Raw genomic sequence first — 72,089 nt, 5'->3', positions numbered from 1 at the left:
AAATGAAGTGACCAAGCCCTGATGAACTTTTCCCTATTGTTCTCTTGCTCTGCCATCTTTTTTCCCCCTCACTGGATTGGCAAACTCAAATCATTAGGCTTCATTGGAAGTGATGTACGGTCGGCTTTTGTTTGGGCAGTGCTGTTGTCATATCTTGTAATTCATTAGACACAGCAGAGTGCACAAACACAACTGGGACTGCACTGATTCAACCTTACATGCATGTTGATTATATAATGTTGGGAGTGCATGATGATGATGATGGTGTACTGATTAGTGTTGATAAACAGCATCTGTTTAGCTGAAAACCTGCAGAATAACCTTTCATTTCTTCTAAATAAGGTTTCTCTGCACATCACTGGAGAGGGACTATCTTCTGTGTGCCAGAACGTCATGGTTTATTTTCATCAGATTAAATGATCCTGAATCACATCTTTTGCAGCCTGCATAAATAAAAAATTCCTTAAAATGGGACCCTTCAAGGAATATTTATAGTCAAGGCTGTGACATTTAGAAAGTTACAGGAATGCCATTCGCATCCATTTATTTTGTTTATGCGTCACCCTGTGCCACATTGGAGTTGTTTTAATTTAGTAATGTATGACATAGTTTACAATACCGTGTTTTGAGGAACGCTGTATACATTTTTCTCTGTGAGATGTGTAAAACGCTTTGCCTTGGAGCAAGAGAGAAGCTGGGAGATTGTTGCAGAAATAATGTTATCCTGACAGTATAAATCAGCTCCAAAGTAAGGTAAACATTTGTGTTGCTGTCACATTTAATAAAGTGCCCTGGCATTTCAAGCAGCTTTGAAGAGTTGTTCAGCGTAATGAATAATATATCTAGCCTTGGACTTCAAGACCTCGAATGGAAGCGAACAGTAAATATTAAGAGGAATTTTGTGTTTCGTTGACCGACTAGTCATCAGATTTAAAAACGAAACCTGTAAGGGACGACTGTGTTCCCAGACATACAGCCCATTCTTCTCCATACTATAAAAAAATGAAATTGCCTTGACAAAGTACACAGTCTGTACTTCATACCATGTCAAAAAATGTGATCTAAGTTGGCATGGCAACAAATCTCCAGGGAAGGAAAAGGTCATAGTGGCTATAAATTCATTGCTTCGGTTAGAACGAGGTGGTTTCCTATTATCATCTCCATTCTGCAGTAGCTTTATTCTCTCTCTCTCTCTCTCTCTCTCTCTCTCTCTCTCTCTCTCTCTCTCTCCCCCTCATGCTCTTATAAATGTGGTGATTCACTGCTCTGCAGCTAAACAAGCTGATGATTTTAATTTTCTGTTTTCAGAGTAATAAACATTGACATGAGAATGTGCCTCGGGCTCAGGCTCCTAATGAGAAAATGAAATTAGTTTTTCAGCTGACTGAACAGCAACATTTTACACGTAATAATCAAGCATTTATTTGAGTGTGGGATCTCTCTGCTTATGAATGCTAGTATGTGTTTTGTGTGTCTACATACATTTCTAGGAGGAAGAAGAGGAAGAACAAACCTCCTGACATGTTTGTGCCCGGCAATTGCATTTGTGTAACATTCAGTTATTCATAACTCCACTGAGCGCATAAATCAGTGTTTTTGATTTTACTTCCTTGTGTTGAAGGTTGCAAACTAATGTCGTTTCTATAATTTATCTTTGTTGTAGTTTTGGGGTAAAAGAGGTGGCCCAATTATCTCTCTGACACAACATTTATTCCATTTACAATCTGTCTGACCTCACATCTCAATGAATAATGCACTCCAGGTGTGTATTTGCTTCATGCGGTGGCATAGGTCTTGAGTCATACACCAACGTCTCAATTGCTTACAGATGCACAATGGCTGATGCAAGAAGCGGTCAATAAGAGAGGCCCTCTTTGCCCCATTCTGCCCTGGTGTATACTGGACGGTTATGTTCTCTCAGACGATTTTATTCGAGAAATTGTTCAGGAATCTCATACACTAGAGAATTGGAGGATTTTCAAAAGGGCTGCTTTTTCACTAACAGGAAACATTAATTGGAAAGAGGAAGCTAGGAGAGACTTATATGGTGCATTGATGGTAAATGTACTCGGCCGAAAGTACTGTCCGCAGAAGTTTAAACTTTACTCATTCGTGTACTTCGCTCCAGACTTGAGTGAGCCAAGTCTCTCTATCATTCCGTCCATATTGAGCTGTCTACCTTTGAACTGAACATGCTTTATTAGTTTTATTCCTGCTGTTGGCAGCCAGTGTTGGGGAATCACATTCATTAGTGTCAGTTTCATTGCCCGCTGAGTTCAAAGCATTTATCTGATGAGAGAGAGCTGGCGCGGTTACACTGAGGAACCCACAGCACCTCTCCCCTGCTTCCACTTTACATCTGTCACTCAGCTGATGCAAAACACAAAAACAGCAACTTGTTTATTGGCATTGTTTTGTTCGGTTTTCTCTGTAGCGTTCCTCAGAGAAGCACCTGCTGTGATCATTTTTGTTTGATATAAACTTGTAACAAGTTTGCTTGCCCTTGAGGGTTTTAATTAGCAGTAGAGAATAAACAGGCAGAGCTGCATCATGCCCTTGCGGTCAGTGAGCTAAATGAACCGAAAATATTTAAAAAATAAAATAAATAAAATGTTACGCCGCTTATTCAATTTAAAATGTGTAGTCATTTAGCTCTTGATACACACAAACATAAAAAAAATGGGTAAATATGTGAGGGATGTTAAACTTGTATTTTACTAGCTCAGTCTCCAGATAAGTTTATTAAAAATGAATCGCAGTTGGGTGATAAAATATAAGACAAAATTAAAGTAACCATCGCATACACTTTGGTTTCAGCTACAGAAACTCCTTCATTAAAGGGATTCGGTTGCTCATTTTCATTTTTGAGTATATCGTCCCCTTCTCAAGTGACTCGCTCATAAATACCTTCTGGCTTAACTAGGGATGTAACGGTACACGTATTCTTACCAAAGATTTTAGATAAGGGCCCTTTGGTTCGCTAAGTGTGTGTGTACCGAATTAATAAAAAATTTAACCATTTCAGGCGCAGAACTTCTCTGTGTACGGAACGTAATTTTAAACTCAGAATTTCCCCCTAGATGGAACAATATCATTTGATGTTCATCATGCAAACTTATCTGAAAAAAAACAAAGGACACGGAGTCAGAGGCTGCCTGATAAGTGCACAATCCAAGTTGTCTTAAACTGGAGACATGCTTTATATTAAGTGCTTTAAACAAAATAATAAAACCATGGCCTTCCCCGGTCACAGAGATTTTGCCAAGTAAGACATGTTCCTGAATCAACATATTTTGTTGATCCTGGAACAACATTCCTGTCCGAACATTTTGTCCTAACTCTATCCCTATCACCAAACCTAACCCTACCCATAACTTTCCCCTAAAATCAGAAGGAAATGATAGGTGAATAACACTTATGTAAAAGCACCTAACACTGGTTGTAAGCCAAAACTTGACATGAACTATAAACTTGTCCCTCAAATCAGATTGGTTTATTGAAATGTTGTTCCAGGATCAACAAAGATTTTGATCCAGGAACATGTTGTACATATTGTGAAATCATGTTCACCGTCTTTCCCCATGGTCAGATGCGTGCCGTTTAATGCGTTTCAGAATCATTTTCTTCAATGGTTGTATACATCCCTATAATTGTTACAAATGCATGCATTTTAATTTCGCATAAAGGATTATTCTGACAGCAAGCAGGTCTATGTTGCACTAGACTTCAATGAACAAGTGCCGGTGTTGTAGATGGTGCAGATTGAAATGGGAGCACAACAATTCAAAATGATTTGGCTAACATATTTTGTGTAAGCATTTCACATTCCTTCCCCAATTACAAAAGCAACATAAAATGCAGTATGTTGCCATTTGCAGCAACATTGACAGATTTATTTCTTCATTTAAATAATTTTTTTTCAGTAAACCACTGTTAATAAAAAAAAAAAACACGGTTAGTTTTTTTCCCCCCAGCTGTACCAAAAACGTACCGTGACTTCAAAACAGAGGTTACACCCTTACACCCCTCTATAAGTGTGTAATCTGCGAAAGGTGACTGCGACAAACAAATAATTCACTCGATTTGGTCAATAGTACTGATTCATTCAGGATCGAAACAGCGTTTGCTCGGAGATACACTTTGATTTTGTAGTGGCTTTGTATGGAACTGTTTACGTTGGCAGAGCAAAAATACATAAAGAACACAAATAATGTGTCTAAAAATGTAAGTTATGCAATTCTTGTTTATTGAACTGCTGTATCTTTGTAGTGCAAAACAGTCATGCTGATTTGATATTTCCTATAAAAACCTATCAAGAAAACATGAGTGCCCAGTGAAGTCCAACACCCTGAACTGATCTACAAATTATCTACAATATTGTTTATTAACAGCTTGGAGGCGATCATGATTTATGTCAAATCATGATGAAATATGCCTGTTTGCCGTTCACTCTCACCCTCTGAGGATGAAGTTAGACAGGGCATCCATTATTGTCAAGTGTTTTATACAATTTACTTCTAGTGTTTGGATGTAACGAAGATAAAACAAACTACATCCATATAGATTTGCTTGCAGGCTGCTCTTTATTTTAAAGGCTGAATTCAAATATTTAGCCTGCACCTGAGTTTCGGGCTTTTACACTCACTAAAGCATGACACAAATAGTCAGGAAATGTGCAAGAGTTTGAGAAAACCAACTAAACAAATGAGGCATGAAAGGATTCTAAGACTTTCTCAGACAGTATAGGAGTGTGCATGAAAACACATTTCATATGTGGGTCTTTGAGTGCTCCCTGCAAAGAAATCATTTTCCTAATAAGTATTTCTAGTATGGCTTTCCAGTAAAAATATTTGGTAACACTTTATTTTACAGTGTCCTTGTTACATATGTACAGTACTTACCATAGTAATAACAATAAATGTATAATTACATGCAACTAACCTTCAACCAAACCCTAATCCTACCCTAACCCTATAGTATGTAGTTGCTTATACATTTAAGTACTGAGCAATATTAATTACACTGTAACAATGACACTTTAAAATAAAGTGTAACCAAATATGTAGACATCCTTAAAGAAGATACATTTAATTGAGAAGCAACATTTTGCAAGATCATAGGACTTGGTTTTCTTGTTTTAAACAACTCCTAACTAAATTGTATATATATATTTGTAGTAGCCTATATATATATATATTTTTTTTTTTTTTTTTTAAGTATATTACTTTTCATTTTACACCACGTTTGTATGACTGCTGTCCACTTTTTCTGATTGAATGAGGTTTTATCAACATTATGTGACAGCTTTCTGTAGCTGAAATAACTCACTTCACCATTTCCCAGCAACCTCATTAAGCTCTGGTTAGACAGATGTGACAAATTCAACACCATGTGCAAAAATCACCTCAGGCTGTAATACAGCCAGGTACCACTGACCTAAAGCCCAATTACAGACCTGTGATGTCCTATACCAACTCTCAGCGCTGACCCTGCACCTCACAGTGCTTTGGTCTACATAATCTCCCACCATCTGCTTCTGGGAACTACATCCTAAAAAATTCCAAGAGAGATGCTGCTATACGAGAGTGTGACAGGTGTAGTGTGATGACCAGCGAGGGAGAATGGGTTTCAACGGGTAACAGCAAAAACGATTCATTTGAAACTGAAGTAAATTGCTTTATGTAGCACAACTGGTTCACAGAACAACACTGCTTGAAGACCAAATGGCCAGAATCCATATGCTATAAGGGCATTAAGAACGCTCAGATGAAGTATTAAACCTCAATGTGCAATTTGTCCCACACCATTTATGCTACGGCCATGACAGTTAGCCCAAATTTCATAGATTATTGAGGAGAGATGCACAATTGCTTTTTTATGCTGTTGCTTTCTTTTTTTCTTCTTCCAGATTTGCAATTTTCACCTGGTGTTTAAAAAATAGACTTTTAATTCCTATTAAAGAAAATCATCTAACCTAACTTAAATAAAACCCGAAATAAAACTGATTAACTGATTTTATTTGCAATGCTCTTCTTGGGTGTCAACTTCACATGTCTTCACATACTGAATGGTCTTCGATAATTATAAAATTATTAGGCCTATACAGCTGCCTAAGCTAACAACTCAATACTCAAATTTGAAATATGTACAGTAAAAAAAAAAATGTCTCTTTAATTGCTGGAACTATTTCCTAACATCAATTTCAGCACTTCAAAAATACATAAATATATGTAAAAATCTAGCTTCATGCAACATATTGGATGAAACTGGTAATTTCCAAAGCAGTCAATGAGACAACATTTTGGTATAAAGGCATGTTATAATATACTATCTAATACATATATTTGTCCCCAGAAAGCATAGCCCACATGCATTCCTACTTCAAGTGTCGTCTGAAAACTGGTTCCTCAATTCTCCATAATGAAAAAAAAACAACTCCTTGCAACATGAAATAATATATATATATATATATATATATATATAATATTTTTATTTATTTATTTACTTTCAGGACCTCAAGATCTCTTTACAAGAAATAGATCCTTTTGTATTTAAATCTGTACTTATGTTAGTCCACTTTATGTGCTTTTCTTTCTTTGTGTGTGTGTGTGTGTGTGTGTGTGTGTAGTATGCTAACTGACAATCTGTGCTAAAATGCTAGCCTTTTCTAAACAGCGTAACTCTGTTATGTGCCATACAGTATACATGTGAGTTTCATGTATGATTCTGTTGTACACCAAGTAAATGTAAAATAAGAATTGTATGGGTTTGTGAAATTGAATAGGAAGGTTCAGTGAGGGATTCTGATTGTCTATCCTCTGACTTTTACTCTAACGCACACCAACACTGAGCATGCTGAACATGATGTAGTGCAAAGCACAAAATGAAAATTTTCATATCAACTGCAATTGGTTTTACCTAAATGACTGCTCCCCTCAGTGCCAGGTGCACATGCTTTATGTGCAGTTTTACATTATTGCATTTTGTTATTTATTTATCTGCACCAAATTGAATTTTCCATCTGGCTCAAGCTATAAAGCCGTCTTTGTTTGCCGTTAGATCATTACTCATGATTTTACCTTCTTTTTCCTCTCAGGGGACGTCAGGGCCGCTTTATCCAGAGGAGAGAAATGCACTGTGAAACATTGCCCCGTTTCCACAGCGTTAGGGTTATTTCATCCTGCTGTTGCTATGCAACAATGTGAAATGTTGGCACAACATGATTTAGATCTCGCACAACAATAAAATCCTGTGCATAGCGGCGAATGAAACTGCTCTACCTCCACACCTTTAATGTTGCCAGCTGTAGGCGAACACAATATAAAACACTTTTATTATAGATTTTCTGTCTCAAGTACACCAGGGTCTGTTTCTCATTCAAAAAGGTATTTCTTTCCTAATCTCATATTAATGCTTGATGTCTGTATAGATTTGATGTGGCATACCTGATATATTTTGCATGACAAAAAAAAAAAAAAAAAAAAGAGAACGTTGGCTATGTTTCAACTTCCTAACTGTGTGCACGTGTATTTTACACATGCAACTGCTGCAAAAAAGAGAGCATTCAAACAATGCTTTAATCAGCCCTGCTGTCGATATGTCCTAGATAGCAGCTCAGAACAGGTGTTATTCAGCTGATAAGATCTTTCTTATGTTAAAACTAAACTGATAAGGAGCAGTGTGGCATGAAATAGGCAGAGCTTGAATGTGAGGTTAATGTTTTTAGGCTGTATGTTTGATAAAGATAAAACTCAATTACTGAAGCTTTTATTCACAGATAAGAACTTATGCAGAGCCAATTTAAAGAAGGATGACAAAACTGTTTTTAAAAACTGAAGTATGAGATAATGTAGTTTTGCTATGTTGGCATTAGAAGCAGCCTCCTGTTTCAAATCAGCAAATTTATAAATGAGAAAAAAATTAATACTCGCACATCAGCTGAATGGATTGATCAACTCGGTTTATTAAAAAGACATGAGGCATCGAAAGCAGCCTGCCATTTAAGTTATGACATTACCACACAGTTTTCAATAATAAAGCTTACAGTAATGTGAATATTGCAGACATCATTGCTAGCCGGTAATTCTACTATCTCAATTTAACCTTTACTGTGGCGAGCTACAATCATCTGACATTGTGTCTATATTAAGCAATGAGAATTACAGCATATTAAACACAATCAATGTACCCTATGTGGGCTGTAAAGAAAGAGACTTGAGGATGTGTGTGTGTGATGGGAGGGGGAGTTATAATAGTGCCTGAAAAAGGAGCAGAGAACATTAATCATGGCTCTCTTTCACGGCCTTGACACATGAGTCACAGAAAAACTCTGTTTATCTGTGCTCAGAGAAAGAAAGGGAGAATAAATATAAACGCTTTATAGATAATTCCCCACAGATCTGCAGAAAGCTGTCCTTTCAGACTGCTCTCTCTCTCTCTATCTCTCTCTCTCTCTAAACCTCTCTCTCTCTCTCTCTCTCTCTCTCTCTCTGACAGTGCCTCAGATCATCCAATTATTTCCCCCACTGCCACATACCAATTAGTTAAACCATCCCGTCTTTATCTCTGATGGCTGCACCAGGTGTCTTGGTTAACTTCCTGTGAAAGGGTGTTTAAGTTTGAGGGAACTCTATTAAGACGGAAACATATGGGAGACTTTCTGCCATTGTCTTGACACCTTTTATTATCAAGAGAATGAACTCTTTGTTCATGTGGACATTTTGATGTTAATGTGTGTTTTTTGTGTGGATCTTTATTTAAAATAATTAAACAATGGAAATTAGTGGGTTTACTCTTCAAATAGGAATCAAACAAACATTACATAATACACCAGTAGGTGGCAAGATATGTGACTGCCTTTATGAGAAAAAAAACAAAACAAAAAAAAACCTCCCAATTTGCATGCATGGCTTCCACCCTAAATAGATATTATGCGAATCTGATTCAGTCTGATTGCAGAAACTAAACAAGTCACGGTCATTATAAGAGAAAATCATTAACTCAATAGATGCATTCCAAAACACTGATTTATTCAGAAACTAAAAACCACTGAGTTGCCCAGAGTTTTTGATTATGATTTGGCTTCATTTCTGAACTATTTTGGTTGGTACACTAAAATGAACAATATTTATGAGTTTTGCTTTCTTCAAGCATAGCTTTGTGAAAATAACTACTCTCCAGACAGTTCTTAACTGACCAGATATAGCAGTTCTTGTTTTCTGAACAGTTTTTAACCTGCCGTTGTGCATGTTTCTTCCCCTTTTCTTTCTTTCCTGAGTAGTATTCATGAGGAAAACAAGAAAGTGACAATCACCCTGAGAGGTGGACAGTCTGACAGTTTGTGTGAGTTTACACAAGGAGAAAGCCACAGTTGTTCTCTCGCTCTCTCCCATCTCTTGCTCACACTCCTCTCCTGCACTCCCCCTCAGCGTGAGTTTAATTATCCTGCTCATTCTCTTATCTGATTCACACACACATACAAGACTCCATTTTCTCTGCTTTAGGACCCTCACTTCTTCCTACTTTCATTCAGCCTGAAAGGGAAAGCAGAGACTGAGCTGGCAGCATGGTGGATTTTATCATAAAGAGGTTATTGTTTTTTTATGGCCAGGGCAAGCTGAAGAGATTTCTTAGTGCTGTCTGAGAAAGTTGGTACAGTAGCTTTGTCTGTACTGCTTTGCCTGGAATGGGTTATTGGTTTTGGTTCTTCTTTTTTGTTTTAAACCTTCAGGACAAAACAAATGTTTGCATCTTTTCATGAGAGATTACGATGTACAGTGCGTTATGGTGAATTAACCTATCATGTTGCTCTTAGAGATGATAAGATGTTGTAGCCTGAATAAAATAAAAAAAACATTTAATTGTTAATCACTTCCAAATTCAATAAAAAGCATTCTTTAACTTGGAAAATGCCACGGCAAATGGCCTGAGTCCTTCTATTGTATAACTCTCTAAAATGTCAGAATGTGAAAACTCATTCTCCACCTAAGGATTTTAAGAGCTCATTTTCATTTTATGGGATGGATTTGGTAGTCTTTCACAGAGCTATTTGCATTTACTCAGAACAGCCCTCACCATTACATGCAGCTAAGCCAGTCATGTAAATAGCTGGTTCTTTAGAGAAGCACTAAAGGTCAGGTCTACACAAAGATGGCTTGTTTTCAAACAAGGACGATGGAGGCTGGGACTTCACCAAGCTGCAATTGGCTTAAATCTGAGTGTTTCACATGCAGCTCAGTAAACCAGTATGGAACACAAAAGACTTTCAATAACACCATGTCACGACAGAAAAATGGGATTATAATGGTGCCTTCTCTCCCCTCCCCCAGAAACCAAATGGCTCTCCCTGTCATAATTGATGCACAGGTCAAAATCATCTTGGCAATCAGACTAATTCATATCGTGAGTAATACAACAGAGCTGCAATAATAACATGTTGTTCAAATGCAACACACTGATCATCAAACGCAACACACTGATCATCAAATGATAAACAAAGACATAATTTATTCAGAAGCCAATGGCCAAGCCTTTATGTCGATGAAGCTGTGGATTTGACCAGAACCACTAACAGAAGGTTGTATGAAAATATAGTCTCTATGTGAATTATAGCCTCAGGTTTTAATATCTATTTGGCCATAAAAGACATAGCTTTGTGGACCTCTCTCAGAACCGGTCAGCATCCTCAGTGACTTAGGAGGTAAATATTAACATAACTGGATGGCTATATGATAACATAAACTGCCCACAAGTAAATAAGGCCAATCACAACCAAAAGTCTTTATGCCAACCAAAACTGAGCCGGTTCAGTTAAAAAGAGATAAATGCAAGGTTGTTCCAGGAATGACTGGTATGTGTTCTTAGTTGCTAATGTGATGTACCGGTATTTGTGTTCCATCTATACCTCATTGGATTCGTTTGCACTTACAATGGACTACACGTACAAGGACTTACAATGATCAAAGCGACATTTTGGTTGTTTTACAGTCTTTTTGCGGTTTCTGAGATTTAGTATATTTTAGTAGCTGGATAAATTCTAAAACCTTGACCCTGAACTATATCAAGCTGATCTACAGTACACACATTTTAATCATTCATTTAATCAAAAGCCTGAGACAGTACCAATATTTTAAGATCTTTGGACTAGAGCCACTGGGTTTGTTTATGTGTATGTAAGCAGTCTGAGTAAACAGTCTGAGTTTGTTTATGAGTTGTGATGCTGAGGGTTCCTGACAGGGCAGAGCGAGAGAAAGAGATGCTGATAAAGGTGCACTTTAGCCTCCAGACAAACACAACATGGGCGACTCAAGGCAGACTGTTGCTCTGACTATGTTGCTACTGCAGTTTTAGTTATCCTTACAGATAGAAATAAAAACAGATGCCTGTGGGCAGCTCTGGATATAGGTGGATTATCTGTTGTTTGTCAATTAGTAAATAAAACAAACTTAAAACTTAGTTAATGTATCTCTAGTTTCCTGTCTCGTATTTTTCAGTAACTCTTTCTGCAAGTTACATTGATTTGCCAGTAGATATCAAAGAGTGACAATCAAATGAGTTATGGAATCATTCATTCAACCGATACGATTAAAAACACTGATTCATTCACAAACAAAACAAGTGTTCATTGAATCACTCATTCAACCAAATTTATGATTGGTTGCGTCCAACCTGAAAAATGCAGCATATGGAGGTACAGTAGGAAGGCAACAATGTCTGAATCCAATGATTGTGCCATCCTGTCTAGTGAGATACCTTCATCTGATCGATTTTTGAAGGTAGCATATATGTATCATTGCGGTTGGTCAGTTTGTGTATAAATGTACGTTTTCGACTAACTTTTTCAAAATCTACGCAGAACAGATCACCGCGAGATGCATTCCGCTTGGATGCAATCGTCACTACCTTTCGCCCTGCTGATGTCATCTACCGATCGGTCTGAACAGCGCCGCTTCAGGTCGGTTGCAGCCATTGAGTTAATGAATCATTTATGAAACTGATTTCAAAAACACTGAATCATATAGGAATTCCAATGCGGTTTGTTTGGAGATGCGCAACTTGTTTTCTGCTTTGACTTGGTTTGGAATCTGTTATCTAAAATGTAATTCACTCAATATTTACTTCTTCTGTTGTATAAATGAAAAGCAACATGACACTCACTGCTGTTGGTCTGAATATCAAGTGTATATAAAGTGATTTATGTCTAGTCAATCTTATTTATATAGCGTTTTTGATAAAACAGACATTTTGTTTTTCAAAGCAGCATTAATAATGGCTTAAATTCTAGATCACAACAGCTCTCTTGCTCGTTTGACCTTGTTTAAATAGATATAATAATATAAAGAATAACAAGTAATTTTATATGATATGGTCAGACTTTATTTATATACTTGCATTTGCACACAACAACCACACCAGCCCAGTTTTCTCTCATCTGTATAAACATTGGTTGTTAGCTTCAGAGTGTTATGAAATAAATTACCACCCACGGACCAGAGTGAATAAGACACTGCTGTGATGCTCTGTCTTAACTAGCTAAAGTCTGAACTAACAATTCTGCCTTTGTCCATCTGACAAATTATTCATCAACTGCTTAGCATACATAGGCTGATGTAAAGGAAAAAAGGGCTTTCTGTCACGTCTGAGAACATAGTCTACCTGAACAAACCCTACAGTTATTTTTATGTGTGGAAATAGAGTGCAGAGTGAAAAGGCAAGCAAAGGCCATTACTGTAAACTAAATTATGTATAAATAATGCTGAACATTACTTATAGTTATATAAGCACAGTTCCTGTCAGGTCAAGCATAATGAAATCGTGTGAGATGACTAGTTTCTCAGGAAAGCTATATTATTAAATATCATAGCGAATAAAATACAAAACAGACAAAGCGATAGCAATTTGGTGTGTTTTGTTTGTGTGAATTGTTTGAAAATTGCACACATTTTAACCAATTGCCATGGGATAATAATTAGGTAATTATAAATACCATTTTCAACAGATGCATCTGGCTGTGCTCGTAAAGGGGTTTGAATTACCCTTTCCTTATCAGATAGGTTAAAGGTGCTGTTTTTCCTTTTAGTCTTCAAATGATTCACTCTGCTACACTCAGTAGTCCAATAAAAGTCCCTTTTAAAATGACTCCCTTTAACAGCAGGACAGTTATCTCACAGTGAAGCGGTAAACAACATGAGAACAGGCAGACAAAGAAAGACCTCATTTCACTGTTAAACATTGCTTTGCTCTGAACATGTATATTTTTTGCAAATGTGTATTTCATAAATGGCTGCCTTTGGAAGGCAGCTACACAGGAAGATAATGGTGTAGATAGAGATGTTTGTGTAGGAGGATTAAACAACAGTCCTTCATTCAGAGCTAATGCATTCAATTACCTGGCCATGCTGACGGCAGTCTCTTCACAGAGAGCTGTGGGTAAGTGGTTGCATTGTTGATTACCTGAAGCGCCTCCAAACACAAAGACCCAGCTGCTTTCTCATGTCTCTGCCAATGACAGAGAGCCCATCGGCCTTGGGAGAGAACAACGAGAAACCATCTAAAAGAGACTAGGGGAAAAGAGAGACATAAGGGGAGACAGATAGAAATAAGATTTGTTCCACAAATGTATTCACAGAGATCTGTATTCAAATGAATATCAGACAATTGACATACTGCTGTGCTGAATTTATTGTATGAATATTTCATGTTTATTATATTCATTATGCAATCACCTGAAATTTTCAGCATTATTATTCTTTCTGCTATCGGAAATGTACATTTTGACTCTGTACAATGACAACTGTCTTGGGAACTTGAACATGAATATATCCGTCGTATGGGAGTGACATCATAATCGATTCATCAGGCAATCATTAATTATTTAGTCACGTGACTTGTTGAGGCGAAGTCACTTGAATTGATGTAAATTATATTAGCATATTGCTGTTTCCATTTAGAATTTTTGTGATATACCAATATATACGTTTGGACATTCCATAGGCGTACTGGTTTTTATACTGTACAAACTGTATATTCTATCCCCTTACACTGCCCCTATCCCTAAACCTACCCATCACAGAAAACATTCTGCATTTTTACATTTTTAATAAAACATTGTTTATGTCTTTTAAGCTATTTGAATTATGAGGACTCATGAAATGTCCTCATAAACCACGTTTTAGTTGTAATACCAGTGTAATACACGTCATTATACAAATTTGTGTCCTAATAAATCACATAAACAACGCACACACACACACACACACACACACACACACACACACACACACACACACACACACACACGTAAGTGAGAGAGCTCAACTCTGAGCATGTGTGTAATATTTCTTTCAAACAGCCTCGGTAGTTGCTGGTTGCAAGTTAAAAGTCTGTGTTAACCTAAGTTGAACTCAGCTGCAGACTTTCACAAAAAGCTGGCATTGGGATATGGGATTGTATTTCCAAAACTTGTCACACACTGATAACTACTATGGATAATTACTGATTATTCAAGAGATTATTCAATTATTCAAACAATTTTAGGTTTTTTGTCAACTAATATGTTAGCAGTTGGAGAGAAAAGCTTTGAATGTCTTGATCAAGTTCGTGTTGTGATATTGTGTTCTCTTCAATTAGACAACAATGATTTTGTGACAATGTATGTGGAAAGGCTCAATAAATTACTCTGGACTTAAGTAGATAACTTACACTCTATTGTCCCCCTGCCCCTCTCATGAACTATCAACTCCTCATGGAATCCTTGATGTCCAATACTGTTTAGCTTTCCTTCCGCATATCTCATTTCACAGAGAATGACAAGACCAGGCCTTTTCCCCCTTCCCTGCCTGCCGCCTGGCCCTATGCAGTCATACATAAGCAGAGCTGCTATTCTGGGCTGTACTAACAGCAGATGTGATCCTAAATTTGAGCACTATGCTCAGTGAGCTTTCCCAGGCAGCCGGGAGAGAGATTAATAGAGCTAATGTAGCAGCACCAGATCCAAATGTGCATCGTAATGTAGCTCAGGCTAAAAAAAAAAACTATTGTCACTCTGAAGACTTGAAGTAGACTGTTACAGTAGGATATAAGGAACATGAGTAGGGATTTCAGCATGTGATGGTGGTCAGTAGAATAGGATACATACAGTATAAGGTCCCGTTTCTCAAAAACACAGTGCTGTTTCACTAGTTATCGAAGCAAAATTTAGCATATCTATCCATCCATCCATCCATCCATCCATCCATCCATCTAGCCATCTCCGAAAAGTCAACAAAATGTTGATTCTCCTTTTATTACGAACCCTGTCTCGTTCTTATTTTGCCAGCCGACTCTCTTCTATTCAATGCTTTTTTTGAACGGGTGATTCCCCAGAAGTTCGTAAGGTTTAGCGTGCTGCATGTCAGCTTGTCTCACTCGTCGTGACAACTAATCTTTGCCACTTCCACATCATGTGTGCGTCAAAGCAGCCAAAGCAACTTTTCTCTATTTACAGATATAATTGAGACACGCACGGGCGAGTGACGTATGTACGCAATTTACCACGAAAACCCTCCCAACAGGTCTAAAATAGAAACCCTTATATAGGCTTACCATAGTGAATGAGGGGGTGCTTCTCAATACTCAAATTGATACTTTCTTGTTTCCTTGCTCCTCCCAAGCCCGTGACCCGTAAACTGATTGTTACTCCGCCATCTTGAAGGACATCTCTATTTTCTAATTGCACCGCGAGGAAGCGAGTAAGTCATGAGTGAGGATACACAGGTGTATCCTTCCCTAAAGCATCATAAGGGGGTGGAGCTGAGATGCGAGGAGAGGAAGCAAGGGAAGGAAACAAGGATCCACAAATAAGAAATGAGAAGCACCAAGAGTAAGACAGAAACACATTTTGGAAGAAGAATTCATGATGTCATGATTCATGACTCATGATTTAAATGTATCCAATGTATACACTATGTGAACATTTTTTTTTTGTTCAAAATTAACTACATTACTGTGGTCGTCATTACAATGAAAACATTTATGTCGTTCAAATGCCTATTTCAGTGTAAAATAAACATTTTTTGTAAACTTTTTATTTGTCCACTCACATTCTCCACTTGAAGTAATGACATCTGTTCTGACCTAATGCATTCTGGCAGTTATTATGAGATATTAAGTTTTATCCAATGCTTTCTGCAGCACTTCCCGTAGTTGTGATTATCTTTTCAGGGATCAAACCTTATCATCAAACAGTTCCCAGAACGGTTTAACTATGGAAGTAAAATAATGCCAAATGTTTTTGAAACAAAAAGCCTGTTGAATTGCACTACTTGAAAAAAATATGCATTGCATTAACCATGCTTGCATTTTAATGCATTGTATTTTAGGACTTGCATTATTTTATTGCCTCAAATACAACATGGTTGAATATTTAAGCTGTGAATATTTCAATTCAAAACATTTCAAACACATTTTCATTATTAAAAATTCAATAATCCATATTCACATATTCACATATTCACAATAATCCATATTTCAATTCCAAAATATTCAAACGGTTTAAAAATACAACCTTTAATATTCAACAGGGAATTTTCAGTCCATTTTATTTCGCTTTAAAAATTCGCTTCCTCAAATTCAGTGGTTAAAATTCGACAGTAAATTCAACATTGACATCCAGGAACTGCAGGAAAAGCAGTAGACTACCGAGCATAATCTCCACCTGCTGTTATTCGGCCTCACCAGCAGGGGGCGCACGCGCGTGTTGTTGACGAAGACGAGAGCAACAGTTCATTCATAAAAACCCGTTTATAGAAATGTAAGTGTATTTGTGATTATTACGAGTGCTGTTTTTACAGCTGAGATTATAATGTTATTCCCCCGATGCTGATGTACAGATCAAATGTTACATTTGAAGTAGACATATATTTCTCTTGGTTGTTTAGTTGCCTTAACATTATATCACTGCGATGCGCTGCAGTAGCCTAGTGTTTCCCTCAATACTTCAGGATTGCTGGACATATAAAACACTTAACACTTAAGTCCTAAAATACAATGCATTAAAATGCAAGCATGGTTAATGCAATGCATATTTTTTTCAAGTAGTGCAATTCAACAGGCTTTTTGTTTCAAAAACATTTGGCATTATTTTACTTCCATATTTAACACACCTCAAACTTGTATTTATCACTCCCCAGGCCCAGAGGAAAGAAAAAACTAATAAGACCCTGTAAGCCCTGCTCACTCCAAAGTCTCCACCTCAAGGGCTCTGCCCTATGAAGGGAGTAGGACATTGGGATGCTCACTTCCGAGCAATAAGCATGTCCCAGCCGGATTCGTCAATTATTGGGGTCCCTTGGAAACAATTCAGTTGTAGTCTCTCTGCTATTTGCAGCGTTGTGTTGTGGAATACGAGTTTCAGTATTTGGTTGTGTTGTGAGTATTTGGAGTACACGTGTTGTAAAACTGATGAAGATGTCTTCTTAATTACAGGGTGTTTTTTCTATGTGCATTTGTTTTCTTCAGTTGCTGCGCGTTAAGCTCTCTCGGCCACCGTAGAAACATCTGAAATGCTATTGATACAACAATGAGAGATATATGAGAATCACAACTAAGTCCCCAGAGCATAGGAAAAGCAACTACCGAGCAATACATTTTTCCTCTGGGTCTTTTCTAACCGTTTTTTTTTTTTTTTTTTTTTTTTGTCCAATCTTGAAGCTCGTGCCCATTCTATCCTTTTCTTCTTATTTTTCAGAGACAGATATAGTTTTTTTTTTCTTTGAACCATTTCTAAAAGATTCTTCTCTTCAGTGCTGCAGATGAAATAGTTTTTAGCTTGTACTGTTCAATGAAACTTCCAGCTGAGTTCCAGTGAGAGTCTGTTTCTCAAACTAGAGGCTGTGATGAAGACCTTCATGTTGTCTTGGTGGTGTGCGTCTGGGTCGGCTACTTCTCTCTCTGCCCTGTTTAGATCCCGTTTGCTTTCTTTTATCAAGACAGCATGGAAAAGTCTTTATCACTCAAAAGAAGAAGAGACTGATGTGTTTCTGGAAAAATGTGTTTGGCCACAAAATTTGTGTAAAAAAAGTGACCTTTTAAAAAAACCTGCATACATATTTTGTAATGCTCATTTCCACACTTCTATTTTCGACTGCACTGATAAATGGAAATGTTTCTTAGGCTAAAGCCCTATTCGCACGAGATTAGTATTATCTAGGGACCTCGTGTGATTTAGAAATTACCCCCCTGACATCTGAATTTCGTGTGGCGCATTCGCACTGGATAAGCGAAGCCTGTGATTCTACTCGAATTTACTGACTTTTGTCCCGGAACCCGGATATAAAAATTGTAGTTTATAGGCTACTCATATTATATTTATTTTAGCCCAGTGGAAATCCGTCTTCAGTGGGTGACTAAATGTTTTTTTTTTGCGTATGGTTGAGAGTCTGGTTAGATGGATAAAAAAAAAATAAAAAATAAAAAAATTTCACCAGGTTAAAATCTAATAGCTCAAGGTTTACGTTTGATTTATTTGTAACATTAAACTCGAATTATGATGTGAAACCCCCTTGCTTGATTGTGCATTATTTTTGATAGGCTATTGTTTGGAAATATCTTTGTCGTTATAGGCTAGGTCAGATGTACGCATGATATAGGCTATCATAAACAGAAGAATGTTAGCTACTTCACGCATGCTGTTATGTCATCCATCTAATCATTCTTTTTGTCTTTGCTCTTCTGGTGGTTTTCAGCTTTCTCTTTTTTCTGCAAATTGTATATGGTGTCGGTGTGCGATATGACTCAGTGCCCAAAACACTGTCAAAAGTCAAAACACTCCAACGCAGCTTCCATTCTTCGCGAAAGATTAATAAAAAGGAAATAAATACCTTGAAAAAAAGATACAGCCGCGCCAAATTCTGGACAAAATCAGAGATGCCGATTCGCACGGGACTAATATTATCACAGAACGTCGGTGTTCGGCGAAATATGGTAGGTCATTTGCGGGGGAATTATTACTTTACAATTTACAGACATGGCCGATTCGCACGGGATTAAGATCACAGACAACCTCCGCAATTATTACAAATGACTAGAGGTCCCTAGATAATACTAATCCCGTGCGAATAGGGCTTAAGACTTAGTATTAACTGATTTTTTAAAGTTAATTAAAGAATGGTGTTTTCTTCGTTGACTGGACTGGCTACTTCACATTTCCACACAGTCTATACATTCAACGATGTATTGAATTAAACAAGGCTTTATGAGTGAATCATCAAATCATATAATTATTTTAAAACTAATTTACAGCATATTAACTATTTTGCCAAAGCAAAAATAGACAGAGTAGCTGTTTACTTTAGCCTAGAAATCTAGACGCACCCTAGCGGCAGCAAAATGTATTTTGCAGCCAGGGCAGTCTAGCAACTCTCCATAGACCTTCTAGCTGCAAAAACCTAAATTGGGTCAGGCCAATCACGTCGTGTATAGAGTAGGCGGGGGCGGGCTTAACATATGACGACAGATTTACGACGGCTTCCACTTGAAAACAAAGAATGGCGGCTGCGGATGGAAAACAGCGGTCTTTCGAATTGGCTTTGGCCCCGACTCTGAAGGACTTGGAGTTAAGTTTTTCTTTAAGAAAAGAGCAAAGAACGGCACTTAAGTCATTCTTAAAAATGGAAGAAGTGTTCGGAGTTTTGCTGGACCGGATCTTTGCCGCTCTGACTACGTCACCTTCTTCGTTGCTCTGGTTGGTAGTAGCGCTATCCTATTGTGTGCAGAGGGATTTTGAGAAACAACCGTTTATCCCGCCCCTCGGATTAAGCCTCGTCTATGGAGAGTTGCCAGACTAAACATCTGATGTAAGTCTGGCTTGCCAGGCTATGTTTACTTAACATAAACTTTGTTTATTTTATTTGTGTTTATTTCTTCCCTGAACCATTGCATAAAAGCATTATCACATTTTTTTAATTAACTTTTTTTCAATTAATAAATAAACCAAAGTCAAACATGTTAGAAATACTGCATTTGTACAATTGGAGGAGCCAGGAAAATGTACATTTGTGAACATGAGATTTAACCACTAAATAATAAGACACAATTTTTTGCATCTTGTAATAAATACTTCTATGTTCTGTATCACTCTGTGTTGTGTTTGATTCCATTTTCTGTTTAGAAGATAACTGAGCCTTTAAATCTCCTTGGTAAAAGCTTTGAGGCATAAATAGTCCTCACTTTAGATGATCTCAAAAATAGTTACATGACTAAATGTTTTATAACTACCTGATTAATCATGATTTACAGTATGAATACTTGTAAATAAACTATTTTTAATAAACTATTACAATATGTTTAAATAATAACATGAATAAATGTACATTTAAATAGTTTATTAATCATTTACTTACACTTTCTAAATTATATGAACAACTGACAACTCCTAAAGAACTGGTTTGTAAATAATGTAACACTTAATTTAGAAATGATAAATTTATCATTAATAAAGTATGAAAATACAATTATTATAAACATTATAGATATGCTTATAAATCAAGAATAAAGCATTTATAACTGTTTATACCGATGTCTATTAATGTAAGGACAATGCTTTATAAGTGATTAATTAACTATTTACTAATGCTTAACTAATGATAGAGTGCAGTTATTATAAAGGGTTCCATACTTTCTTACAAAGTTCTTACAAATGGACAATGCCAAAACCAAATTAATCACAATTTCTGTCACAAAAGCTGCCACCTACATCAATATTATCATTACATTTCACAAAAGAATGTTTTGCTGGGTATAGATTGTGTATATTGACAACTCTTTGAAATAAAACTTGTATGGATTTGTTAGGAGTTAAAAGAAAGACAAATATAACCTACATAAACACTTATTATATCAGACAGGGACCATTGTTGAATATTAATTCTTGTCTGATATCTAAATGGCATACACACTTCCGAAGATTTTTTGCATAGTGTCCTGGTGTTACAGAGACATTATAATGTGCGAAAAGTTCACCATAAGTGAAAAAAGCCATTTAAATTCAATAACAGCTACCATGAACATGCATTGGTGAAAGTACTCCACTAAAGCATAATTAATAAATAAGTCAATGAGAAGATTATGAGACATTAGGCTGACTGAAGGAAATTCTACATACTGTAATACCTTAAAATGTTTATTAATTTCTTCCTTGATGAGGCTGCAAAGAGAAATCAACAGCAGTGAAAGATATTTACTTTGTTTCTCATAAAAGTTTGTGCTGATGAGTGATCTTGCATTATTGATGAAGTTTCTTATGGAAAACTCAGAGTCAAATTACAGTGGACTACATCTTATTGTTTCAATGACCTGCTAAAGCCACATCATCTATTGTGAAGGTACAGCAGGTGGCCTATGTACATGCTCTTTGTTGTTTGTGAACTTGAGCTGCTTTGGCACATTAGGAGTAGTCCCATGGGATGGCTGATGGGATACATGATGCTAGCCTGGTTCCATCTTGAACTTTAACAAGGCTGATGGGAAGAGGTCCTTTATGTTGTCTTTGTGTTTATATATAGAAAATAGTAATATATATATATATATATATATGTATAGCAGCAGTAATTATTTATATATATTAGGCTGCTGTCACTTTAAGACACAATTCACGGATCCGGTATACTGATACTTATACACGTGTTGTCGTTCTTGACGGTTTACGTTCACTTAACATATAACCGACTATGTTTGCTAGGATACCTCACCAAGAAAGGCATGTTTTAGAAATACTTTTTGTGTGAATTTGTCTGTTCAAGTGCAAGATGACTTGAAAGAGATCTTTATTTAGAATCCGACTGCTGTCTGAGACGCGGCTTTCCAGGTGCATGCTTCGGATGTGTGAGCAACGAACATGGATTCCTATCAAAAAATAAATATACTAAAATGTATTTGAAAAACATGTATTTTATGACAAGTATACTGTACTACAAATACATTTACATATTCATGTACTTAATATATATACCCTGCAATTGTAATTTTAGTTTATACGAATATCTGCTAAATTGGAACAACTCATGTTGTACTTAATGCACTTTAGCTATTTTCTTACAGCCACTTTCTATTTTGCTCATAAAAAATTCTAGGGGTACCAATAATTGTGGCCAACGTGTTTTGGAGAAAAACATTTATTTCATAATGTGATTTCCCCCAGACTTTCTAATCTTTTACTTCAATGAAAGGTTAGAATTGGCAATTTTTTTGAATGAAAGATCAAAAGGATAAACAATGCAGAATCATTTTTTACAGCCAGTTTTGATCATATTTACCAGGGGTGCCATTAATTCTGACCATGACTGTATATGTATGCATTTAAAGACTGGTATATATATATATAAATAATAATAATGTCTGTATATCTTACTAATAGTGATATTAAACTAATTTTAGGCTTAATTTTAAGAAATATGCATTGTGTAATAAAGAGGTACTCCAAACAAAGTTTAATTCTAAAATTTATAACAGTAAGTCTCAAGCGATTTGTAGTATAGTATGAAATAAATGCATATTTATCACATAATTCATATTTATATTTTAAATACATTTTGGTATAGATTTTTTTTTTCACTGGGGTATTTTGTCCACTTTTTTTTACCTTCACTGTTGAAATGTATTGGGAAGTCAGAATGTTCCCAGAAAGGAGATTTGGCTGCGTTTACACTTGGCATTAACATGCGACCTGTATCCGGATCTTGTCCACATACACATTGAAAAAGTGTAAACGCGCTTCTGATCTGAATGTTATCCGATCAGCGTGTCCAGGTTCGGAGGTAGTCGAAGACACATTGTGATCGGATCTCAGTGTAATGTAAACGCAATCCAGCCATCGTGTGTGTCTGCATTCACAGGTGGACGTCACACAAAACCCGCCCACTGTCATTATTCCCCCTCTTCTCTCCATAACTGAGAGCTGTGTGGTTTTGCGATAGTCGAGTGCGAAGTAGCCTACATCGCAAATATACTGAAATGTTTGCCTTTGCACCCGAAAGGTACGTTCTCGGACCCATACGTTTCTCTGTATCATTTCCATTACGACATCTATCCACATTATTAGTACTTGCAGCCTCTACATCCTCCTCATTTTGCGAGATTTGTAAAATGTCTCCGGACTGAAAACTGTTTTTAAAAGAAAACCCACCACTTCAGGTCGACTTTGCACCTGAGCCATCCTTTTTTCTTTCTTTTTTTCGCGGGAATGCGAGATCCGATCTGTTATCCAGATACAGAAGCCACTTGCTGTGGACAGGTGTAAACGCACCTTGTCCTGATTGGCTTATGATCACGGTTAATGCCAAGTGTAAACGCAGCCTCAGATGTAACACTAAGTGGCTCTATCAGCGGCTGGTCTTCTTCGCGTGCCATGATCACACCAACATGCAAGAACTGTAATGTCAACAACAAATGTGCATGCTAACTGTAATGATTTAGTTGTGGTGGTAAGACAACATTCAGCAGAGAGAGTGAGCATCCGAATCCAAATCCACTGAGGCAGACGGGAACAAGAAATCCAAAACTCAAGAACAAATAAATATATAGAAACCAGGAACTGCTCAAAATGCTGACAGAGAGTGTGAACCCAAACAAACAAACAAACAAACAAACAAACAAACAAGAGTAAGGCCCGGATCACACCTAACGCGTTTTTCAGGTTCGAAAACGCGAGGCGCACAGCACTGCTAAACAAAAACCCGATCACACCTTAAATAGCAGTTCGCTGCGGTTTTTATGTTGCTAAGCAACCACCGAGTCAGCTGTCAGTCTAATAGCGTGCGCGCGCAAAAAAAAAAACTTTGGTTTGTTGTCAAGTAAACTGTCACATTGTAAACTCGTAAAATTGTAGAGCTACGGGTAACCCGAAACAGCCACCACAAGTTTCTCCTCCATCATAGTCGGCGTTGAAGGTCGACGCTTTTCCGCTCGGAGTTGATTTTTTTCAACTTCAAAAACTCGAGGCGCAGCAGGCGGTAAAATGCGAGGCACAGCAGGCGCATAAACAGTGCACAGAACGCTCACTGCCATAGGTAAACAATAGAAAAAAGGCGCCCCTCACCGCAAAAAACGCGTTAGGTGTGATCCGGGCCTAAGACTTCATTTTGAATGAAGGCAAAAGGCATTTAAATAGACAGGGTCAAATTAAACAAGACACAGCTGAAACAGATAAACTAATAATGAGCAGAGTGAGGGACTGGTGCCATCTGTTGGTACATGGGAGCTGACAGATGTAACACTAACACTTGATTGGACAGCTACTCTCACGTGAAATGCATGCAGAGCTATTCCATCGACTGAACATTAGCGAACTCTGGCTACGTTTACGTGGATGGCTATTTTCATAAATGGACTTTTCACCCCTCTCCGTTGTCAAAAATAACATTGTGCACACCTGACAGTTTTCAGAAAAGTATTCGTAACACGAACCCGTGTATATGCCGTATAGAGCATGCCAAACCTGTAGGTGGCAGTGTAACAAGAAGCTCAAGCCCACATTAGCAAATCAGATTCCCGAAAATAGTCACATACTGTGACGTCGGCTGCCTAAAACTAAATTTTTCTCAGTTTACACGAGTTTTTAGAAAGAATCGGTTTCAGAGGAGAATTCTCCGTTTGCTTGAAAACTAAGGGCACAAACGAAGGGAAATGTCTCAGTTTTACAAAATAACCTGAATTGATGAATTACTCTGTCTGCCTGTTTTATGCGTTGTTTTTTTAAACAAACCATTCTATAGATGTGTTGACAGATTTGAGATTTAACGCAGTGCAAGTGTGTGCCGAACCATGGGTACGGTTAAATTTTTTACAGAGGACCGTCACACACACAAACACAAACACACACACATGTATTTAAATATGCTAACTAGATAAGAAATGAACTGTCCTTTTCATTCAAATTATGATTAGGGTTTCCTGAAAACCTTTTTAATGTCGAAACAGATTTTAAGAACTTGTAAATTAAACATTTGACATTTTAAGAAAAAAGCACCAAGTGATTTTCAATTTGAATAACCTTAAAAAAAAATTGTCGGTTTCACATCATTGCCGCAGTAAATGTCTTTTCAGAATAATTTAATGTCCTCAACTGCCCCGTTCTGATTGACTCAAACATGATGGAAAGGCACAAAGGGATGTTAGGTCAGTGTTCATTATCCAAAACTCGAAAGCCAACAGAAGCTTTCGCTAGATCAGACAGACATGCAAATATCTCTCTGAACTTGACCAGGCTTGTAATTAAAGAAAATGTTGGCTGATATTGAGTCAGACAAGAGTAACAAAGACATACTGACATGAGCCTGTTGCATGTCTCTCTTTAAGTGGCAGTGTGTGATCACTCCTATTACTGCAGGCTGTTGTGCTGCAGAGGCCCTGGGGCAGACAAACAGCTTTAGATAGGGCCGGCTGAAGGGTTGCTATTTAACTGATAGAACACTGGATAGAACAGGGAAAAGACACCAGCTGAGTCTCCTTTGCCTTAGGCTCTGCCACTAAGTTCAAATAATTTCTGTGATACAAGATAGAAGGAGAGAAAGAGATGGGGAAAGACAAACAGACAAATGCAAGGCCCTTATCGATACATTTTAGCTGAGTATTGTATTTTTCTCCTTATGAGTGTCAGTGCTGCCCTGACTGCTGCCTAAAATATGAACATCTGTTCAATGAGGACATTTATTTGTGAAGAGGAAAACTAGGGCAGGTCATATATAATCATGGGTATTTTAAATTTAAAAAAATTATAATAATAATTTCTCACCTTTATACGCTCTCCTTTCGGGAAGCGGGTTTCTGCCTGATCTTCATCTCAACCAGACACCTCCATCTGTCACGAAAATAATAATAATAATAATAATTAAAGAAAAACATTTGTTGTAAATACTCTTGAGGTAAACACTGTCAGTCTGATAATGAGTCAAACTCTGAACACGAACATACTAGTGTCACGTTTGTCATGGACTTTCTGTTTGTTGTCTTCATCATCATTAGTTCATTTTCATCACCTGTCTAGTTAATCAGTTAATCATCCTTCATTGTCATCACCTGTTGTACCCTCGTCATCCTCTGTGTATTTAAGTTCCTGTCTTTCACCTTTCAGTTGTCGGTCAATGTTTATGTTACGTTGTATTGGATGTGTTACCCAGCTGCCTGTACCCGTTTCTGTGTAAATGTATTATTAGTAAAAGTTTGAATTGGAGCTTTGTGCCTCTGCCTGTCTTCATCCGCACCATACCCGTGACAGATTGACCGACCTAGACAGTATGGATCTTCCAGCCGTCCAGATCCTTCTCCTTTCCCAGGAGGATCAGTCTCTCGAGGCCCACACACAGAGGTATTTGGACTTGGTACCTTTGGTCCATTATGATGATATCAGCCTCTGTATGTTCTTCCGGGCAGGCCTCAACGCTGAGGCCAAAGCACGCCTGCCCGGAGATGGGCCTCGGGAGAACTTTGCTGCCTATGTGGAGTGGGTATTATGGAATAACGGATCATCCTTCACCGTCGATGATGCCACCAGCCCCACTCCAACTCCAGAGCTTCCTGCACCGCTGGTCCCGTCCAGCCCAGAGCTTCCTGCACCGCTGGTCCCGTCCAACTCCAGAGCTTCCTGCACCGCTGGTCCCGTCCAACTCCAGAGCTTCCTGCACCGCTGGTCCCGTCCAGCCCAGAGCTTCCTGCACCGCTGGTCCCGTCCAGCCCAGAGCTTCCTGCACCGCTGGTCCCGTCCAGCCCAGAGCTTCCTGCACCGCTGGTCCCGTCCAGCCCAGAGCTTCCTGCACCGCTGGTCCCGTCCAGCCCAGAGCTTCCTGCACCGCTGGTCCCGTCCAGCCCAGAGCTTCCTGCACCGCTGGTCCCGTCCAGCCCAGAGCTTCCTGCACCGCTGGTCCCGTCCAGCCCAGAGCTTCCTGCACCGCTGGTCCCGTCCAGCCCAGAGCTTCCTGCACCGCTGGTCCCGTCCAGCCCAGAGCTTCCTGCACCGCTGGTCCCGTCCAGCCCAGAGCTTCCTGCACCGCTGGTCCCGTCCAGCCCAGAGCTTCCTGCACCGCTGGTCCCGTCCAGCCCAGAGCTTCCTGCACCGCTGGTCCCGTCCAGCCCAGAGCTTCCTGCACCGCTGGTCCCGTCCAGCCCAGAGCTTCCTGCACCGCTGGTCCCGTCCAGCCCAGAGCTTCCTGCACCGCTGGTCCCGTCCAGCCCAGAGCTTCCTGCACCGCTGGTCCCGTCCAGCCCAGAGCTTCCTGCACCGCTGGTCCCGTCCAGCCCAGAGCTTCCTGCACCGCTGGTCCCGTCCAGCCCAGAGCTTCCTGCACCGCTGGTCCCGTCCAGCCCAGAGCTTCCTGCACCGCTGGTCCCGTCCAGCCCAGAGCTTCCTGCACCGCTGGTCCCGTCCAGCCCAGAGCTTCCTGCACCGCTGGTCCCGTCCAGCCCAGAGCTTCCTGCACCGCTGGTCCCGTCCAGCCCAGAGCTTCCTGCACCGCTGGTCCCGTCCAGCCCAGAGCTTCCTGCACCGCTGGTCCCGTCCAGCCCAGAGCTTCCTGCACCGCTGGTCCCGTCCAGCCCAGAGCTTCCTGCACCGCTGGTCCCGTCCAGCCCAGAGCTTCCTGCACCGCTGGTCCCGTCCAGCCCAGAGCTTCCTGCACCGCTGGTCCCGTCCAGCCCAGAGCTTCCTGCACCGCTGGTCCCGTCCAGCCCAGAGCTTCCTGCACCGCTGGTCCCGTCCAGCCCAGAGCTTCCTGCACCGCTGGTCCCGTCCAGCCCAGAGCTTCCTGCACCGCTGGTCCCGTCCAGCCCAGAGCTTCCTGCACCGCTGGTCCCGTCCAGACCAGAGCTTCCTGCACCGCTGGTCCCGTCCAGCCCAGAGCTTCCTGCACCGCTGGTCCCGTCCAGACCAGAGCTTCCTGCACCGCTGGTCCCGTCCAGCCCAGAGCTTCCTGCACCGCTGGTCCCGTCCAGCCCAGAGCTTCCTGCACCGCTGGTCCCGTCCAGCCCAGAGCTTCCTGCACCGCTGGTCCCGTCCAGCCCAGAGCTTCCTGCACCGCTGGTCCCGTCCAGCCCAGAGCTTCCTGCACCGCTGGTCCCGTCCAGCCCAGAGCTTCCTGCACCGCTGGTCCCGTCCAGCCCAGAGCTTCCTGCACCGCTGGTCCCGTCCAGCCCAGAGCTTCCTGCACCGCTGGTCCCGTCCAGCCCAGAGCTTCCTGCACCGCTGGTCCCGTCCAGCCCAGAGCTTCCTGCACCGCTGGTCCCGTCCAGCCCAGAGCTTCCTGCACCGCTGGTCCCGTCCAGACCAGAGCTTCCTGCACCGCTGGTCCCGTCCAGCCCAGAGCTTCCTGCACCGCTGGTCCCGTCCAGCCCAGAGCTTCCTGCACCGCTGGTCCCGTCCAGCCCAGAGCTTCCTGCACCGCTGGTCCCGTCCAGCCCAGAGCTTCCTGCACCGCTGGTCCCGTCCAGCCCAGAGCTTCCTGCACCGCTGGTCCCGTCCAGCCCAGAGCTTCCTGCACCGCTGGTCCCGTCCAGCCCAGAGCTTCCTGCACCGCTGGTCCCGTCCAGCCCAGAGCTTCCTGCACCGCTGGTCCCGTCCAGCCCAGAGCTTCCTGCACCGCTGGTCCCGTCCAGCCCAGAGCTTCCTGCACCGCTGGTCCCGTCCAGCCCAGAGCTTCCTGCACCGCTGGTCCCGTCCAGCCCAGAGCTTCCTGCACCGCTGGTCCCGTCCAGCCCAGAGCTTCCTGCACCGCTGGTCCCGTCCAGCCCAGAGCTTCCTGCACCGCTGGTCCCGTCCAGCCCAGAGCTTCCTGCACCGCTGGTCCCGTCCAGCCCAGAGCTTCCTGCACCGCTGGTCCCGTCCAGCCCAGAGCTTCCTGCACCGCTGGTCCCGTCCAGCCCAGAGCTTCCTGCACCGCTGGTCCCGTCCAGCCCAGAGCTTCCTGCACCGCTGGTCCCGTCCAGCCCAGAGCTTCCTGCACCGCTGGTCCCGTCCAGCCCAGAGCTTCCTGCACCGCTGGTCCCGTCCAGCCCAGAGCTTCCTGCACCGCTGGTCCCGTCCAGCCCAGAGCTTCCTGCACCGCTGGTCCCGTCCAGCCCAGAGCTTCCTGCACCGCTGGTCCCGTCCAGCCCAGAGCTTCCTGCACCGCTGGTCCCGTCCAGCCCAGAGCTTCCTGCACCGCTGGTCCCGTCCAGCCCAGAGCTTCCTGCACCGCTGGTCCCGTCCAGCCCAGAGCTTCCTGCACCGCTGGTCCCGTCCAGCCCAGAGCTTCCTGCACCGCTGGTCCCGTCCAGCCCAGAGCTTCCTGCACCGCTGGTCCCGTCCAGCCCAGAGCTTCCTGCACCGCTGGTCCCGTCCAGCCCAGAGCTTCCTGCACCGCTGGTCCCGTCCAGCCCAGAGCTTCCTGCACCGCTGGTCCCGTCCAGCCCAGAGCTTCCTGCACCGCTGGTCCCGTCCAGCCCAGAGCTTCCTGCACCGCTGGTCCCGTCCAGCCCAGAGCTTCCTGCACCGCTGGTCCCGTCCAGCCCAGAGCTTCCTGCACCGCTGGTCCCGTCCAGCCCAGAGCTTCCTGCACCGCTGGTCCCGTCCAGCCCAGAGCTTCCTGCACCGCTGGTCCCGTCCAGCCCAGAGCTTCCTGCACCGCTGGTCCCGTCCAGCCCAGAGCTTCCTGCACCGCTGGTCCCGTCCAGCCCAGAGCTTCCTGCACCGCTGGTCCCGTCCAGCCCAGAGCTTCCTGCACCGCTGGTCCCGTCCAGCCCAGAGCTTCCTGCACCGCTGGTCCCGTCCAGCCCAGAGCTTCCTGCACCGCTGGTCCCGTCCAGCCCAGAGCTTCCTGCACCGCTGGTCCCGTCCAGCCCAGAGCTTCCTGCACCGCTGGTCCCGTCCAGCCCAGAGCTTCCTGCACCGCTGGTCCCGTCCAGCCCAGAGCTTCCTGCACCGCTGGTCCCGTCCAGCCCAGAGCTTCCTGCACCGCTGGTCCCGTCCAGCCCAGAGCTTCCTGCACCGCTGGTCCCGTCCAGCCCAGAGCTTCCTGCACCGCTGGTCCCGTCCAGCCCAGAGCTTCCTGCACCGCTGGTCCCGTCCAGCCCAGAGCTTCCTGCACCGCTGGTCCCGTCCAGCCCAGAGCTTCCTGCACCGCTGGTCCCGTCCAGCCCAGAGCTTCCTGCACCGCTGGTCCCGTCCAGCCCAGAGCTTCCTGCACCGCTGGTCCCGTCCAGCCCAGAGCCTCCTGCACCGCTGGTCCCGTCCAGCCCAGAGCCTCCTGCACCGCTGGTCCCGTCCAGCCCAGAGCCTCCTGCACCGCTGGTCCCGTCCAGCCCAGAGCCTTCGCCGCTGGTCCCGTCCAGCCCAGAGCCTTCGCCGCTGGTCCCGTCCAGCCCAGAGCCTTCGCCGCTGGTCCCGTCCAGCCCAGAGCCTTCGCCGCTGGTCCCGTCCAGCCCAGAGCCTTCGCCGCTGGTCCCGTCCAGCCCAGAGCCTTCGCCGCTGGTCCCGTCCAGCCCAGAGCCTTCGCCGCTGGTCCCGTCCAGCCCAGAGCCTTCGCCGCTGGTCCCGTCCAGCCCAGAGCCTTCGCCGCTGGTCCCGTCCAGCCCAGAGCCTTCGCCGCTGGTCCCGTCCAGCCCAGAGCCTTCGCCGCTGGTCCCGTCCAGCCCAGAGCCTTCGCCGCTGGTCCCGTCCAGCCCAGGACCGCCTTCGCCGCTGGCCCCGGTCAGCTCAGAGCCCTCTTCGCCGCTGGCCCCGGTCAGCTCAGAGCCCTCTTCGCCGCTGGTCCAGTCCAGTGCTGACCTCCCCAAGAAAATTTGGGGGGGGGGGCAATAAGTCCTCTGAGGGGATCGTGGAGGCCCTTCCGACACGGTTCCCATGGCCACCCGAAGGGTCCACACCGCCATGGTCGCCCGAAGGGTCCACACCGCCAAGGCCGCCAGAAAGGCCTGCTCCGCCCTGGCCGCCTGCACGTCCTGCTCCGCCCTGGCCGCCTGCACGTCCTGCTCCGCCCTGGCCGCCTGCACGTCCTGCTCCGCCCTGGCCGCCTGCACGTCCTGCTCCGCCCTGGCCGCCTGCACGTCCTGCTCCGCCCTGGCCGCCTGCACGTCCTGCTCCGCCCTGGCCGCCTGCACGTCCTGCTCCGCCCTGGCCGTCTGCACGTCCTGCTCCGCCCTGGAGGCTTCCTGCTCCAGATCGGCCACCCCTTCATCTGCCTCCAGGGCGCCCACCCCCCCACCCCTTTGTTGTTCTACGGCGCGAGGTCGCGCCTTGTTGAAGGGGGGCGTTATGTCACGTTTGTCATGGACTTTCTGTTTGTTGTCTTCATCATCATTAGTTCATTTTCATCACCTGTCTAGTTAATCAGTTAATCATCCTTCATTGTCATCACCTGTTGTACCCTCGTCATCCTCTGTGTATTTAAGTTCCTGTCTTTCACCTTTCAGTTGTCGGTCAATGTTTATGTTACGTTGTATTGGATGTGTTACCCAGCTGCCTGTACCCGTTTCTGTGTAAATGTATTATTAGTAAAAGTTTGAATTGGAGCTTTGTGCCTCTGCCTGTCTTCATCCGCACCATACCCGTGACAACTAGATGCTTCTATGTTGCATAATAATCGTCTACCTCTAAGTAAAGCATAGTGTGTTGAACTATGTGTTTCATTACATAGCCTTCTGTAAGGCCAGCCAAATACCTTTTTAAATGTATATTTTTTACAATGTTTGGTTTTGTCAATGCATTCAATATCAAATATAGGTTTGTTTACTAGTGGACTGTGTGATTTTTTTTTTCATGTCTGTTAAATGTCATTTTCATATTTAATCCCTACGGCTGTCATGAAAACATGGTGCCAGCAGACTCTCTTCTATTCAGTGTTTTTCAGTAGAAATTCTATTGGGCTATTTTATTAGACACATTTATTCCGTTGCATAGTTTTAACAATAATATCTAAGAAACACAGTTTTAACACAAAACAAAATAAATCACTCATATACTTCTAAGATTCCACTAGATCTTTCTCACATATATAAGCAATGAGTGTTGGTACAGTTCAAAGGATTTCCCCCCTCCTCTCTCTCTTAAGATTTAGAGAAACTAGGTCACTCACTAGTTGCTCTGTCAACATGCAAAAATGAGAAAAAGACATTTTACTGTGAGCTGTTGCCAGACTGACAGCATGCTTGTAATAGCAATCTTCTAATCAAAGTTTTACTGAAGCCTCTTAAAGAACACTTTAAATACTCACTCATTTATTTGTTCAGGCTACATTTAAATCAATAACATGGTTTGGTGCATGCTATCAGTTATCATACTAAATATATATATATATATATATATATATATATATATATATATACATACATACATACAGGCAACACATTATGTGGAGGATTAACAAACTATTTAGTGCAAACTACTTTTCATAGGAAAATGGTGTGTAGAACAGTAGCCTGAAACCCTAAGTAACATGAAAAGGGACATACTGATGAAGGATTCTTCTCTGTTATTAGGATTGATCATCTTTTAAGATTAGCACATCTATAAATCATGGTTTAGTAATGCATATTGGTAATCTGCATCTGCAAATCTGCATTACCACCATGCATGTACACTACTGTATTCAGACAGCACTGAGAAACCCAAAAGGAAGCTGGAAATGAGAGAAGGGGAAATGTAATTGCAAGCCTGGTGTGCACTTTGCCTTGTATACCTGATATTGTTTATACCTACAATAATTCCATGAACACTTATTAGAGGCAGGACACCATTGTGTTCCTATATAAACAGGATATGAATGCTGAGGGAAATAATAAACAATGGTGTCTTTTTTTCTTTCTTTCCCCAAGGACTATCAGAGGCATTTTCAGAAGACTTGCAACATGCTTCAGTATACTGTTATTCATTTTTGCGTTTTTATCTAATTTTGTTCTTTTTTTAATGGAAATGCATATGTACTGTTATAGTGTTAAACATGTAAGTAATATATAACTTTGTCATTTTATTTAAAAACATTCTCCTTAGTGTATTTTGGTGTAATTAAGACGCATTTAAAACACTTCAGATTATCTCGTTTTATTCTATGTTTTTTCAAAAAAAAATTATACTTTGCAGGACCAAAGTGCCATTCACAGAATTTAAACTATAGTTGTGTCTTCATTATTATTCCTATCACAGCAATCAATGGAATTTAATAGCAGGACACAGGTTTTAATTAACCTATGCAAATGAATTGTCTGCACACAATTTATAATAGTTTATTTAACATAGCATGTTCCTCTTGATAAGGATTAGTGTTTTTATAACAAAAAAAACCTGAACTCATTCTTGAAACCCCCTCTGTCTGCACCAATCTGCAGAGAGAACATTGACATTGACATTGTAAGATGTTTTGTGTTTTGTAGCCAGAGAGAAAGTGTTTACCATTCAGCAGAGTTTAATTGGAACAGCCTTGTCAGGTAACAGAGAAGAAGAGACAACAACAAAGAGCAAGAAAACAGTTTTCATGTGTGGAAATACATTTCGCAGAAAAATCTGTATACAATAAAATTGCATTGTATACTTTGATACTGAAAAGGTGAAAGTTGCAAAATACTGTGATATTTCCATTTTTTTATTTGCTATTAACTGAGGTCTCAGTGTGTCATTTCCAAAATTCATCAACAACCTTGTCAATATAATGGACAATGTAAAATGTCTCTTTTCAAATATTGTGAGTACATTTCAAATAAATATTGTGTAAAAATTTATATTTCCACACCTGAAAAAATCCTTCAGTGTTGAATAAATGTGAATAGAATGTACAAAAATTCTATACGTATGTTTTTTAATTAGTGTAAAAATGCTTTACATACGATGTGTGCATAATGTGCACATAACAAAGAAAAAGAAAAAATAGTAGTGGTTGTTTGCTCAGTGTTCTAATATATACATAGCCTTATAAGTAGGCTAAATATAGAATTCAGAATAGAACACTTAAGTACAGTATAGTAATACAAATGACATTTTATTTTGTTGTGTTACATTTTTAAAATCATCTATTTTATATTGACTTGTATCTGTAATTGGCTGCAATGTATTTTCTCATTTGTTTGTGCTGTGCGCAGGTCTTTAAAAGGCCTTTGGGGACTGCAGTATCTGTGAAGCTGCTGGTAAATGTGGTGGCTAATCCCAAAGCATCTAAACAATTAGCTGAGTCTAGGTAAACATGGTTATTAATACAGGCAGCTGTCACCCTGCTCTGCCTCTGTTTAGGGATTTGATCTAAATTCTGTACTACCATATTTTTCTCTTAGGTCTGGAAAATGAAGATAATCACTTGTGATAATTTAAGTATTTACTACTACGAATGCACAGTATGTTTATTCGTTCTCATGCTATCAAACATAATTGTGTACAAAAGATTTGCCAGAAAATATTTGCATCCTTAACTTTGTGATTATTCGTATTAACTACTCCATTTTGTGAAACATTGTCTGAGTGAGTTTTTTTTTTGTCAGTTGGGAATACTGTATGTGATAAAATAGCTCAAAGTAACAAACATGCTCTCTAGCCAGTTTGCCATTATTTTGAGGCTCCCAGCCTTTTTCTAATAAAGGCTCTACATTCCCCACTGTGAATAAACATTGCCCTGGCGTTTCAGAGGATATGGGTTCAAAATGAAAGACAAACAGCTGGACAGCAGAGCAGTCATTTACACCGCCACTCCTGCATAGACATCATTATAGGTTGCAACATGTCAGCATGCGGCACATCCTGATTTCATCTCTCACCACAGAGACACAATGAGCAAAGAAGCTCAGGGACCAATGAGTAGGGTTTCAGGATCATTGTATGAAGCATTGGATGTGGCCTTGTTTCAAAATACTGGTTTTGATTTAGCTGCCAAAAATCTTTCCTGTGGATTGCAAGGCCTTAAGCTGGATGGTTATAATAATAATTGTGGGCCTTTACGAGACCCGCTCCTTAGATACTTCCCTTTTTCCCCAAACAACAACCCTTCCCAAACGAGACATACAGATTATTCCTTAGCAACAGTCTGGTTTATTGCACTTCCTGATTGAAATCATTTTGACAATCTGTTATTTGAGGGAATGGTGACACAAATGCATTTCCAATCCTTGGCTCTGGGATTTCTATTAAGATGAGTACAACAGTTGTCATGAAAAGCACAAGTCAAGTGTAAGATTATGCCTAGATTGCTTTGTTTTGTTCAGGGGGTGTGAAAGAGAGGAAGCTAAGTTTTATGTGTAAGCTGTCCAGCTTGATTCCTCTGGGCAAATCTTTGGATTCCAATTTCATTTCCTATACCTACAGTACTCAACAAATTCCTGCTATTGAACAGATTCACTTTCACAAGAAATTGCATCAAAAAGTCCTGAAGTATCCATAGATCCATCAAATTGCTACATTTTACACTGGAATAGTTCAGAGCAAGTTTTAAAATTTGTTTTATTTTCAAAACCCTCTATGTCTGTTATGCATGACACTAAATAATAGGAATGTATAAAACACTGGATAAAACAGAGCAAGTTAATATAGTGAAAGTTACAGTGGATTGCTCTCACACCAGACACGATCTCATGAAAGTGCGTATCTATGAATGTTATTTCTCGTGCCATTTATACGCCAAAAATGTTTTTTGCGTTCATATGCTACGCACTAAAAAACCCTTGGGTAGGATTAGGGGTGGGGAGTGCGTGTGTATTACACGCCATAAAGTGCATATCACATGCACACAAAATATATTTTTGGCGTATAAATAGCACAAGAAATAACATTCGTCGTATAGATACGCACTTTCATGAGATCGGGCTGATTGGATTTTATTTTATGCAGTGAGAAAAAGGTAAATGTACATGAATTTTTTTTTTAGAATTGCGTATGCATTCCTATACATTTCTCAAAATGCATTGGTGCATTGAAATTAGCTCTGTGCCTGTAATCACTTGAAAATGGTTGAAAACAGCCATCTCGGAGTTGTTTAAGGATTAACAGGGTTGATATGTGTTAAATCCACCCCGAGGCATGATTACTGAATGGGAGTCAGTACATACTGTTGTAATCAGTATAATTGTGGCATCGGGTAGAGCAAAGTGGTGGGGGGAGCTGGTTTCATGTATCACTTTTGCTCTTTTACAATCAGACATTTAATACAATTCCCTCTCTGTAGTCAATGAAAAGTTAGCACACACACTATCAACGGAACTTCATTGGCATGCAAAACGCACTACTGAGCAAACATTTACAATGTGTTCCTCTTGTGAACAAATGAGTGAGACTAATGATACGCAGCCCATGTGTACCACTCTGGTCCTTTTAACACTGACCCAATTTTACTTTTCTCACAACTTAGCAGATGGAACAAGCTTTGGCTACAATTAATTAAGGATAATAAGGAGCATTAATTAGAACAGAAATGACGAGGAACTCATTAGTCTGATATGGATAACACAGAAAAGCAATGGGGAGAGAGAGGCAATTGAACCCTTGATGATAAATAGTGTTGAGCTAACAGAGGAAGGGGAAAACATTCTCATTCCAGCTAAATTGACTGAGCAGAGGACCCACTTTATTTTTCCAGCATTTTTCACATTTAAATTACAACCCCATTTCCAGAATACTGTAGTTGGGACATTTTGTGAAATGCTATAAAAAACAAGATTCTGTGATTTGTTATTTTCTTTGTACTTTTGTCAGTTAAATAAAGGTTCAAGATAATTATTTCAAATGGTTTCACTGACCAACTTAATTTTATTTAGTAAATATATGTATCTTTTTTATTTTGATGGCTGCTACACACTGCAGAAAAGTTGGGACAGAGGCACTTTACCTCTGTCACATGACCTTTCCTTTTAATTACACTTTTTATTTATTTGGGAATTTAGGATACTAATTGTTTAATTTTTGCAAGGGGAATATTTGCCCAATCTTGTCTGATACAAGACAGCTGCTCAACAGTCCGTGGTCGTGACTGTCCGATTCTCCTTTTCATGATGGATAATATACACTTTTAATCGAGAGACAGATCTGAACTGCAGGCAGGCAATCAGGCACATCCATTCTATGGTGCAGAGTGCACCACTCATAGCACTTTTAGCATGTGCAGAATGAGGTCTTGCTTCCTAGGAAAGATGTCATCTTGATGGCAGTTTATGTCTCTGTACAATCCAAATATATGCATCCAAGTCACTCATGCCGTTTGCACTGATGCCCCCCAATACCAAGACATATGTTTGCATTTGCACCTGCCGCTGATGAAAGTCTGGTCTGGACCACTGAGATGAGCTCGGGCCCAGATAACTCACCAGCATCTTCACATAGAACTGATGTATAGCTTTTGTAACTGATGTATGGCATTTCTTGATGCAGCGTCAGACTGTTAAGTGAAAACGGTTTTCTAAAGTACTCCTGAGCACATGTGGCTGTATTTAACAGAGTAGCCAGACGGTTTCTCATGCAATGCCATCTGAGGGCGCGAAGGTCATGCACATTCAACAGAGGTCTCCTGTCTTGCCCTACACAGATTGAGATTTCTCTGCATTCCCTGAATCTTTTCACAATATTATGTATGGTAGATGGTGAAAGACATAAATTTTTTGCAATCTTGCACTGAAAAATTCGATTTTTGAATTGTTTGACAATTCTCTCATGATATTTGGCACAAAGTGGTGAGCAATGACCCATCTTTGCTTGCAAAGACTGAGAAGCTCTTTTACACTCAAACACAATCCCACAGCTATTACCAATTCACCTTCTTATTGTGGACTGTTTCAAAAGAGTTGCATAATATAACTTGGATAATCTTTTCTCTTTTATTTTGCCTCTGTCCCAACTTTTTTTCCAAATGAAAATTTGTTTATATTTACAAAATGCAATTATGTTGGCCAGTGACATTTTTTTTTAACTTTTATTTGTACTTTTGTCAGGAAAAAATAAAGGTTCAAGAGAATTAACAAATCACAGATTCTTGATTTTTTTGTATTTTACAAAATGTCCCAACTTTTCTGGAAAGGGGGTTGCACAAGACAGCTGATTTTAGTGTTGTTTATGTCATTAGTTCAGCAAATAAATATGAATTTAGACAGTGTTGTTGAAGTATTTATACAATTCATTGCTGATCTAGTCCTACTATTTGTAGCATGGTAAAGCTAGCATTCTTATAAAACATGACTCCTTGAAGAACTTTATCAGAAACCACAGAATAGCCTAGTGTATTTATTGGCTTCATGATTCATCGTTAAATATATTTTTTCGCTCTTCCCTGGTCATCTGTATGAATGCAAACATCCTGCTATCTATAAATGGCACTGTGCAAATATCTGCATGTCATCATGCAACATTGTGTCGCTCTTCTTTGCTAACCATACGGCCTCTGTCTTTGCGTGCGAATGGAAAACATCATAACTGTCATGTGTTAAATGTGTTTTGATTTGTTTTTTAAGCGTTCCGGCATCGGCTAATACACGGCTGCTGCGTTCGCCGATAGTTTTTTCTCTGCATATTTACAGATACACCAAGGGGTAATCCATCCACCGGAAACTGAAGCAAAAGCAGTATCGGCTCCAAATATCGGCGCAAGAAAATCGGCAGCCCGTATCGGTCATCGGCTAAGGCTGATGAAAAAAAATCGGTATCAGCTCTAAAAAATCCATATCAGTCGATTCCTAATAGTAACAGATTGAGTTAAGTTTAAGTTCAGGCTTGTCTTGTCAATTAACTCAATCACTGTGTATTTAATTCTGTGTTTTCCTCAGTTCTTTTGTCAGTCTTCTTTAGATAATGTTGCGTTGTTCTGTTCTGTTTGTGTTTAGTCTGTTCTAGTTAACAGAGTATCTTGTTATTTTGAGTTTTGTTATATTAAAAGTATTGCTGTACCTAAATCCTGACTTTATCATCATTGCCTGCAACCAACGCTGACAATAACCACAAGTTGGTTTGATTGACAGGCGATCTGTCCAATCATAATCTGCCATTTGATGCAAACTCGTGATGAGAGATCTCCGCATGAAAGACCCACGACTGGCAGATCAACGTTTCTCTCCGAAACAGTAGGAAATTAAATTGAATGTGGAGGATTTTAACTTTGACAAGATGATTGATAGGGCAGTATAAACAGTGACAGGACGCACGTAACTAAGCGACAGAGCTGTCCATTAAAGACACAATTATGTATGTCCCAAAAAGCTTACCTACTCATCTGCTACACACTCAAAAGTAAGTACTTTTTTCCACAAAAACAGTAGATACTTTTAGGGCATAGTACAAGTGCGAATTTGGACGCTGCACATCTCTGGCAGCACGAACTTCAAGCAAGACCCAATAAGGTTTGTTCTTGTGCTTAAACGAAGTATGGTTGAGCTTCTGTCCTGTTTATGTTCGCTGATCAATGTGAATAAAAGCCTAAATTCAATCTGTTTGTTAAATAGAGTGAACGTGTCTCTTCAGATTTTTTTTTACTAAACTATTAAATTAATATGGATTAGTTTTATTAGCTGAAGTATCCCTTTAATAAACTGTCTCTGAGCTGACAATTGAGCTAATTGTTGTCACTCACTAGTTTGCTTTAGTGATTGTCTCAAATACAGATTGGAAAGATTAAAAGAGTTGTTTTTGTTACTGTGTTTGTTTACATAGTAAGAGGCCAATATGAAAGAAGAAAAAAGGGAGGTAAATGGTTCAGGAATCAGGATTTTCTCTGCAATTTCATGTCTCATGTCTCTGTTACCAATCCAAACTTGCAAGCTCAAGTCTGTGGGACTATCAATAACATTTTGGTACAGTGAATAAAATAGAGCTGATTTTCTTGTACACAATCAATCTAACTCAGTAGTCTTCCAGAAGTACAAATTCTATAAATTTTTAATAGACTTTTCAAGACAGACATATTGTGAGCTACGAGCTTATTAATCTATGATGTATGCTTTTGTTGAAGCCAGACAGTGTGAATTCAACTTCAACATAGTATTTAATAATAGCCACATTTTAGGTGAAGAACCACACTAATCAGAGAATCATGACAAACAATTCAGGCTGAAAAAACACTTTCTCTCATCAAGCCTAATCGTGATATTTTTTTTAGTCCCATTTGAAAAAAATATATAAATCAATAATTTTATATTGTGTTATTTGATAATGTCATTCACTGTGCTTCATGGAGTAATCAATGAAGCTGCCTACACATTTTAAAATAATAAGCTACTTGATTTTTCCAGGAACTTGTACACCCCCTATGCAGTTTATCTGCATATTGGAAAACCGGTTCTATGTAAAGATCAGAAGGGACAGATGCATACATCACACACATTCACAGGGTTAAAGCACTCTATGAATTGCTTACTAATTCAGTCTATCACAATTGTTTATGTTTGCGCAGTGCTCCTGTTCTTATTTTGGTGAGCATCATGTTGATTTGCTGCCAAAATGGGGTGTAGCAGTACATGACAGGGAATTGGAGAGAAATGTCAGATGTACTCGTTAAATCTTTCACCTCTGTTCCATTCTTAATCGTTGAGTGTGACAGATCTCCATCAGAGGAGGGTGAGACTTCAGCAACAGCAGCCGCAGTAGGTGTTGAGTTGGCTAGTGTGACAACAGCTTAAAGAGATAGTTCACCGCAAAATTGTAATTCTGTCATCATTTACTCACCCTGTTGTTCTAGACTCGTATGTAACACTTGTGTGATACTGTAATCAGTTTACGGTAAGAAACAGGTAAAAATGTTCCCTGGAGACTTCACCTAATCACTAGGCCCTCAGAAGATTTAGGTATCGCATTAGGCAAGAAACACACGTACCAGTAATTTTGTTTATACATAATATGTGTGTGTGAGACAATGAAATAATCTACTAAACACAAAACCTAAAAAAAAAAAAAAATTATAGCAGTATCAAATTTCAAATGATTTGACCCTTCAAAACCTGTAAATTGAGAAAAATGGAAAGGAAAAAATATATATTTTTAAAAGCACATGACATTTAAATTTAGGAAATTTCCCTTTTAGAACACCATGTTTCTACTTTTATTTCACCAGTATTATATTTGTTCTGATGCTGTTCTAACCACTCATTTAAATCCCTGTTTGAATACTCTTAATTTGTAGTTTTCTTTTCTTCCCTTCCAATTTATTACATTTTTTCCACAGCAGGTTATATTAAAGTTGCTGAATGTTGGACCAATCAATCTCTTACTGTGGCACTGAAATGTTCAGGTAAATACCACACACAAATGAAAATAATCAGCTAATCAAATCTCACATATCAATGTCAGAACCCGTCACATGAGCAGTGATTCAGTGAATGTAATAGCCTATAGTGTGTGAAAGAATATAATATACATACATACAACCAGTTTATCCGACGCGAATCCATTCCGCTCTTTGGGTGGCACGCCATGTTTCTCTCCTCGAAAACGCAGTTTGTTGATAACACAGTCCGAAATAGCACAAAACAATACGGGCCTGCACATAACCGGATAGTACACTTAATTCACTCACATTAAATCATGACAAGCTTGAAATGATTTTCTATTTAATATGGTTCAACAACTCAATAGATCACAAGATCAGTTTTAAACATCATACACTATTACGAATACGAACACAAATCATGCACAAAATAAAATACATTCATTCGTTTATACAGTAGGTTAGTTTAAACAAACAAAAAAAACTATTCAATTTGAACGAACTTACCAATTCCCATTTAAACAACTCAGTTAATGCTAACTTATGTTGTTTCCGTGTCACGCTGCTGGTCATCATAACAAGTTGATCGATTCGATCTCAAAGTTTAACTCGGTACAAAACTCACTCAAAACAGCCAATCTCATTAGTTATATATTACTAAACAATTCAGGTCATGGTTTTAACTAATAACTTCTCTAATATTCTTATTTTTCAGGGTTCTCAGCATAAAACACATCTTTTTCCAAGTTCAACCAACAGTCTCCGTCTAACTTGTGGGCGGAGTTAGGCCTACCATCACTGAATTAACCTAATTGGTCGATCAGTGCGATTTCATCATTTCATTGGATAAGGTTTTCTGCAGTATAGCTAAATCATATTCAAATTGATATAATTTTAATATTATTGCATTTTATTAAATCAAAATAATTTATTTGATCATGCAAGAGATTTTTTTATTCATTTTCTTTCTTGGAACTGGCTGTTAATTTGAACCTATTTTTGGCTCTGGGCTATATGTAAGACTTTTTTGTTCTTACTAAAGCTCACAGTGCCCGGTTGCATAAAGCACCTTAAAGGAACACTCCGACTTTTTGGGACTTTAGCCTATTCACCTTATCCCCCAGAGTTAGATAAGTCCATACATACCTTTTTCATCTCTGTGCGTGCTGTAAGTCTGTTTGACGCACTCACCGCTAGCCTAGCTTAGCACAAAGACTGGATGTAAATGGTTGCAGCTAGCATACTAATCCAAATAAGTGACAAAATAACGCAAACATTTTCCTATTTACATGTTGTGATTTGTATAGTCACAGAGTGTACAAAAAACAAAGTCACATGAGACACAGACATATTTTAACCGTATAAATACTGGGAACTATATTATCTGAAGGCGAAGCACTGCTACTTGGGCGGAGTGATAACCGCAGCACATGAGACGCGCTCTGAACGAACTCTCTGCTCCTCACCACGGCGCGTCTCAGGTGCTGCGGTTATCACTCCGCCCAAGTAGCAGTGCTTCGCCTTCAGAGAATATAGTTCCCAGTATTTATAGGGACCCCGACACGACTGTAAAGCGCTTTGGGTGTACTATGAAAACCGCTATATAAATGCCTCATTCATTCTATTCTATAAAGCAACCATTTTCTTCAGAAAATTTGGACTAATCAGCTCCATTCATTTGTATTATTTTTACGATCTTATTTCTACAAACTTTTCTAATTTTTTGAAGGGTCAAAGTGGTAGTTTATATGTCAATGGAGGGTCAGAAATCTCTCAGATTTCATTAAAAATATCTTCATTTGTGTTCCGAAGCTGAACAAAAGTCTTTGGGAAGACACAAGGGTGATTAAATAATGACAGTATTTTCATTTTTGGGTGAACTAACCCTTTAAATCTGAAATGATAATGATACTATAATTAATACACATTAGGGCTGCACGATATTGAAGAAAAATGTGATATGCGATAAAATAATGCGATATTCGATACGATAATGCTTAGAGTGTGTAAATAAACTTACATTTTCTTTTAAATATAGGCCTATTTAAAATTATATAACCTACATGCATGTTTCACATTGTTTTTGTGACAAGAAAACACCCCTACAACTTCTGAAAGTGAACAGCATTGTTTTATTGTAGCATAAAAAGTAAGTGTTATTTTAACATCAGTGTAAACCACAGGGTTTAGGGTCTCAGGTATAGGCCTACATTATGTTTATTTAACAACAGAAACTGAATAATCAAATCTAAATCTAAAACACTGCTTAGTTTTCACTGTACTGTTGAATTAAATATATATACTGATTATTGCCGGAGTCTCTTCTGAGGTTAAATTTTGAGTCTAAAATTTTATTTAAAAAACAGATTTAACTGCTAGGATATTGGTTGGGAAAATATGCAGTTTGCATGGTTAAACTATACTGTATGTGCGGCACCATAAACACCATACAGTATATGCTTCCTAAACATTTCATTTTAAAGCCATGGGCAATTATGGTGTTCCTCTGTTTTCTGCTAGAACAGCTTACACATCTGGGAAGACTTTCCCGCTCTACGTTGGAACATGGCTACAGGGATTTACTTCTATTTAAGGTTCATTCACACTAAGGATGATCACTATAATGATAACTGTTAGGTTTTAATTATCGTTCTAAATCTACGAGAATATGGAAGTCCACACTACACCGACTGTATAAAGATAACACTTTCAGAAATATCTCCCCCCCCCCCCCCCCCCCCCCAGCTGAAAAAATGATAAAAACATTAAGAACCAGTTAGAACCCACTAAACATCTAAGCATATGATAAACAGAATTTGATTGTATTCTGGTCTGGACACTTATATAGTTATCATTGGGGTCAGGCACTGATGTTGGGCAGTGGGGCCTGGATTGAAGTTGCATGCCAAATCACTGAGATTGGAGATAATGTGATAGTTATGTATGTTTTTGTGGTTGACTGTTTACTACTTAATGGGAAAACTTGAATAGAAGAACAGCTAATATAGTTATAGTATAATATGGTTATATATACTGTATATATATATATATATATATACACCAAACCAACCATCAAGTTCTTATGCTGGGCAATGTGTTCTGTGAAATGTTCTCAACTTTGTTAATGTCAAAAGAATTGTATTCCTTTTTGACATCTCTGGCTGTTTTCTCTTATAGAATTGGATATCTTTTTGATATCCTTAGTTTATGGCAAGTAAGAGAAATGGAATCCATCCTTTCACCAGTTTGCTCATTCATGTTTTTTTATGCTGATTTGTGGCAGATTTTTTTAGACGTCTGCACAACATCTGTTTCTGCAAGCGTTTATTTCTGCAGCGATTTCAGCTGACAGCGCAGACTAAATGTCAAACATGTCTTTTCATTACCTGCTACCCTCTCTATTTCCCTCATGCTCTGAAGGACTACGGTTGTTTTCTGACTGTAAGTTAAATATGGAGAGCATTGATTGTTTTGGATGGTGAAACATCCGAATTAGATTATTGACTTCAAAGGGGGGGAAAGTTCTTCACTGCTGTTCCTGGCAAATACAAGTGAATCAGACTCTGAGCCAAAAGTGTCTGTAATGTATACATTATTGTTTTGCTAGCAATGTCACTTACTAAAATCAGACTGTACCCAAGACCAAAGGGAAAGGCAGACAAAATAATGAGTAGCATCATTGTAGACTGCAGTGATTTTTGATATGGGTTACTGCAGTTAAATTATTGATTGTTTGTAATTACGTTTTTTGTGTGTGTGATTACAGTGACAAGGGTTGGATTAAAATCAATCAAGCAAGATGTCATTTTTAAAAATATGCCATCTTCATAAATGTACATCTATTCCATTATTGCAAGAATGACTGAACATAGATCAATTGCTTTACACATTACAAGGAGAATTATTTAAATGTACAAATCTGAAGACAGTCTATTGAATTCCATCGAAATGTATAGGAAAAAAAAAAAACTCAAGAGACAATTTTCTTCTGAGGAAATAGGTCACAGATTCAATTACAGTCACTGAAGCGTGCACCCAATCTATCATGCCAAATTAAGTGCATTTTAGCAGCCTACTTTTCTCTGAATTTTATAGACGCATTTACTCTAGTGAAGATTCTGCAAAGAAACACATAACAAAATTACAGCCTTTGTTCCCCCTTTAATATATAGCTGTTTTAAATGTTATGCACACTGGAGAAATATTTTTCCTCTGAAGGTAAAAAAAAAAAAAAACTTGTTAAATCTGGCTTCAGGCTTTATATGTTTTGGAAGCAAAAACACTTTCACCTTTTCTTGATTCTCATTATACGTTTCAAAATTGCTTCTACACTGATGCAATTCAACTGTATCACCTCAACTGCTGAGCGCTGAAGTGAGAGAGAATGAATCAAATTTAAAGCAATGTTGAGAGCTAACTTTATGGTAAAAAGTAAAATGACTTGAATTTACAATTAGTGCATGTAGGAGTAATGTTAATTAGAATGAATAAATTTAAATTGCCATATTTAATATAAATGGTTTATTAACACAACTAAAGGTCAGCATGAATACAAGGACAGCCCGAGGGGAATCATGGGCTTTGTTGGATGATTCGAGTTATGAATTCCTCCCCATCGGCTGCCTGTCATTAACTGTGTTGCTGTACATGGCTGAAGAGTTTTCTCGTAGACCTCGTACACTGTTGGATCTCTGGTGTTGCTACATTACCTCAGGGCTCATAAGAGGCCAATTCTCATATTGTATTTCCCGATGACTGATAGTACAACAGACTTCATTTTCCTTGCTGTGTGAGTAGGGAAAAATCCAACCAGACATCAACTTGTCATCTAATCTCATCCTGTTAACTTTTTCATTTCCCTGTGTAGTTTCTCGTAGAGGTGGTTGCCATGGACCTTACTAACACTGGCCATCTCAAGAGGGCCTAATCTTTGTGCATTGTCTTCACACTTTGACATCTCTTACCCTTGCAAGTTCCTTTTTCATTAAAACTGAGTGCACAGTTTGAACTTTTTTCTTTTTTTTGTAGAAACTACTTTTAGCATTAAATTTAGCCCTTATTATCCAAGGTTGTGTTTGATCTAGGCTTGTACAGAACTTCATATTCAGCAGTGGAGAAAGCTCCATAAAGAGTCTTCAATAATTCATGACACCCGATTTAGATTTGTGAGCTTCGCTGTTCAGAAACTGCAAAATTCCACAGTACATTACTTTGTGGAATTGGCATGGTTCTGCGATTTAAGCTTTGCTACACTTCAGCAAGTTTAACATTTTTCTTTTTTTCTTGTAGTAACACGGTTTTGTCCTGGTATAAATATATTTCTGTTGATTTAGCTTTAATGAAAAAGAAAGAATATGTAGGAATAATTTTGACATAGGCTATTTAATGTGAGCATAAAGAGCATCATGTGCCTTTAAACATTTAATGAATTAAAAAATATCAAAGGAACACTTGCCTCTGTGAGTTAATGTTTATATGAGGTACAATATACTCATATTCCATATCATAGTTATTCTTGAATGTTAACCGCATATAGCATTAAATATGTCCTGTCCACCATTCTGTCCTCTGCTGGTGTACATTAAGGACTGTTGGCTTGTCCCAGTTCCATTTTAATGGGACAGACATGAGTGACGAATGGAAACAGCATCTGAGTGCTCTAAACACTAATGCAATGCAAATGGAGCAACATAATGTGCTGTGAGTAGCATATTTTTACATTTTCATCATGTTTATTGTATTCACATGCAAATGTTAAGCCTGGGTAATAGATTTTACTCAGTTCAGTTGTTGTAATTTGTCTCACCTAAACATGAAAGGTGATGATAAATTGTTGCTTATTCTGTTTTGTCTCTTTTATTATGCCTGTCAGTTGATGTACATTATGCCGGAAGTGAATAATCAAAAACAAAATAGACAACAGAGGTATTTTGGAAAACTTGATATTATAAACAAGCATGAATTGCCTTTTTATATTATTTGAGAGATGAAAATTAATTTGCAACACTGGCAGAATGACAAGCAGGTTAATGGAATAAATTAAAGAGAGTAATAACCAAGGAGCTCTAGAAAAGATATCTGGTAGCATTCCCCATCATCTCAATTGCTACTTGGCTGGAGCAGGACCCCTCAGAATTGTCACAGGAAAACCATGATCCTCCTTATACTGCTGATTGGCTAATGGTAGCCTACCATGAATCTCAAGGCCTTCAAAGTGACTATTCTGAGCGGTGATGTCCAAGGCAGCAGAAAGAGAAAAATATAAGTCTTGACATGGTGTAGGCTAATGTAACAAATAAATAATACTTTGTTACAGTAGCCTACTTATGTATTTTTTATGAGAATCTGTACTTTAGGCATACTTGAGTTTTATATCTGTCAAATTTCACCTTTACTCCTACATTTCCCCAAAGCATATTATGGTGCATTCAAGTCACGTCGTAAATATCGTTACGAGCTCGAACGCACTAGAATGCCACCACAGAGAAAAATTACGCGTGAGTGGGAAACTCGGGATTTTCTTTAAGTACCATGGGTACAAACAAGTAGCCTACTCTTACAACCGTTAATTTTATTTTTCGGGTTGCGTCTGGAGTTCAAGAAGAGGAAGAAAAAAAAGTCCATTGCTGAAGTACGATAGCGGCCTCTAGAGGCGAACTAAAAACTATCACTGACGCCTCGTGCAGTTTGTTTTGACACTCCAGCCGAAGCTGCACTGCACAGAGCTGGAACTTCAGAAACGGATTTAAAACATAGACAACAAAACGGTATGAATACAGTACACGTGTTTTCATGTCATTATAAAGTAATTAATTTGTTGAGATGCTGCATTAGTGCAGAACAGCAGTATGTTTGCCATTGTTGCTGAGAGGATGCTAACATTAGCATTTACCTCAAGCAGTTAACAATGTTACAAACAATACATGCAAGTTCCATCTAAATGTTAGTGTTACGATTGTTACCATCTATTTGCATTAGTTTGCCCATTTGCTTGCCGATATGCAGCGAAGTGGAATTTTTGAAGCTAGTGATATGAGAAAGCTAACGTTAACTGTAGGCTAACGTTATCCTTGTCTGATCGTCATGCAGCCAATAGAAGCAATACAACGCATTCGATTTTAGATGTTTTTTAATCGTCACTGTAATACATATTTTAATTAGATAATCAAGTGTTCTAAAATAGCATAACATGCGAGAGTAGGCCTACATACAATGTGTTTAGGCCTCATTTCAATGTAACGTTAATGAAATTTGTGTAGATATTTAAATATGGCATTATTGTAACATTAAGGTTATAAAAAATAATGTTCATTGTTATTTCAACATTTACTAATACATTTTAACATTTTAAAGTTGTATCTCTTAAAGCTTCAGTAGGTAACTTTAGAAAAAATATATTTGTTAAAACTGTCATTATGTCCTGACAGTAGAATATGAGACAATCTGAGAAAAAATCAAGCTCCTCTAGCTCCTCCCAGTGGTGCTATTGTCATTTGCATAAATGCTCCGCTCCCGGTGAGAAACAACCAATCAGAGCCAGGAGGAATGTCTTAGCAGTGTCAATCAAGCTCTTGTACACGCTGATCACACCCCTCTTATCTCTTGCACAGCACATACCTTTGTTTAAAATCAAGATTGCAGGTGTGCCGCAGCTGTGCTAATGACGGACAAACAACCAAAACTGCCAATTTCTCGAGTGGCACCTGCTCATACAACAAAGACGGGTAAACGGAAAAAGAACGATGACGATAAACAAGCGAAAAAGAAAGAATTAGACAGAGCCGTAATAAAACGAGGGTGAACATCGGAGCGGCTTTCCATAGGTGGAGGGAGCTAACGTTACGTGTCCTGAAAGGATTAAAAACTGATGCAGAGTTAGCCACATTTCTGCTTGATAAGCAAGTATCCCTGTTTGATTTGTTTCATTTTATAAGAACTGCACGCTGTGGGGGTGAATTCCTCGTCGGAGCCCATTGACTCGGTGTCAAAACTCTAGCCGCATAACATAAGTTACAGATAAAATGTCACGCACTGTCCAAAGCAACAATTAAAACCTGCTTATTCACTGGCTTGTCATGTTGCTGAAATAATGTACTAGCAAACCTTATCTAGCATTACATATCGCTAGAATAATTACTTGCATACTGTAACGTTAGTTACTGTTATATTATCTTACTAGATATTTATAACTTATAGAAAGAGTGCAACGTTATAAAGTTACATTACATGTATTGCAAAATACCTAATGATTTAAGGACCAAGTTTGTAGTCAAAGTATGGGCAGGCCATAGTCAATGTAAAGCATATTGTTGATGTTTCGTCCCTACCAGTGAATGTGCCATAACTGTTTATTCGCCGTCATCGGTGGCCCTGCTTACTAGCCTGGGCGTTCACAGAGGAGCTGTGGAGGGAGGGCTGTAGCACAGCAGAGAGCAAGGGGGAGTGACCTGTAATTTGTGCTTATTCAAATATTCAGGCTAAGTCAACGTTTTCTAAAAACTCCCTACTGCAGCTTTAACATTAGTTAATGCACTAGGAATTAAAGCAGGGCTATGCAGTTTCGTGAATTTATTCGCTGTATTCCCGCTTTTTGCTCGCAGGTGTCTCTATAGAGCTCCCCCTACAGCTTCGGGATAGATATTTGACAACACTGTCGAAAAACTTGTTGTCGACTCTCAGATACCAGAGGCTAGTAGATCAACGACATCAAAGCAGACGGGACATTCTTTAAAACGTCTTCTTCATTCGGGTTCGAACAGCGTGAGGGAGAGCAATAATGACAGAATTTTAGCAGATTTTTTTGCCGTAAAGCAATTCGTTACATCGCGAGACCTGATATCACACGATACTTCCATACAAAGTTGCATTTGTGGTTTTTCCGCTCACAGGCGATAGGGGGGTACGAGACGACCACCATTCAACCCGAAAAAAGTAATATAACCATTCCAATGACTCCGAAGCTGTTCAGTTAAGGTTAAAAACCTGCATAGTTCACCTTTAACATAAACGATCAATGTATAGCCTAATTATTAATATTTTTTAAATTTAAAAATGTAGGCTACCATTAATTTAAAAAATGTAGGCTACTATTATTTTTTAAGGTACAATGCTGTTTTCCCCCCCAAATGTTTGTTATATAGGCTAGAGTTCAGCACTTTTAATGTATGTTGGTTTTCAATCAATATCCATTTTACAAACTATTGGTTGATTAATTGGTTATCGGTCAGCGTGGTCCAACCTAGTTATTGTTATTGGTCCACATTGTTAAATTGTTATCGGCCGACCTCCAAAAAAATATAAATACCACAAAACAATTATATAAATCCACAAAAATATTTCAGGTACTTTATCTTTCATTGAGTCTTGTAGAGAGTCCTCCAAAAAATAAAACAAACAAAAAAATAGTGAAATAATCGGGAGTTATATATCATATAATGCCCCCATAAAGTAAGTTATTTAAGAACACAAATTATTAACAATAATGTTTAAAAGTTTGAGGTGTGTAAGATATTTAGTTTTTATTTAGTAAATATACCCATTGTTGACTCCCATTATAAGGCTTGGAAGAGCCAGGACATTTTTTTTAAATATAACTCCGATTGTATTCGTCTGAAAGAAGAATGTCATATACTCCTAGGATGGCTTCAGGGTGAGTAAATCATGGGCTAATTAAAATTTTTGGGTGAAATAGCCTATCCCTTTAAGTATGTTTATAAAAAATATGTTTCATACTTTGTACAATTAATATCACTCACAGGCAACTTTTACGCAAGTAATATTCTTAATGATGACCAAAGTAATGGCTCAAGTCTGGCTTTCAGGTACTTTATCTACCATTGAGTCTTGTGGAGAGTCCTCCAAAAAAAGAAAAGAAAAAAAAATCTACTATATTATAGTGAAATAATCGGGAGTTATATATACCTGGTCAGAATACACATTACTTTTGAATGGCCGACAAAAGGAGAAAGATGGTGTTTTATAATAGAATAGTGTAATTATGGCATCTACCGGCAGGGAAACTGACCCATGCTAACTAGACAAATCTTGACCCCTTGTAATGATAGCCATTGCTCTCTAGCACTACTTCTGTTGGGTCTAGACCTGCTAAATGGCAGTGACATCTTACAGTAGAGTACATTAGATGGATCACAGAACAGCTATGCCCCTGAACTCTTAATCTCTAGGTCTCTGTGGGTGATGCGAGAGAGAGATGGGATAAAGACAAGTGCGCAGGGTATTTACAGCTCATGAATGCCATTATTTATAAGTTCTGTACCTTTTTTGCTTCAAATAAGTTTACATTAAGCATCTGTATTTCCTTCTCTCCATGTCTTGTGTAATATTCGCCTATGCTATTATGACAAATTACGGTACATGAGGAAGATATCTCAAATATAATATAAATATAAAGTATCTGTCAATGTACATACACGAAAAAGCTAAACTTCCCATTAGCTTTACTATTTATTTGGCTTTTCTTTACTGAGTTTTTTATTATTATTATTTTATTTTATACAAACTAGAGGAATGAAGGTAAAGCATATGGTGTGTGTTTGTATGCAGGGGCTTTTCCCAGACCCCCCCCCCCCCCCCCCACACACACACACACACACACACATCACTGTGGATTTAGTTGAATATGGCCTTTTGTATGGAAGTAAAATAATGCCAAATGTTTTTGAAATAAAAAAGCCTGTTGAATTGCACTACTTGAAAAAGGTAGCAATATCCATTACATTAACCATGCTTGCATTTTAATGCATTGTATTTTTAGGGCTTCCATTTTTATGGGCTGAAATTCAACATGGTTGTATATTTAAGCTGTGAGTATTTAAATTCAAAACATTGCAAACACATTTTCATTAATAAAAATTCAATAATCCATATGCACCTTTCATATTTCACTTCCAAAATATTCAAACTGTTTAAAAATACAACCTATAATATTCAACAGGCAGTTTTCGGTCCATTTTATTTCGCTTTACAAATTCGCTTCCACAAATTCAGTGGTTCAAATTCGACAGTAAATTCGGTAAATTCAAACAGTGACATCCAGGAACTGCAGGAACAGCAGTAGATTACTGTGCGTAATTTCCATCTGCTGTTAATCAACCTCACCAGCAGCAAGCCATTCATTCATTCATTCATAAAAACTGATTTATAGAAATGTAAGTGTATTTGTGATTATTATGAGGGCTGTTTTTATATTTAATTCAGTGTCTTCACGGTCCCTGTGTAGCCTACATGCATAATTCTCTGCCGTGAACAAGATTATAATGTTATTCCCCCGATGCTGATGTACAGAGCAAATGCTACATTTGAGGTAGACATATATTTCTCTTGGTTGTTTAGTTGTACTAGGGTTTCCCTCAATTCAGGATTGCTGGACATATAAAACGCTTAGCTTAATGGACTAATACTGGGATATAAAAGACCAAACTCGCACCTTATTGAGAAGGCTGTACTATATGGCTACAGGCAAGCAGATGGACTCAGAATTAGGGCTGGGCGATAAAACGATAACGATAATTATCGCGATATAATTTTTCTCGATAAAACAATATCAAGAGTTCGATAAATGTTCGTAATGTTTATGCGCCAAAAGCATATAAAAATTAGCATATGCAGAAACTAAGAAATATTTTTTTCTATTAAGATATTTATTTTGTTAAGGAAAAATGACAAATGTTTGAATGTTCTACCTCAGATTTGTGAATGTTCCCCTGTTTGGCAAGTGTTTGTCATGAAATGTTCTGACAATAAAGAGTAGTTTAAAACCACAATTAACACTCTGGTTTCTTCAACTTTTACTTAGGAGAAAATCTGCCTTCAAACTTGAAAGAAATAAAGAATTGACAATTATCGTGATAATTATCGATATCGACTGATATAAAAAAAAATATTGTGATCATTTTTTTGGGCCATATCGCCCAGCCCTAACTCAGAATATGAACTTAACGTGCAAAGTTTAACGCTAAGCGTTTCGCAGTGATATACTGGCTGTAAAGTTGGCTTGATTGGACATTCGCACATTTAGGGACCGTCTCTAAAGTTACATACAACATTGGTATACACGTTTCTAAAGAGAATGACTTAGTCATAAAACCAACTGTAAATTGTTCATGTAGGTGTCAGGCATGATGCACACTTTTTAAATTTTTATATTTATTCAAATAAATTCAAGTTTGCTATTGAAGTTAGAAACATGTAGGCCTATACCAATGTATTTTGTAACTTTAGAGACGGTCCCTAAATGTGTAAATGTCCAACGTCAATAACATTATAATCTCGTTCACGGTAGAGAAAGATGCATGTAGGCTACACAGGGACTGTGAAGACACTGAATTAGGCTAAATATAAAAACAGCCCTCATAATAATCACAAATACATTTACATTTCTATAAATCAGTTTTTATGAATGAATGGTTTGCTAACTGTTGCTCTGGTCTTCGTCAACAACATGCGCTTGCACCCCCTGCTGGTGAGGTTGATTAACAGCAGATTGAGATTATGCTCGGTAATCTACTGCTTTTCCTGCAGTCAATGTTGAATATACTGTCGAATTTGAACCACTGAATTTGTAAAGCGCAATAAAATGGACCGAAAATTGCCTGTTGAATATTATAGGTTGTATTTTTAAACAGTTTGAATATTTTGGAAGTGAAATATGTAAATATGGATTATTGAATTTTTATTAAATTTATTGAATTTAAATATTTACAGTTTAAATACACAACCATGTTGAATTTCATGTTAATGCAATGCATATTTTTTTCAAGTAGTGCAATTCAACAGGCTTTTTTTTATTTTAAAAACATTTGGCATTATTTTACTTCCATACTTTTGTGTGCTAGCAAATCTTTGTTTTTTATGTGCATGTATTGTACATGTGCTATTAGAGCTTTTATAATTGGGGTTTGCACATGTATACAATCTCTGTACTGATGTTGTATCTTAGTAGATCACACTTATTAATTTAAGCTTGAGAACAACATGGTAATGCCCTTTAGCCTTTGAGCATCGTATTGCCTTTTGTGTGTCATACGGGCATAATTATCCATATCAGAGCAGCCAACTCCATGATGTGATCATTATACAGCTCAGCTCATTATCAAAAACTCACACTATCCTTGCTTTGTTAGTGTTGGTAAGGCTAAAATAATGCAGTTTTTAAATTGAAACTGAATAGTCTGTGACACATAGAAGCTGGATACATGTGACACACCAACCACTTATTCTCTCTCTCTCTCTCTCTCTCTCTCTCTCTCTCTTTCTCTCACTCACACACACACACACACACACACACACACACACACACACACACACACACACACACACACACACACACACACACACACACACACACACACACACACACACACACACACACACACACCTCTTTACGGGTTTAATGAACATTGCTAGGCTCAATCAATTTACCAGACTACTGACAAAGACACGCACACACAAACACATAATTGTGTACATAACCCTAGCCTTTGTCGACCACGGCCAGCCGACTGTTTAGTGTTGTTTTCCAGTGTAAGTAGTTCCAGTGACTTTTGGCTGTACTGTGGCTTCTCTGGTGTTTTAAGCTGTAGGAGGTTCTTGTGGAGTTCTTGTGGCGCCCGCTCTCTTTTATCTGTTCTCACTTACTCAGAGACTATAGAGGACTGAACTTAAAAAAGAGATTTGGATTCAATATACACAGCCAATGAGAGTCACTCTTATGGTGTTAGTGATGCAGCTATTTTTATTTTATGTGAAATCAAAGGACAGCTGTCCCGGTTGTGTATGTTGTTCTACCTTGCTATAGTGTGGTATTCCAGGCATGGTAATATACTTCTGTACAAAAATACCTTTATTTTATGTATCTATGTTTTAAAAAAATGGCCAATTTATTGATTATCAGATAATAGCCTATATCAGACTTTTTTATTATTATTATTATTGGTAACAATGAATATTGGCTGTATAATGGTCCATGCTCCTTTTCAATGTGTGTGTGTGTTTTTTTTTTACATAACCTTTGCCATCATATAATAATGCCCGCATAAAGTAGATTATTTAAGAAAACAAATTATTAACAATAATGTTTAAAAGTTTGGGGTTTGTAAGATATTTAGTTTTTTGTTGTTGTTGTTGTTGAAAGAAATCACTTTTAATCCTTTATTTTTTCCCCCATTATTATTATTAAGTAAAAAACTACAATAGAACAAAGCAGGTTTATTTGGCTGCTGTCACTTTATTCACTTTATTCGTCTAGAGCGAATGCACTGATCTTTGATATAGCCTATTGATACAAAGCGCTTTCTTTCTCAACTATTTACGTCCGCTTAAGACACAAACGACTGTTTGTGAAGTTACTCTGGCATTTTGACGTATAAGTGTGTGTGTATTTGACTGTTCAAGCCCAGTGAGTAAGGCGCTAAAAAAAAGTCTAGTCGCTAATATCAGTACTCGTGCTGACCAGTGGCTTATTACGCAGGTGAGGTGTCTCAGACAGCGTGTGCATATGCCGAAATGAGTCCTTTCGCTGCTTCCTGCGCTCGAACGGTTTAAAATAACTTATTTTTAAACAGAAATATAAAAAACAGAATAAGAACTGTAATACGCAGGGCATATATTTATATAATTGAATAACATCCTTTGCGATTTCACAAAAGCACTAGGCTATGCTTTGATGGTTTTAATATATAATGTAGCCTTAGAAAATTGCATAATAATGCTGCTCATGATTTCTCTTCAGTGATATGGCCACTTCCGGTATTTTTCAGATTAATCGACACGGGTAAATTGCAATCAAGGATTTTTCTTTTAAAATCGAGTACTTGAATTTAAGCAAGTAATGACAGCCCTAAAGAACACTGTTGTTTAATGTAATCTACATTACATTTGTTAGTAAAGTACAAATGTACTTTTTTATTTGTTAGTCCAAATGTTCTAATTTCACTTTTAGTATTTGTTTTTAAGTTATTTTTTGACAAAAATAATACAGAATTTGTATGCTTGCCATTTATTTGTTATTGGCCATACAATGAAAGTAGTTATGAGCTCAATGATAGAATATATGGAAATGTTAACATACTACTTCGCAGTAATATTCTTGAGTTTTCCTCAAAAGCAGTATGTAACCATCCACACACCTCTGTGGAACTGAGAATTAATAGAAATATTGAGTTTTATTCTGTGTTCTGAATGCATTCCCCATCTGTGAAATGCTAAGAAAATTAATTCTAATGCCTTCCGATTTGAGGCAGTCATATTCTTTATTATAGCCATCAAGAAGCAATGAGCTATTGCAAATATTTTATTGGAAAATTTAATGAAGCTGTGTTTCCCTGAAATTGTTGCAAAAACGGCTCTTCAGTTGATCACACTGGAAGAGCATTGGCACCATTTCTAAGTGTATTTTAGTTTTTACTTAAATGTTTTTGCTGGACATCCTTTAGCAAATGGTCCATAGAGGCAGACTATAAAAATGAGCAAGCGCTAGCGTGCGTGTATGAATATGTATTTAACGACTTAAATGATACTGCTTTCACTGCCATTCATCAGCATTTTCCATTATTTATTTGACCACATTTCAAGTTCTGCCAATAAATTACTCTGTAACAATCTGATATGTTGCTGTTTTCTCATTAAAAGGCAGGTCACTTTTCTGTTTTGCAGCTGGTACGTTGTTTCAGAACATGGTGCATAAACAACAAAAATTGAATCAAGTACCAGGCGCGCACATTGCAAAAACAATCATTCTTAATGTCTTTAAATAATACACTTGAAACAAACAAACCATTAAAAATCCTCCATCTAGCGAAAACACGGCTCATATGATGTCTTATCATTTTTCCTCTTTCACCAAATAAAGCAATCAGTCTGTCTGTTGCTGGCACAGTTATGTACTAACAATTAATTATCATGCCTTCCCATTTCCCAGCACGGGATTGTGATTAGAATAATGATGTTTGTTGTTTGAATGAGGACATCAGCTCAATGTCTCTATAGACTGTGGCTGCTCTTCCCGCTGTGCTACAACAGTGCCATCTAGAGCATATGGTCTTCAGGACCCAAAATGGCTGTTTGTGTGATTTTCATTTGTTTTTCCATACAGAATGTGCATATGTATCTCCTGTCAATGAATTATGGAGTACAATTGTTGAAAAGTGTTCAATTTAGTTGTGATATCAATCGAGATATGTATTTCTCGGTGTAAGCACTTAATCCATGTTTTTGTTGTACCATATTTATTTAATGTCATCTCAGCTCATACATTTTTAGATTTCATTACATTAATTATAATCATTGTATTGGATGGATATGTTAAAAGGAATGATGCTTTCTTGGTATAAAAAAGGAGGTCTATAATACCTAGAGAAAGCTATTGTATCTGTTTGCATTCCCATTTATCTCAAAGGCAATTTTTCAGTTAGTCCAGGGCCTGTGACCTGGAGGTTGTCGTTTTTGCTCATTGGTGCTGTTTCAGGAACATTTGTAATGTGAAAGATAAAAGATTACTTGTCATAGGCAGCAGATGGGGAAAATACTTCCATTAACTTGCAAATTGTGTTACTTGAAAAAAAAAAAGTCAGAATGCATACTTTTGTTCGGCCATCACTGAAGAAAGATGCCCATAATACAACATAATATTATGGCAATTCAAAACCTTTTTACATTTTTGGCAAATTGGTGTCTAATTCGTATGAATTCGTTTTCGTATCACTTTGTACAAATTCATATGAAATCGCCACCTTGTAAGATAGTTTTCTTTAGAGATCAGGTATGTTATAATGGTATAGTTTCAGCATTTACCAGCAGAGGCTACCAGATACATGTAGCCAGTTACAAAAAAAATCACTTTAATGAAAATATAAGTGGTTTCTTAAAATGCATATTTATTTTCCTATGAGGCTGATCCCTACAATTGAGATAATTTGAAGTTTTTCTATCCTTGCAAGGACATGTGATGTGAATAACTAAAAAAAAAATATGTATTTTTCTTCTTTTGTATTAATTTGTAACACTCGGTAACACTTTATTTTAAGGTGACGTAGTGACACGTTAATACATGTACGTACTATAGCAATAACAGTAAATTATGTATAATTACAAGTAACTAATCCAAACCCTGACCGTATCTCTATAGTAGGCTACATGTACCAGTAGTTAATTAATATTACTCACTTATTTGACTAAGTACAATGTAACTACGTCACCTTGAAATAAAGTTTAACCTAACACTAACTAACCCTATTATAATATACCAGCTACACCTCATCTTATACATTATTCCAATGTGTGTTCATTTCTATGCCACTTTGGAAAAAATTGATCAAATAGCTTCACCCAGTGGTAATCTGTAGGTATTACACTTGAGTGTATAGGCAGTTTTTTGTTATTGTTATGAAGATGTATGCATAGTTTTGCATTAATTTGGTCTTTACAGCCTCAAACTGTTTTAAGAGAACGGACTGACACACTGAGTACACTAAATGTAATGTCCATTTAATGTTTGGTGTAATGTAATTGTTACTAATTGTAGGCACTGTCTTACATAAATAGTGTACATTATATACTTGTAGAGTTACAGTGTATGTGCTTGCACTGAAACTTGTATTTTATTAATAATTGATTTCCTTTGATAACTTTTTCCCTCTAAAGCTCCAGTGTGTTGTTTGGCACAAATAATGGCAAATCAAAGTCAGTTCCTCCCACACACACACACTACATGAATTTTTAAACATGTTTGTAATCTAGTTGTGTTGTTAGCAGTCAATGCGCTTTTTACAGTCCATTTAACTTGCGTTTAGATGTTTTTTTTAGCTTTAAAGGGTCATGAAACCCCAAAACATAATTTTTTTTTGTAGATGTGAACAAATGCAGGCTGCACATCACCGAAAACACTAAAAGCACTCATTAACAAGTTTTTATGAGCAATTTCGTTCTTCCGGGTTGAAAAGCAAAGTCGAAGCAACGTCACGGAATTTGAGGTAGAAGCGTGCTTTCGGAGTGTGTGACTGGCTGCCGGCACAATGCTACGTCAGCGGTTTCTAAGCGCTTCTCTGCATTTTTCATGAGAATTAACTATTTTAGCCCAATCACTGCGCTGTATTACGCATGAAATGGCATTACAGCGAATAATTCAAACAACATGCGGAGCTCGCAAGAGAAAGGTTTCTGCGCGGAACGCCGCGATGAGTTTAACAACACTCGCAATGTTGATCATATGTGACCCTTGATCACAAAACCAGTCACAAGTAGCACAGGTATATTTGTGGCAATAGCCAACAATACATTGTATGGGTCAAAGTCGTCGTTTTTTTATTTTATGCCAAAAAATCATTACAATAATAAGTAAAGATCATGTTCCATGAAGATATTTAGTAAATTTCCCGTAAATATATATATAACATTTATTTTTGTGAGGTGAATGCAGCAGAATTGGGAACATAAATGGACAACTTTAAAGGCGATTTTCTCAATGTTTAGCTTTCTCTAAAGCTTATTTATTCAGCTTTCAGATGATGTATAAATCTCAATTTAAAAAAATTGACCCATGTGATTGGTTTTGTGGTCCAGGGTCACATATAGATACAGACAGGAGCAAGGCGAGCGCGTTTCAAGTTTTTATAGACATATTTCATATACTCTAATCTAGAGCAGTGGTCCAACCGCATTCCTGGGACCCCCAACACTGCATATTTTGCATGTCTCTGCAAACACCTCTGATTCAGGACGTCAGCGACTCAAAGATCTGAAATGGGTGTGAGAGGTAGGAGATATGCAAAATGTGCAGTGTTGGGGGGCCTCCAGGAACGTGGTTTGGAAACACACGCTCTAGCGCTCTAAACATGAACAGTGGACAAAAAATAACTATGCCTTCATGACACTTTAATTGTGTAGTTTAACAAACTGAATAAATACTGAGTTCAAAATAAAGACAATACTGGAAGTAATGACATAATATTACTTAAGTACATGCAGGTTTCCTTCCAGAAATGCATTTGAGTGAATCTGTGGGAAAAGACTAATTTAACTTGGGTAGATGAAATAAAACTAAGCTTTAATTCGTTGTGTAACAACAACTAGCTCGGCTCAGGTGTGTATGTGGCAAAAGCACAACCCAATTGCCTCAGTCCTGTGTACAGCAATAAACCCCACAATCGGATGTTATCAAAAGAGGCAGACAAATCCACTAATCCTGAAGCCTTCTGTGAAAATGCTTAAATGCTGACCTTAGGGAGACTGATTGCCAGCGTTTGCATTTCAAATCTCCTTTCTCATGAGGCCAGTCAATTACCAGAGATGGAAAGTGATCTCAAACTAATGAGAGACTGAGAGGTTTTCCAAGCCCCCACACTTCAAACAAAGTGCACAGGGATGGTAGGATTATTCATGTTTTAATTGGCAAGAGATTAATTGAAACTGTTTTTCACCAGGAAGAATGTTTTTGTTTCCTATGCGTGTTTTAGGCCTACTGGGTGCATTTACTGTATACAGCATGAAACAATTCAATAACCCAACCCTGAATTCCCAGTTCAACAGGAAAGGGACTGTTGTAATATTTTTGGTCTTGTTGATTATGTACTAATTCCTTGCACACCACCAGTCATAATTTTGGACACATCTACTCATTGTTTATTACTATTTTAGTTATTTTAGAATATATATATATACAGTGGGGAAAATAAGTATTTGACACATCAGCATTTTTATCAGTAACTGGATTTCTAAGTGGGCTGTTGACACAAAATTTCACCAGATGTAGCCATCAAGCCAAATATTGAATTCATACAAAGAAATCAGAACATTTAAATATACAAGATGAGTCATAATAAATAAAGTGAAATGACACCGAGAATAAGTATTGAATACAAAACTTCAATCAAAACTTTTGTGAAACACTGTTATAGCAGTTCACAGTGAGTGACAAAATAGATTTGATTTGATTGTTTTGTATTGTATTGCACTGAGTGTATTGTTTGGCTATTACAGCTGTAAATTAGTTGTTGGTCATTGGTACCTATAGAGTAAGTAATGCGTAGTATCACAGTATTTGAATAAGTGTCTGCCAAATATGTAAATGTTAAAAGAACGAGGCAGAGGTTTTCATATAACAGCTTAATTTATAATATGTACAGGTAAATCAAGTTGTTTTCTTGAACGACTTTTATTTTAGATTATTCAACACTATTCAACATAAAATAGCTGAAAAAAGCTCTTCTAATCTGCATGAGCTGGTTGAATTAATATTTATAATTACTGAACACTATTTCACCTGAAGAACTCTGATGTTCGATTATTCACACAGTTTACATGCTATGGCCATTGTGTGAAATGAATTCAAATGGCTGCTTCTCAAGACTATTGACAAGAGTAACATGAGAGAATGGAGAGTGAGTTTATTACGGGTCTTTAGGTTTATATTTACTCTGTGAAAAAGTTAAAGCCCGTACTTTATCATTACTGTTTAAAGGAAGAAAGTGTGGCGGCTGTGTACCTGATAGTCTTATATTTCACCAAATAAAACATTGATGCAGCCTCTAAAGGTGCCATCCTTCTTACGAGCCAATTCTCAGACAATAGCACTTTGCGGGTAATTTGTTTCAGCCAAGATTTATGGCATTGTAAATATTTAAAATCAAATTTGGCAAAAAGACAGAGATGAATGTCATACCCTAGGGGTGCTGTGGAAGCCTCTCTCTTTTTTTCCCCCTCCCTCAATCTTTCGCTCCCTCCCATTCAGCATCACCGCTTCCGATCCGGTTCAGTGTGCTACTCTTTTTGTTGCCTCTAGGTGGCAGCACAGCCTTAGCACTGATTTAATTAGGTTTTTTTTTTTGCTGGCATGTTCAGACAGTGTGTCATGGGATGACAGAACAGGGAAGACATCCAAACATACCCACTGTGTGTGTTTATGTGTGGCCACCACACTCCAGTGCAACCTCTCTCTGGCTCTGTGTTTGTTGGTGTTTGTGTTGGAAGATGTATTGGGAGAATTTAAAAAACAAAGCAGTCAAAAGGGGATTTGGGCCATTGATACCAGCCTCTCTGGAATGCAGACACAGGGACACATTACCTGAAATACAAGACAACTCCTGCTGTAAAAAAATAAAACAAAAAAAGCAGTTATTGGTAAAATACATGTCTGTATTTATGTGCAGAGCTTTGTGTCTGTAGAGAGCTAATCGGAGTAAAGGTAAAGAAGCCAAAACCACAATCTGATATCATTGTAAGTGACGTAACACTGCAAGAATGGTAATATCAAGACCAGACACTGGCTTCCTGGAAGCTAGATGTTTGAAAATCTGATGTGTTTGATGTATGACCACAGAAATGCTTCCTCATCTATCTCAGGCCAATAGTAAATGTTGAATTTTGGGGCTTGCCCCCTGGCCTGCTGTGATGGATGGCCTCCGTTAAGATGGAGGATAATGGTAGTGTATGAGTAATGTGCATCAGAGTGCACTGTAAGCCTTTGCAGTTTCTGCTCACCTCTTTATGGTGACCAACACACACACCAACACACCACTAGAGACTAAAGTGAACTGGTCTTGCACTGGGATGAGTAAAACAACTCCTTTATGTTATAAATCAGTGTAATGTTGTCTCTCTGTGTGTGTGTGTGTGTGTGTGTGTGTGTGTGTGTGTGTGTGTGTGTGTGTGTGTGTGTGTGTGTGTGTGTGTGTGTGTGTGTGTGTGTGTGTGTGTGTGTGTGTGTGTGTGTGTGTGTGTGTGTGTTTGTGTGTTGTGTATTCCCTAAATGAGAGTTGTATGTGTTTTTTAGTGGTGAAGAATGCACCCCTCTTTGGTAAAGTCCTGCTTCAATATTTCATGTCATAACAGGTTTCTTCTAGATGAGACTTCTTACTTATGTGGTGAAACATAAATAATGAAAATGTACTTTTTTTTTTTTTTTTTTTTTTTTTGCTGTTAATTAATTGTTTTAATGGGATAGTCCACTCTTCTTCTGATATTTTGAAAAATACTGGGATCCAAACTACATTGGACCCCTTTGACTTTCATTGTTATGACAAAAAAAGAAGGACCCCCCCCCCCTGAAAATAACATATTTTACAAAAAAAAAAAAAGTTCACAGAAGGAAAATAAAAACTTTTACAGTTTTGGAATTATTCTCACACACACACACACACACACACACACACACACACACACACACACACACACACACACACACACACACACACACACACACACACACACACACACACACACACACACACAATCGAGTAATCGAGCGTTTCAGTCTCTTTATAAGGACGTTGCCAATGGGGAGGGGATGCCATGTTGTAGATCTTTTCTACTTATTCGCATACTCTAATTTTTTTTTTTAAGGCAACTCAAGCTAGATTAAATGGTTCCATGATGTGTTAGGCATTTGGTAAACAACAGAGTAAAGGAGGGAATGGCACGTGTTTGACTCCCTGAGAGTGGGCACACTGTGCTGGGGACCAGGTTTAGCTCTGCCCCCTGTAATTAAACCCAGCCCTGGAGCTCTAGCAGGGCCATGTTGGAGACATTAAGGATCTATGACGTGGTAATCAAATTGCATAAGGCCTTGTGATTAAAATTTGTCTGTGCCGTCTTTGAATGTGCGTTAGTTTGAGCCTGTGAAATGTGTGGACTGTATACTACTACTACTACTATTTTTATTATTATTATATGCACTAGGCTATATACATTGAACTGATTAAAGGAACAGGGTTGAATTTTTTTAATGATTTTGTCTTTGTTGAATTAAACAAATATAAAACAGAAGTAAAACTTTCATTCATAATATATTTCCTGATAGAATGTTCTTTAAACATTTTAATCACCATAACAGGATCATGATGATATCCACAAAAACAACAAAACAAAACAAAACAACAACAGACAAACAGTAGTGCTAGTACCTTGGATGTATTACAGTGCAACTTCACAAATATCCAAGAAAATCAATGACTGCTTAAGGTATAAATATAAAAAGTACTAACCATAAGCCTGACATGATGCATTCGATTTGACTGATCTCAGGCCATGTGACTTCTCCACTTGGCCTCTCTTGAATACTCTTGACTTGACTAAGGACATGAAGTGGGCTCAACACACACACACACACACACACACACACACACACACACACACACACACACACACTCTGCCGTGACAGTTTGTGTGTTATGTAGCCATCCTTCTTCTGCAGATAAAATCAGAGAGAGAGCACACACACTTACCCAGACGACCTCGTCTTTGAGACGAGAACGCTTTATTAAAGTAGTTTGTGACACAGGACACAGGAAATGGATGCCAGACACGATAGTTCCCTGACCTCATCATGACCTCTGCTGTGGCCTGTGTGTGCATATATATGTATTTATGCAGCGGCTTATGATGCTGAATTAATTTAGGTCAAAGCGAATATCTCTAAGCAAACTTATCTTATGTTTAAATGTATTTAACACTCAAAAAAAAAATAATAATAATAAAAAAATATATATATACATATATATATATATATATATATATTTTTTTTTTTTATATGGCTGAAGTAAAGTATTGGTGGTAAATGTATTTGAGTAGCACATTTGATAAGACTTGAATTTGATATCAAGAGATTTACAGTATACAGTACTTGGTATTTTATTTCCATGCAATATATATATTTTTCTAACCCTAGTGCCATTTTTTTAATTACATTTTTTTATAATAATTTCACAGAAGTTTATGCTTAAAATGAGAGAACCAATTTCAGTTGATTAAAAAAAAAGAATTCAAAAGTTACCGTAGTTAGGATATGTCATTGGAGGCATTGAGTGGCAGAGAAAATGGCCTTAAACATTTGATGCATAAAATATTGATAGATGCATAAAATAATTTCACCTCCAATCAATATTTATGTTCCTGTATTTATTAAGTTAGCTGTTTTTTTTTCATGTTGTTGTCCAGATCACCCTCAGGTTTTTTTTTCTAAATTAGTATCTGACTATATACTCAAGACATCACTTTTTTTTTTTTAGCAGTGATGGCCACTGAAACCAAATGGAAAAGAATATGGTGACGTAATGATTGTAATGGAATGAATTTGCTGTACCATCATTTATGAGAATGAGCTGTTTTATTGCATGTGAGTGGCTGATGCGCAGGCTCCAGTCTCAGAGTCTCCAGTTAGAGGTCAGGATGCTCTAGGATGGTTTATCTCTTCATGAGCTTTCCACTTTAATCTCACAACATCGGAACATTATGCTCCACTTAAAATAAAAAATCTGTCATCATTTACTCACTGTCATGTAGAATGACTTTCTTTCTTCCAGGGATTATTAAAAGACATTTTGAAGGGATGTTCTTTTCCATTTGCAGATACAATAAATGTGGACTAAAGCTTTGAAGCATCAAAAAGGACACACAAGTCAAATGAAATGATCATAAAAAAGGAGTCAATACGACTTATCCGGCACGCATTCCAAGTCTTTAAAGACGTATGTGAAATAGCAGTACCAGCATAGTCTTCATAATTTCTCCTTTTGTGTTTCACAGTACAAAAAATAAGTCATACAGGTTTGGAACAACATGAGGGTGAGTGAATGATTTCAGAATGTTACGTTTTTGGATGAACTATTCTTTTAAGTATGTTAAGGTTTTATTAGGGGCTGCAAAAGTGAACACGGGTGAATCAAAAGAAGGAGAGGGGCAGGAAGAAAAAGGTGAGAGAGAAACAGGGAGGAGGGGTAGAGGAGGAGAAGAGCTTTTAAAGCAAGCTGAGCTCTCCGCCGCATCTCTCCTCTTATCTTAATAAGTAATGAGACTGCCATGGGCTGACAATGAAGTATTCTGAGAATAGTTGTAATGTATGGATGTGAATAGAGCGGCCAGGCAGTGATGTATAGAGCAAACAGGGATGGAAACAAGTGAGATATTAATGACCCGTTTCCCTGCCAGTTAATGTGGGAGTTACCTGATTACTGGTGTGGGAGGGGAGGGGAGGGGCTGGAAGTAGGAGGGTCATGGATGGCTGGAAGGTGAGATTGAGAAGTTTAGTGTGTGTGTGTGTGTGTGTACAAGGATACCTGATCTGCTCCCAGCCTGCTTGGTTTAACCTGCTCTACCACGCTCCATATAAAACCTGGCATGAAACAATATACTAACATTACCTGCAATTAGCACGAGCTGTTCATCATTATGTGTGCCAAGCAACTGGTAACTTTAGTGTTCTTCATCTTGAGTATGCTGGCCAGATATGTACTTGATAAAAAGCATTTTGGGATATTAGGTGGATTAAGCAGATACTGAGCTATTGATGCAGGTAATTCAATGGTTTTCACCATCGGTAACCGTATGGTGCTTAAGTTAAAGTCTAGAAATATGTTACTCCCTACCCCCGACTGTGTCCTGCCATGTGTGTTGCTCTCAAATGTTGTGCTCTGTGAAAGTCCTGTAAATAAGTCTTTTGGGACCTTTGGTGGTCGAGGTGGGCAGCAGTTTTACAAATGTTTTTGAAAACTGGGTGGCCAAATGAGGAAGTGCATGAGGTAGGCAAGCTGGTGGTGTCATGGTAGACATATAAACAAGACTAAAGATTGTGAGTGACCTGTGTATGACAGGCAATTAAACATGGTCCGATCAATTAAAATGTACTGAGTTATCAAAACATTGATGTGAAGCTTGAGCCATGTTGGCAACATCAGAGCCATTGTTCTCTTATTTGTAGTAAAGTATTTTATGTGTAATGGTGCGTGTACGTAATTTCAATATATTTCTATCTTTCTATCTTGTTTTGTATGAATTATTCTCTTTGCTTAATGTGAAGGTAGGGTTTGTGGAGGCCTTACGTGTAATGTTGGTTAAATATACCACAGGAGGGCAGCAGTGTGACAGGTTGCACGAATGTATTCATCAAACCTAGAGTAATGCAGCATCTTAAGATTCTCTCTCTCTCTCTCTCTCTCTCTTGTATTTTTAAACAGTTTGAATATTTTGGAAGTGAAATATGTAAATATGGATTATTGAATTTTTATTAAATTTATTGAATTTAAATATTTACAGTTTAAATACACAACCATGTTGAATTTCATGTTAATGCAATGCATATTTTTTTCAAGTAGTGCAATTCAACAGGCTTTTTTTTATTTTAAAAACATTTGGCATTATTTTACTTCCATACTTTTGTGTGCTAGCAAATCTTTGTTTTTTATGTGCATGTATTGTACATGTGCTATTAGAGCTTTTATAATTGGGGTTTGCACATGTATACAATCTCTGTACTGATGTTGTATCTTAGTAGATCACACTTATTAATTTAAGCTTGAGAACAACATGGTAATGCCCTTTAGCCTTTGAGCATCGTATTGCCTTTTGTGTGTCATACGGGCATAATTATCCATATCAGAGCAGCCAACTCCATGATGTGATCATTATACAGCTCAGCTCATTATCAAAAACTCACACTATCCTTGCTTTGTTAGTGTTGGTAAGGCTAAAATAATGCAGTTTTTAAATTGAAACTGAATAGTCTGTGACACATAGAAGCTGGATACATGTGACACACCAACCACTTATTCTCTCTCTCTCTCTCTCTCTCTCTCTCTCTCTCTCTCTCTCTCTCTCTCTCTCTCTCTCTCTCTCTCTCTCTCTCTCTCTCTCTCTCTCTCTCTCTCTCTCTTATCCATTCCACTTTGTGTTGCTTCATTGTTACACTTCTCTCTTTTCTTTCTTATGTTCCTTAAATGTGGTCTTTGTATTTGCTGTTTTGATTCAGGTGTGCTCTGTATCAGCATTTAGCTTGTCTTTTCTTTCTCTCTGCTGTGTCGGTATAGCACAGAACAAATTTGAAATATGGTTTCTTCATATAGATAAGTGCTTCCCCAACATGTCAGACTGCACATCTTCTTATATTCTTCTCAATAGTTGTCAAACATCCTCTCACCTAAACATTATGCATGTTTTTTGCTATTGTAACTATTCAGATTTACTATTGAAACCTAATATTGTGACACTTCTAATATTGTTGCTTTTTATTTTTTTATTAGATAAATTGCTTGTGGTGCTTATTAAATTGCTTATTGAATAAATGTAAATTGTTTAAAAAAAAAATGCTGGAGTAGTAAGTGGATTTACACTGTAATGGAATATTGACAAAAGCAATTAACCAGTTTTTAAATTCATAGGTTCAGGAATTGTATTTTGGATAAGTAGTGAATGCATAATACATTGGGTATTATTATAGTAATTATAATCAATATTAATTCTGTTATATATGCATTGAATTTCCTTTGTCAGATTGATAGATTGTGATGATCAGATTATTTATTAGATGCAACTGTTTGATGGCTGAAAAAAAAGTGTTTATAATCATGCAGCGATGATTGATACTTTGGTGCTTGAATGGCTGCTGCCAGTAAAGGTTTAAATGTGAAATATTATTTCTCAATAGAACCCTGACTTGTGACATTGAGTAGCCTGTCAAATTGCTTAATTTATTTAGAGACATACTTTCTGCTGGGTTTTTTCTTTCTTTCACAAACCTAGAGGACACTCTGCACATCTCTAGAAGTCATCAGAGTTTGTGAGATGGATAGCTGTAGTAGTAGGTGGACATGGAATATGGAACATGAGGTTTAGAACAACAGTGACGTTCTGGATTAAAAAGTTCCGTTCCATAATAACAGTGGCACACGGGATGCTTGGAAATGCCATTCAAGCACTGGAGAGGTCAATAGTTACAATAACTTTCTCTGTGAAAAAGAAGGAAGAGGAAAAAAAAAAAAAAAGAGTAAAGAGACTTGGCCGCATTATCACAAATTGCTTCCAGATTCTTTCTCAAAGCAAATTATTTCTGAAATTAAGTGCAGACTCTAACACTGTTTCTGCGGAATCAAACAGAGGACTTTGAAGTGCAGAATACAGACTCGTCCATGGAATCGGAGAGCTACACAAGCCCTTAAAGTTCTGCCTCATTTGCACTATCATTCGCTTACCCTCCTTAACTCCGCATTTTAGTTTGCTTTAATTTTCAACAACAAAGGGAAGATCAGGAATGATTTTTGATCATGGAAAATTTGGGGAATGCTATAAAAATCACTCCTGATTTTTTCTGCCATTCTACGTGGAAGCGTAGAGAGACTGATTCACTCCATATTTGGGTGGATTGTCTGATAAAACACACTTTTATCAAAATACAGAAAGGGCTGTTAGTTGAAGTCACTGTCTGCAAGTTAAATCTTTCCACATGATGAAGTCTACAAGCAAGAAAGCCTTTGTGTGTGTGTGTGTGCTTGAGATTGGGGAGTTGGTGGGACATATGTAAAGAAAATTAATTGTAAACTGCATGTTCCATACAATAGTTGGCTCTATACTTTCCCAAAACATTCTTGGAATTTGTCAAATTTAATTTGAGGAGCGTTTAACATGGTATGACTGATCCAGTTACATGCTTATGTATGACAACATCTTACAGATTTAACAGATTATCTTTTCAAAAGTACTATGGCACAGACTGACCGCTTTAAGTATAAGATTGTATTTTAATAGTTATTGTGAGCTTCTGTTTTGTTACGTCTGTGTGTGTGTGTGTGTGTGTGTGTGTGTGTGTGTGTGTGTGTGTGTGTGTGTGTGTGTGTTTTTAATGGTCTTCTCTTGTTAGTTTCAAACCTTGTAAGATTGTCACAAGTGAAGCTCCTAAATGCCTGCGATATACTCTATAAACACTAAATTTCTAGAAAGATGTGTTTGGTGTGTTTAGCAGGACGCTTTCTAGTCATCACGTGGTAGCGGCCCTAACTGTCTGAGATTAACAGTGGAAAAACAAATTCAAGGGTGCTAAAAAAGGCAGTGCAACACCCAAACTTTGACAAACGTCTGAAGAGGAGGAATCATCTGTGTTTGTGTTTCAGCGCTTTATCTCCTCTAAATGCGAACAGAAAAGTTGCTAACACCACACTCAGTGCAGTCTACTCCTTCATGATGATGTCTGTGTGTACGAGAGCGAATCCTGCCATGTTTTCTCTGTCATACTCACAGAACTGCCCTCTTCAAGCATCATCATCAAGTTAATGTACATTAAATAGGAGCAGCCTAATCAAATAACAACAGCTCAATGTGTTCACCTGCGTGGGCTGTACACATTTCAGCTGTAATATCCTGCTATCCGGGGTCATGCTAACTATGAAAGAACACACTCCTGCCCCGTGCTGTGCCCGTGGCTAAAATGAAAAGCAAATATTAATAACAGCTTGTGCTTGGGAGTTTAACTAATTTCTCCCTGCTACTGCAGTAAATATATTGTAAATGCTGAGCAGACACTTCAAAGTGCTGAGGATATGGATGGGAGTCATCATAGAGGCACATTTTTTTGGATGGAAGAGTGAAACTATTCTGCTTTGAATTGCTAATTCAGGTTTACAGATTGTTTGACAGTTGTTGTTTTTTTTTTTACTTACTGGTTAATCATTTGTCAGTTGTTTAATATTGTTTCTATTAAACAGTATTTGATAAATGTGTAGCTTAATAATTAGATCTATCAAAAAACAAAGACCAAGTACATTTTCGGCTAATTAAATTAGCAAAAACAACTGCATAAATATGCTTTTTTATATTGATAATGAAGCATAGTATCTGGTGATTGTGGTCTCTAATGACCATTTAATTACTTTTGTGTATAAAAAATGCAAATAAAACAATAAAAACCTTGGACTTTTAAACATATTTTCTAGCCTATATCAGAATCATTCATAAAGGCCATTTTGGTCCTTATCTGGTTAAAAATGTGATTTATTGATTTTTTTTTATGTATTATTTTTAGTGCATTGATGATACAATTGTAAATTGACGTTATACAGATAATGTGGTAATAGTGTTAACAATTGTTTAGAAAGGAAAAAAGAGACTGCTCACAGACCTTGTTTCTAGAGTTTCCTTTGTAACACTCGGGGACCATTGCAATGGAAAACTAGCCGCAATACATTTATTTAGACCAGTTGCCATTGTAATACAACAGTTTATCTGCCCTGTGTTTTTCCAAGTCATTTTTACACATTTCGGAAGAAAGATGAACAGTTCACCGAATAGATGTACCTAGGCAGCTCTAAGCGGTAATCTCCTAGGGCAGAAAGTGGGTTAGTATTGGACTGTATTTATGAGGGAGAGGGCAGTATGTAATCTTGGATCCAATAGATGGTCCTCACTTCAGTGCTCCCACATTACTACACCAATTACTATGTCTCTATGTGTGTGTTATTAATGGAGATAACCTGCTGGATTGAGAGGGCTCCATATTACCCAATCTGTCTGTGTCCATGGAGACAGAATTAACCCTGCTGAGGTTGAACGGGTCAAAGAGTCAGAATAACCACTAACCACTTTCATTGCCAGTGCGTGGGTGTGAGTGTGTGTGTGCCTGTTGAACACTGACCCCTTACACCCCTTGGCCTTTGCATGCAATTGCCAATCATTAACAAAACGGAACAATTATGGTAATGGTGAACAGAAAAAGCTTCCACAACAGAAATAAATGGGTTCTGCAATGATTAGTGCTGTAGTAAGATTACTGGTCGTGACTATGTTGGTCAGTTTTGTTTGTATTGTCTTGTATCTTTTTTCTTTTTCTTTTATGATTTGTTAAATCACACCCTTAAGTTATAACTGCTCTTAAAGGGATAGTTGTCCCTTTAAGGATAGAAAATGTGTCATTCACTCACCCTCATGTCGTGCCAAATCTCAATTACTTTGTTTCTTCTTGTGAAACACAAGACAAAAGATGTTGTTTTGAAAAATGTCTGGGTTGTTTTCTACCCCATTGACATTCACTGTTTGCACAAACAGCTGAAATATCATTCAAAATATCTTTCCAGAAGAAAGTCAGTCATACAGGTCTAAAACAATATGGGGTGAGTAAATGATGACATAAATGTTGTATTTTTGAACTATCCCGTTAAGTTTTTATATGTTTTA

At 38.7% G+C, this 72,089-nt stretch overlaps 1 long non-coding RNA gene across 3 annotated transcripts; it reads right to left on the bottom strand.

The window, feature by feature from the left end:
• Positions 1-12,256: 12,256 nt before the first annotated feature.
• On the bottom strand, positions 12,257-41,969 carry LOC306990815. Of its 3 annotated transcripts, none has more exons than XR_013795943.1 (4): positions 41,655-41,969; positions 41,298-41,420; positions 25,766-25,831; positions 12,257-13,559 (listed from the first exon to the last, which is right to left on the bottom strand). It is a non-coding gene; the product is annotated as an uncharacterized lncRNA (long non-coding RNA). The 3 variants fall into 3 exon arrangements; XR_013795944.1 differs by having other exon boundaries at positions 12,259-13,559; positions 41,302-41,420; XR_013795945.1 differs by lacking the exon at positions 12,257-13,559 and adding an exon at positions 24,770-25,516 and having other exon boundaries at positions 41,302-41,420.
• Positions 41,970-72,089: the final 30,120 nt, after the last annotated feature.

The sequence above is a fragment of the Phoxinus phoxinus genome, assembly GCF_949152265.1.
Source record: "Phoxinus phoxinus genome assembly, chromosome: 2".
Classification (NCBI taxonomy): domain Eukaryota; kingdom Metazoa; phylum Chordata; class Actinopteri; order Cypriniformes; family Leuciscidae; genus Phoxinus; species Phoxinus phoxinus.
Note: the sequence above shows the minus strand (reverse complement) of the source record. Positions and strands in the feature narration are given on the sequence as shown.